This window comes from Sciurus carolinensis, chromosome 15 (genome assembly GCF_902686445.1).
Source record: "Sciurus carolinensis chromosome 15, mSciCar1.2, whole genome shotgun sequence".
Taxonomy (NCBI): Eukaryota; Metazoa; Chordata; class Mammalia; order Rodentia; family Sciuridae; genus Sciurus; species Sciurus carolinensis.
The window spans coordinates 65,429,194-65,501,282 of NC_062227.1; the positions used below are offsets into that span (position 1 = coordinate 65,429,194).

Here is a 72,089-nt window from a genome sequence, read left to right on the forward strand (position 1 = left end):
TTAAGGTTAATTCTGCTGTTTTTGATATGTTGTTCTTTGGTTATATTTTGTGTTTTCCTTTCCTTTCCCAAAATAACATTCATTCATCCAGCAAACTGTGTGTGTGTGCAACTTTTACATACCAGCTCCCATGCTAGGCACTGAGGACAAGTGTGTCAAGGAGCACGTAGTAAGTAACTATGCAGGGTCATAAGATAAAGGAGGCATGCCCCAAGGTGTAACAGGGACTTGGGGAAAGTGTACCAATCTAGAGTTAGGTAGGGAAAGGGAGGTCATGGAAGGTTCTGGAAGAGTGGCACTTCTTATAAAAAGTAAAGGAACGCAGGGAGCAGAGTACAGGGACAGAGTGGGAGGAAGGCCCAGTTCAGGCAGGGAGGGGTATGGGTGAGGTTAGGGAGATAGGAGCTGCATCATGGAGTGCAGGTCAGAGTATGGATTTTAAAAAGTCACAGCCTCCAACCAACCAGCCAACAAGTAAAAACCAGGAAAGGAACAGGATGGGATCTGCACAAAGCAGTGCTGTAGTTCTGAGGCTCAAAGAGGAAATGCTACATAGAGCTGCTGCTGTCACAGAGGTGAGAAGCGACAAGGCTGGCAACTTGGGGATGAAAAAAAAGTTGTCTAGGAGGTGCCTGAGGGTGACTTGATGATTTCCTGGGTGTGAGGTTGGAGCAGAGGGGGAAGAGCTGGAGTGACTTCCAGTTATCAGCTTGGGCTCAGGTGACCGAGGAGCCATCAACGGAGGTGCCACTGGAGGGAGATGATGAACCGCTGTGCTTTGGATGTGAGTTTGTCGTACCCCTGAAGTGTCCAGGTAAGGCTAGATACAGTGATGACAGGGAGAAGATGGGGGCTGGAGGTACAGATCTGAGAGCCACCAACATGCAGGTGGTAGCTGACGGCAGTAGCCAGATGCAGCTATCCAGGGAGAATGTGCAGACCCAAGTGAGCTTGCCAAGGGAGCACTCTGGAACATTCCAAAGCTTGGGGGTAACTGGGTAACCCAGGAAGAAGACAAAGAAGAAAGAGTTGGAGGAGGATGAGAAGCAGAAGAATAAGCAGAGAAGAGAGGGCTTGAGGGAGGAAGCTACCATGGGTGCTAAACAGAGCAAAGAGGCTAAGAGAAAATAAGAGGACCATCAACTGTTTAGACAGAAGGAAGAAGGCCCCTGCAGAGGGGAACCAGGCTCATCAAGGAAAGATTCTGAGAAAGGCAGGCTCACCAAGAAAGTGCTGCTTGTTTGCTTCAGTTGGGAGAGATGTGACCTCCTTTATAAAGCAGAGAAGAAGCTGGAGGTGGGGTGGGATCTCAAACTAACTAATGGGAGCATCTTGGGTTACCTGAGTCATCTTAAATCCTCCATGGCCTAAAATTGAAATCTAGAGGAAACGGATATGGGCTAGGTGTGTGTATGTGAACATTATAATAGCTGATATAGATGTATAAATATACAGATATACCTCAGCTTGTGCAGCTTGATTACTATGCCTATTTGGTTACTTATCTGATTACTGCAATTAATAGAGGCCATCAAAAGACATGGTACAGTCATCAACAATTAACAATAAGCTTGGGACTGCAGAATTTTCACTGTCCAGGCCTACATTGCTCCTTTTTGAAGGGTTCAAGTTTGATTTTCCCAGTCAGCAGTAGAGTGAAACTCTCTAACATAGGAAACACCAGCCAAATAATTTCTTTAGAAAATACAGTTCTAATTCCAAAATGTGACATAGTTATCCTCATTAGACCTGACAGCTCCTGGGAAGACAGATTCTCAAATCTGCTCCCTGTTGGGTCTTGGTGAGGGGAAGGGTCCAGAACTGACTCCTGTTGTTATGTAACCACTGTGGAGGTGACCCTGGGGAATTGTAAATGAGGTGCCCGGGGTCATCCCTCATTAGCTGATGACCTGTTGCATTTATCCAGTTCACTGTGAACTCTTACTAGTACTGCTATCACTGTTTGCTCAGTATGGATTCTATGACATGAAATAAGTCTACAGATTCTCAAACCTCTCATGGAAGGGAAGGTTATTAGGTGCCCACTGGAATCCTATGCCCATCACTCTGCCCACCACCATGTTCTTTAGTAGACTGTGTTGAGTTCTAAGGTCTACCACCAAGGGTGAGGCAGTTCAGGGGGGCTGTGAGAATAGGGCACAGAAAATACTGGAAGAGGAATAAGGAGGCTTGAGTCCCCGTTGTCACAGTTAAGTTTTGTGACCTTCAGCAATTGTCTAAATTTACACAATTTTTACGCTTTGAGTATGCACCTGTGGCATATGCTTTTCTGAATATAAGAAATAGATCTAATAAAAAGAGAAATAATCAGACATTTAGTGTCAAGGAGTCAAACTATGGTGGACATCCAGGAATCCAAATGTGTTCTAGGAAAAGTATTTCAAAGAGTTGGGGAGAAGTGATGGGTGGCATGTTCCTGAGATGGCCCCAGAGGGGATCCATGTAATGGCTCAGGATTCTGTTGTCCTGTTTCCAACCTAATATTTCCTTCCTGGTCCAGACTGTGGTCACCCTCCCTGGGCTGCAGCAGACCTGCCTCCCGTCCTTCTCCTTCCCATCCTTCTCCTTCCCATCCTCCCTCCAATACCTTAGGTTTGGAGGAGCCTGACCTTTCTCAGTCAGTCACAGTGAGCAGACACCTGGCAGTCCAGGGCCCTTAGCTCCTTAATGGAGCATCTACAGACCTCCAATTCCGATTCTCACTACCATTTTCTGAGGGCATTCCAAGGTCCCACCGCGGAGGGGCCTCTGCAGTACCCAGCATGGCCTTCCAGCCTGGGAGGTGACTGTTCCTCATAGTCCTCACTTCCCCAGTTTTCTCCACTCAAGGCTGACTATTTCAATTCCTCAACTCGTCTGCATTTACTGTCATTTCAAAATCTCACCATCCTACTTTCTGGGGAGACAGTTACACCCTGTTGTTTCTAGGGCTCTCTCCCAGTATACCACGGGAGGAATCAAAGGCAGGGTAAGGTTCTTAATTACAAAGGAATAGACATTGAAAAGAAAAACAACTCGCCTGCAGAGATTTGATTCTGCTCCGCCCTGGTCCTGCTATGACCCCCGCAGTCCGGATTCTGCCCGAGAGCCCAGCGTGCGTCCTCCTGCTGATTTGGGTGTCGGCGGCGCTGGGGACCACCAGGGGGCGCAGGGCGCCAGGGACCGGTCCCCGCGCAGGCGACCTGGGCAGCGTCCTCAAGCCAGGATGCAGCTGACCCCAGCTGCTGTTCTACGCAGACAAGGAGCCGCAGCCCTGGCGCTGATCTCGCCCAGGGAAACGCGTGTCCCCACAACCTCTGTCTCCCAACGTGGGCTATTGAGGGCCCGCTGCGCCCAGTCTCCTCCGTGCGGGGGATGCGGGCCGGTGGGAAGGAAGCACGTGACAGGTGACAGCATGGGAGGCAGAGAAGGATCTCAAGGGAGGGGCCGAACTGCATGCGCAAGGTCGTGCGTGGAGGCTGGGGCAGTTAGCCGGATCTGGTGATGACTGAGCAGAATACGATCGGTTGTTGTTTTTTATTGTTTCGTTTCTATTAAGTGCTGTTTTTACAGATAATTTGGCTGGATTAGAATGCCCCCGTACTTTATGAAAAGCAGGCCATTGTAGTATTAGTATTGTCAGTGCGTTTCACACCACAGGCAAACTCTTGGAACACTGTATCGAGCGGAATTTACAAAATGCAGCACCATATCAGAACGCCCTCCGAGGCCCCCAACTGAAAGGAAACTTGGCGGTGAAGAACGAGGTGCAGACTGCTGCCAGTGAAATTCTCGTCTCTGTATTTGGAGCTTAGGCAGCCACACTACAGAGGTCTCTGGGCAGGGCATCCAACCACTAGCAGAAAAAATGCTGCTCCCTGGCTACTGGGGTAGGACTGGGTGACATTCCTAATGCCTTAGGCTGTTCTGCACCAAATAGAGTTCAAAACTGCCCCAAAATGTTGGGGACAGCTCAGAATTTAAGAGCAGGACAACTTGGCCATGAAGGGAACTGTTTCCCTAAAACATACTGATAATGGTAATAAAATTTATTCTGGCAAGAATGGTACAATTTGCTACAAGAAAGATATGGCGTTTTTAAGACAATTTTACTTTTAATATGTCTCAAACGTAGGAGGTGGATTTTCTTCCACAGTTGAAATAAGGTCTCTAGTTTCCCAACATGTGTGCTATACTTCTCATCTAGAAACCAGGCTGGGTCAGTTATATATGGAAAGGAATGAAACTTATGGTCAAACCACAGTCTCATATTGAAAAAAGTCTCCAATATTAGGTTCTTCTCTTGAGACACCAAGCAGACCAGGGAGTTACTAAAACCCAAGGGGAGAGAGAAATGATGCCTACTATGAACCGAATTTGACCTTCTGAATTACCTCTCTGGCAAATAACTATGGCAAGAAAAGACACTGTCAGTTAAATAAGAGGTAAATAAATGAAATTCATCAGGTGGACATGATGCTTCCTGAGATCCTGTCACCCAACAGGGGACAGATGATCCATATGTCCTCTTGTATATATAGTGTGCAACTGTTACATTACCCGCTGGGTGCGATTTTCCTGTGTCAGTACCAGAGCTCTAAAGGCAAAGATTCCATGGCCTCGATCTTGTGATCCTCCTGCCTCAGCCTCCTGAGATGCTGGGATTATAGGCGTGTGCCATAGTGTCCAAAGGCTTGGATTCTTGACGTTTGGGGGTCTCAAAATATTGCATCAATTATATACACAATTGTGCTTACCCCAGGTCCTCAGGACTCCTGACTGTTACTATCAAGAAAAAAGAACTTTTTGTGCACAGAGATCACAACAGTAGTAACAGAGCTGTCGTCTCCTTGGTATTTATCCCAAAGATTTAAAATCAGCATATTATATAGTGAAACAGGCACATCAGTATTTATAGCAGCACAATTTACAATAAGCAAGTTATGGAACCAGCCCAGATGAATGGATAAAGAAAATGTGGTATGTGAATATATATATATGCCAATGGGGTTTTACTCAGTCATAAATAAGAATAAAATTATAGCATTTGCTAGATGATGGAACTGGAGAACATCATGCTAAGTGAAATAAGCCAGATTCAGAAAGTTAAAGGCTGCATGTTTTCTCTCATAATTGGAAGCTTGTGCAAACTAAAGGGGGAAAAAGTGGATGGAGTGGGGGTCCCATGAAAACAGAAGGGAAAGGAAGGGGATGGGGGGAGGGAGGAGGGATGGGAAAAGGGAGGAACTATCTAGTGAAATTGACCAAATTATGCTATGTACATATATGAATATACCACAGTGAATGCCACCCTTATGTATATCTATAAAGCACCAATTAAAAAAAATACAATTCATAGAAGGAAGACTAATAGAGTAGAAGCAGGGGAACAGGGAGAGGAAGAGGGGAGGGGAAAAAAGTGCTGGGGACTGAAATGGAGCAAATTATAATCCATGCATCTAAGATTATGTCAGAGTGAACCCCAACATTATGCATAGCTATAATTCACTAATAAAAACATTTAAAAAAATAAGAGCCCTTGTTGAATGTAGTGGCACACACTTGTAAGACTGTGGCAGGAGGATCATAAGGTCAAAGCCAGCCTCAGCAACTTAGCAGGGCCCTAAGCAATTTAGTAACACCCTGTCTCAAAAAACAAAAACAAAAACAAAAAATTATAAAACAGCTAGGGGTGTGGCTCAGTGGTTAAGCACCCATGGGTTCAATCCCTGGTAATAAGTTAATAAATAAATTCATTCATTCATTAATTTAATTAAATACGAATCCTTTATATTATCTCAAACAAAGCTTTACTTATGAGGTTGAGTATTATTGCCCTCATTCTACAGATGAGAAAACTGAGGTCATTTGATGACTTTTAAAAAAAAAAAAAAAAAACTATCTGAAATTGCACCCTGTCCCAGTAGCACAGCCAGAGTTGAAACCCATTCTCTTTAAATCCCCACAGAAGGGTAACAGGACAGTTGTTATAGTTGTCAAAAATAAAGCCTCAAAAAGCCTCACCTTGGTGAAAGATGCATGCCCAGCTGATCCAGGGAGTGTGTGTGTGAGAGATTTCTGCTTCATCCTAAACAAGATGTGTACTTTAATCAGAAGGACCCAAGAGGGAGGCAGGCTCCTCAGTTCAGCAGTGTAAATCTGACTCAGGCTTCTCCGGAGGGCAGGTCACATTGCCAGACAGCCAGTGACATCCCAGGGAGTTTCAGGAAATGCACCAGGTAATAAGAATGGAAGGAGCAGTGTTAAGTGCTTCCTTCTTCCAAAATGCATGCATAGTGGGAAAAGTAGCAAAGCTGAAGGGGGATGGGGAGGGAAAAGGAAGCCTTCTTCGCCAATCATTGGTTGCGTGTGGAAATGAGTTTAAATTGTCTTGTAAGTTTTCCTCGTCTCACTGAGGGCACAAACTGTGTTCCTTAGGGTCTCAGGGACTAACTCTCTCACAGGATTTGATCTACCTGAGCCATGTCCATACATGTCAGTGCAACCTCTTCCCACCAGTACACCACCTACACACTCCATCAGAGCCTCCAGACAGTTGTCCTTCCAACCAGCACTGAGATGGAGAAGATGGTGCTGGGTGACAATCATCACTACTGTCATCTCCACCAATAAGCAATTGATTGTCTCTTTTAAGTAGAGGCAGAATATCATGGAAGTAAGACCCTGGGCTCTGCCTTTCCCTGCTGGCTAGTATATGGCAGGGGACACTTCCTTGCTTTGTGCCTGTTACATTAAGATGGAGATGATAATGGGACCTAAATGAATTGCTTAGTGCTTGACACCTAGAAAGAGATCAACAAATGTCAACTATGGCTGCTATCCCTGTTATTTCTGTTTACAAGTTCTGTATTCTTCAGATACATTTACATAAAAATGTCATCCACAGGTATTGATTCTGTTTTTCTTTCGTGGAAATGGAATTTTATAGAGGTTAAATAACTGGAATCTAGTTTTTATGAACTCCTAATTTAATGCTGCTTTTACTATATCAAGCTTGTAAATTAAGACATATATTCATGGGTTCATTCTGATACTCATGCCTTTGTTGAGCCGGACATCCCACTTTTTGTTAATTAAAGATGTTGAGGTGTTCCTGTGCTGAGGGTCTTACCTTTGGGAGCCTGTACTTTTCCCTGAGGTGGACTCTGAGGCACGCCCTCTCTGCCTTTTTTTGTGTAAACGCAGCATCTCTTTCCATCCTAAAAGTTAAAGAATAGGATAAAGGATCATAAGGACACGAGAGCCCAGGACATTCTAGCCATTGCTCAGAGGAGCTGGACCCCGGGACACACCTGAGTCCCCACTGCTGCCAGACATCTGGGGAACATGGTGTTTCCTCCCCTACATCCCCTAATGTATGCTCCTCTTTTACTCTAGTGCCATCACTTAGTACAGACCAGTAAGTCCCCTCCCCAAGACAGCTTGAGTCTGGGAATCTCTTTGTGATGTGAACCCAGAGGGGGGCAGGTGACAATTCTTGATGTGTGATTGCTCAGGAACTGCATGGCTCAGGACCACAAGCCTCCAGCCTAGTCCTTGGACTGGCCTGTGAGGAAGGCAGTTTCCCGGGTCTGATCCTAGTCCTGTGCACCAGACTCCCTGGGATGGGGGAACACAAGCTCATTTCTAACAACCCCCTGAGTGATTCTAAGGTAAGCCAAAACAGGGTTGTCCTATCTAGGACCAGGACATCCTTTAGAGACCCATGGCATTTGGGGATGAATATAAAACTATTTCCCATCACTAACACCCACTCTAGGCCCCAGCTATTGGAAGGAGATAGCCCTAAATAAAGTAGGTTAGATTTCCATAATGCCAGGCTAGCGTACTGCCCTATGGATGACCTAATTGGACCCTTGCTTAAAGTTTGAAATGGATTCTCTTGCTTATGGTGAGCCAGTCAAAAGCAGACACCTTTGGGGATGTGTGCAAAGCTCATGAGAACCTCTGCCTTCCTGGTGGCCCACAAAAGTGCATATTTGGCGGCCAAATTTATATACCTGACTCTCTGCTCTCTGACTGAATTGGGTTGGACTTTACATAAACAGAACCATCACTTCATAACCTTTTGTATGAAGTGTATGTATTTACAAGTTGGGTAAATGAAATCTCTGAGAATTTGGGTTTGGGACTGAGACAGACAGAAGTGTGGCTAGAACTGTAACAGCTGAACTTGAAGGCCATTAATTGCCATTTTCCTTGTGGTCTGGGTGATGGTGGGAGTGCTGGAGAGGGAGCTGGCTGCTGAGAAACAGAAGAGACACATGGCAATATGGTGACAGGAGCAAAAGCAAGGGAGGCAAAGAGTGGCCATGGCTTCTCCACAGCCTCTGGTTCCTAGGTGAGGTCAAGTGAGGCCTGGAGGGATTTCTGCTCCTGGGTTTGGTGAAACACATCAGTAGACGAAATTACATATTTATTTACAGTTTCTTTTCCTTTTTTTTTTTTTTTTGAAGTGAAATTTGCATACAATTTAATTAACAAATCTTAAGCATACCATTGAATGATGCCACCCCTGTGAAGCCCAAGCCCCTACCAAGATCTCAAACATTACTCCTGCCTGAGAAAATCCCCTCATTTTGCCTGTTCTAGAACTTCACGTAAACAGAACCATCACTTCATAACCTTTTGTATAATGCTTCTGCCACTCAGCATAAAGAGCTTCCAGATTTATCCATGTTTATTTATTAGCAGAAAGTTCCCTTTTATTGATGAGTAGTGTTCTGTGTACAAATAGCATGGTTTATTCATTCTCCTGTTGTGTACACCTGAGTTATTTCCCATGTTGGTAAACGAAGCTGCTACAAACGTACTTGAACAAGTCTTTTTGTGGATATGTATTTTCATTTCTTCTAGGCATGGAATTGTTGGGTTGATGGGTAATTTAGTTGAGGATGTTTAGTCTTATAAGAAATAGACCTTTTCCCAAAGTGGTTATACTATCTTGTATCTCTTTAAGTGGAAAAAGAGTTCTGGTAGTTTCACATTTTGACCAATATTTGATATTTGGGATTTTTTTTTAGTCATTATGGTGTATATATACTGGTGACCTCCTGTGATTTTGAATTTTCATGATGACTAATGATATCAAGGAGGTTTCTCCCCACTACTAATTTGATATATATATATATATATATATATATATTTGTGAAATACTGTTTTTTTGCCTATTTTTTCTTTTATTATTGATATGTTAGAGTTCTTCAGACATCTTTGATCCCAGTCCTTTGTTTGGCTTATGTTTTGCAAATATTTTCTTATAGTCTGTGACTTGCCTATTTTTTTCCTTTTTTTTTTTTTTTTTTTTCTACTTGGTACCAGGGATTGAACTCAAGGGTGCTTAACTCTGAGCAATCCCCAGTCCTTTTCATGTTTTATTTTGAGACAAGTTCTCACTAAGTTGCTTCGAGTCTCACTAAATTGCTGAGGCTGACTTTGAGCTTGTGATCCTCCTGCCTCAGCCTCCCCAGCCATGGGGATTACAGGCATGTACCACCATGTCCAGCCCTATTTATTTTCTTAATGATGTCTTTTCATGCACAAATACTTAATTTTAAGAAAGTCTAATATATCATTTAAGAATTTTATGGTTATTCTTTCTGGGTCATGAGAAAGAAACCTTCACCTACTTCCAAGTCTCAAAAAAATATTCTATGTTTTCTCTAAAATCTATATGATTTTAGTATTTATGTTTAGGTGATGATACAAATCAAACTAATTTGTGTATAGTGTGAAGTAGGGTCCAAGCTAGGGGTTTGTTAGTTGTTTCAGCACCATTTGTTGAAATGACTTTCCGTCTCCACTTGATTATTTTGGCACCTTTGTTGAAAATCAAATGTAAGTTTATTTTCCATCCTAATACCATACAGTCTACAAACCACTTAGAAAAGCTGATTTGTGTTTATAGTCACATGGAGTTTCTCTCCCCATATAGAGTATACATTTCTGCAGAAGAAAACCCGTATCTTCCATTTTGGTATATGTTTCACAGTGCCCAGTCCAGAGTGGAGGCTCCAAAGGATTACTGAAGAAACCTAAGTTCAGAGTCAAGTTGCAAATGGTAAGGAGCAAGTGTTGAACCATCACTAGGGAAAGAAGCACTCCTGCCTAGCTGAGGAAAGTGGAGGGATACACAGACCCTTGTTTTCCTTTTCAAGAATTTCTTCTTGAAATCTTCTCTTTAGGTATTGACTGCTTTCAGGACCCATGTTACCAATAGTGCGGGGAAAATCTGAACACACAAGGAAAAGAAAAACAAATGTGCTGTAGAGTGCATTGTTAAGTAGTTTTTAGTTTACAATTAGTAGAAGTCGATCCCGCCTTTCTAAAACAATGAGGACAGGTTTAGGAGGCCTTCATCTGGCAACTTTCACTGGAATTATGGTAGACTGCACTCTCTCCACGTTTAACTTAAGCACTCAGGCCAGTGGTTGGCGGGAGGTCCTCCCTCTTGCCACGGGGAAACAGCTGCCCTGCTGTCTTACCACTGTTCCTTAAATTGGGTGACTGCATAAATTTTTAATATTCTCATGCACACACAAAAATCCAAGCTGTTGACAGATAAGCAGGTCTAGTGATTGCCCATACCATTTGGCAACTTTGAGCTTTGATCTATCCGTATGTCAAGTTAAGGAAAACTAGGGCATTCGTTAATCAAATGGATGCCATCTCTGTGGCCAGATGTATTGCTTGGGCATATTAAATGATACTTTGTGTAATCAGATAGACAGTCTAAATTACTGACCATTTTCATTAGCCCACTGGAACTGAGACTTAATGATGCTATTATTCTATTTCTTCATTATACTTGATTTTCTTTTATACTTTTTATAGGCAAAGCTGGTCATTACTCAAAGAATACTGCTTCTTTTGCCCAAGTGGTGCCACCAACACCAGTTTTGCTATTGCAACTACTTTTTCTTTTTTTTAACTGATTTTAATTTATTGCAAAGCCAATGATGCATTCAATGGTGCTTTTATAAGCTTTCAGAATAGACAATAGACGAGGTTTCCACTAGCTGTGGGCTTTGTACTTTCTTAGTTTTCTTCAGGTCATTAACCTTTTCACCTATAATCATCTTAGCAGTAGGACTTAGGCAACTATTACGTAACTGATTACTAGCAAAATAGCCATGGTAGCAAAAAAAGAAAAACTTTTTTTCTGCAACACATGGTGAACATTTAACCTCCAGACTGATACTTTGATTTTTAGTTGATTATTAAAAGACTCTTAAAATAATTCCATTTAAAACAAATCACACATAGATTACACTTATTTAAGGATGTTTTCATCCTTAAACTATAGGTGACCTTCCCAATCCATAATACCCAATCAAATGTTGCTAATATTTTATATTTTATTCTTATTGCATTTATTTATTTATTTTTATTTATTTATTTTCTTATTGCATTTATATAGCCAGGAGAATGCTCTCATTGTTAGAGGTATAGGGCTAAAATACTTAGTGACAAAGTTATCATGATATCTGTAATTTACTTTAGAATATTTATTTAACCTATAAGTAAACATGGCAAAATGTTAACTATTGACTTATATTGGCATATGTAAGTATTCATCATACTACTCTACTTGTCTGTATATTCAGAATTTTCCTAATAAACAATCCACAAATTTATTCACAGTCTTTGATAAGTCATGTCTTACAACATAGTTATCATGTTGTGCTTTCTGGGCCTTTTAATTCAAGATCAAGGAAGCTGCACTGTATGTTTTTTAAGGTCCTTTCTAGGGATAAAGTCTGAATTCTCACAATTTGACAACTTTTTACTTGGTAGGAGGATGAATTTCAGAACGATCACAAAGATAGACTCATCATTGTATATTTGAAGAATTAAACTAAGGCCACTAAAACATGCCTGACCATACCATGTTAAGATGCATTAAGAATGGAACATTGATTCATTTCATATTTTTCACTTCCACTTGTACAAGCTGCACACAGTAGCCGCTGATGCTAAGGACTAAGGAATGGTTCATTTGGCAGGTCAAACAGTCCCCAGGTTAGAGGTCAATGGTCAAAGGAGAAGCATCCTAAAAGGCATGGAGCAGTGCACTGGGGACCAGCATGGATCTGCTGGCTGTGTAGGGGAAATGGAGCTGGGTACTCACTTCTCCTCAATCACTTGCTTCTGATATTCCTCATACTCCTCTCTGGTCATCCCGTGAGCTGCTGCGGGGTCCGATGTGCCGCCTTCTTCTTTTTGTTCTTCAGACCCACCTCCAAATCCTAAATTCTTTACCTGGCTACTTATCATACTTTTCACCATGAAAGCCATTGTCTCTGCCCTAGAAAAAGAAAGCTAAACCCCAGACAAAACTAAAAAAAAAAAAAAAAAAAAAAAAAAAAAAAAAAAAAAAAAAAAACAAGACCAATGAAATGAACCCAAGCCCAAACCTCCAGTTATCCTCAGCGACAGCGACACATTTAGGAGCACAGGATTTTGCACAGCCTCCTCTGCTCAAGGGCATCAGGAGGGGAAGAGTGGCTTGCCAGACGTAAGCTGGATTAGAGTGGGGACCGCCTTAGCGTATAGGCAGATGGCTCTGATTACTAAAGCCACAGTTAGGGTCAGATGCAACCGACTACTTCTGATTGATACACTCAGTTCATTTCATGAGGAAGAAACTTGCACTTCTCAGCCTCTCTCTCCCTACCCATTTTTAAATTTTACATCATCATCATCATCACCATCATCATCATCATCATTTTTGCAGTCCTGAGATTCAACGTAGGTTTTTATTCATGCAAGGCAAGTGGTCTACCACTCAAGCTATATCCTAGCCCCTGAACTTTAAATTATCAATTCTTGATGCAGCAGGGCTTCATCAAGAATCCTGTCTTGATTACATTCAACAGAGCTGATTATATAGCTGTTGTGAAATTTCCAAATTCTAACCCTTGAACACAACATGCCATTGAAATCTGAGTCCATTGAGGCTAAAAACCTGGAATAGTTCATTAAGCAAAGTCCATATTTTATCTCGCTAGACTTTGTACAAAGATTTGCTTTTTGGTTTCCTTGAATTTTGTATTGTTTCAGCAGTGACTGTGTCCCACACATAAATATACTACCGAGGCAGGTGGAACTAAAGCACTAACCATGGTCCTTAGTCCACACTGGACAATGGCTTAGCCTTCTGCACAGGAGCTACTCCCACCTGGAAAAGATACACTTAGTACCTCCAAGATTCTGATCTGGAGGGAAGAACATGTGTGAGCCGAGTTATCAGTATAAGCAGGGTCACATTCCCCCCTGTATAAAGTCCACCTCCCGGGTGCTCTACCTAAGCTCACTGCTGTGCCTAGATACAACCTTAACAATGTTTTGCAATGCCACAGATTCTCTCTGGCTGTGGTTTTCTTCAGGTCAAGTTAAGAATTGAGTATGGCTAAGATTTTGATCTATGCTAGGATGTTTCTAGTTAAAGCATTCCTGGAGGGACAGGGGTGGGAGGGAAGAACTACAACCTATTTGTAACCTAGACTCAATATTTCTCAGAAGGCACAAGCCCTCTCCGAAGAGATGACCATCCCTCAGGTTGTATGGACTCATTTAATTTGGATTTTGCTTAAAACGCTTGCTTTATATTTTTAAGATCTGCTTTCTCTTTGACTTATCTTTTATTCATCTGTTTTAAAATGCTGCTAAAACGCCTCAATATGAAAAACAAACAAGGATAATTTATGGTGAAACAAAGACTCTTTATTTTCATTGATTTCATTGTTTACTTTCCACCTATTCAATAAGAATGAAAGTTCTGTGAGATGCAGATGCAGTTTTGTCCACTTTTGCATTCCCATCTCTGAGAATCATGCTCTGCATGTAATGAAGTAGTTGATATGAATCTTAGGGGGAAATGAATGAATATTGTGATTAGGTCTAATGACTTATTTTTAAGCAATTCCCTTTTAACAGCAGTACTCAAGTTACTACCTGAGAGAGTAGGGGACACCTGGAGTGTTAACTTTAGTAGGCATACACCCTTGGTGCTTTACAAATCAAGCCACCGGGGTCATTGGCTTCTTTGCTAGCTCCCAAGAATAAGACTGCTAGATAGTTTAAAAAAAAAAAAATCATTTCTCATCCCGATTTAATGGATCACTTTTGTAAACAGTGATTAGTTCTGACTTAATGCATCTGGGAAAATGTGATGGCATCTGACCCAGAGAATTTACTAGAGAAGCAATAATCCCATTAGTGGAACAGAATTTTAGAAAGATATCACATTCAAACAGCACAAATCCACTTAGGTCCTTCTGCTAGGATTTTTCTTTTCACATTAAAGCTTAATTCTGTTCCTGTAATTAAGGTCGGTTTGTGGTCTCATTTCTTTTTTCACCCTCTCTGAGGAAATCATGGCCACTAGATTGTCCTGGCTCAGTTGTCACACCCCCTTTGTGGATGGTGCAAGAGCATCCCAGATGTAACCATGCAGTTAAACTTCATAAAGATCAGTAGAACTGACAGGGGAAAAAAGATCACCGAGTGCTAAGTGTAGAGGTGACTTAAAGATGCTACCATTGGAATGGACTCTCTATCTCTGTTCTAACAGGGACAAGAGGTAATTTTAGGAATTAGAAGAACTATGATAAAAGCCAAGAGCGAACTAAATATGTCATCCTAATCAGAATGACTACCTACTGGAAAAATGTTAGTGGTTCTTATGTCAGACACTTTCTACATAATTAATGAACTGTATTGAAATGACAGGTCAAATAGCATGAGTCTTTTCATTTCTACAGAGTTCTGGTTAATATTTTTGTAGCTACAAACCCACAGTTATACACTGGATATGCAAAGAGATTTCTCAATCACAACAGGAAAATTTTCATTGAATTACAGGACTTAAAGATCCTTTTCGGAACCATCCTGAACAGGTGTAATGTTGTAAAAGGTTGTAAGACCATTTGGGATGCTGTGGGTGCCCAGCACATCTTAACTCTCTCTCTCAAAGTGACCATTTTTAAGAAATGCATCTCAAATTGACCCTTCCAATCTTCTAATAATATTCAGTAATGATATACTGACATTGTTTCAAGATCCATAAAGCATTTCTCTGGTCAATACTTTGGTGACTGGTCTATTTCAGCTCACACAGGTCACTTCTTGGTGGGGTAATAACTGTATTCTGTTCTGTATCCTGTCACAGAACTTCCATGCAGGTAGAGAATGGTGAGTTGGTATGAAACTCAATGGTTGTTATTCTCAGCAGGACAGGCTGGTCTCCAGGATCTGGTTATAAACCTCCATGTTGGTTCCACATAGAAGAAAAGATGGGCTGAGAACCAAAGACTAATTTTCTAATTTATTGTAGACACAGTGGGCTGACCAGTTTGACCTGAGCTGTGCCCATGCTTGGAGTGCAGATGTATTTAGCAAATTGTATCAACTGTGGGGTGGCCTGCTTAGACTATTTGCAAGAAGCACTAAGGAAGCTCTTAGAAGAGAACTCAACGAAGGAGACATCTGAACTTGTCACACAGTGTTCTCTCTCAGGCATGACATTTTGAATATGGTGTCTGTTACTCAGGCTCACTCTGGTCAAGGGCCATGAATGCCTTATGGCTCTTTCCTGTAAAGATGAACCTGTAATTAAGAGTTAACAACTGTTCTGAGAACTCTGGCACTGGGGCCCTCATATTACTGCTTTTGTACTTTCTTGGCAGACAGTAACTTGCAGATGGAAGAAAGTCATTCTTCATTTGGCCACAAACCACCTGTTGTAGTATTTTGTGCTAACAAACCACCGATGATAGTCTTTTGAGCTAACTTGTTCAGGTCATTGGCTGTCCAGATATCTGGATAAGCGTTATTTCAGGTGTGCCTGCGAGGCTGTTTATGGAAGAGACTAGCATTTGACTTGGTGGACTAGGTAAAACAGATGACCCTTAATGTGGGTGGGTATCAGTCTAATCTGTGAGGGCCTAAACATGCCTGAGAAAGCTTGAATTTTCTCTCTGTCTGACTCCTTGAGCTGGGACATTGATATTCACCTGCCCGCAGCACTCTCCATTCTCAGGCCTCAGACTTGGATAAAATCTATACCATTAACTCTCTGGCTCTCAGGCCTTTGAACTACACCACGGGTTACTGGGTGTCCAGGTTATAGATGGCAGATCATTGGGCTTCTCAGCCTCCACAGTCATGAGACAATTCCTTTTTAAGAGGAATTGGTCCTGTTTTTCTGGAGAACTTCAACACAGCCCCTCTGGCCTGGCTCCTGGAAGCCTATGTTGCTTCTGTGGGCAATGGCAGCCGAGAGGTGCCTGACCAGATTGCAGAGTGGCTGCAGTGCACGGGAGGAGTGGGTAATTATGCCCAGAGCATTAACAGGCACTGGCAGGCAGGATGGAACAGGGCAGAAGTGGTGGTGCTGCTGAGCTGACATGGCAGCAATGGCAGAGCCAGAAGAATGAGGAGTGATGGCCAACAAAGGGGCATGGGGCCATCCGGGGCTGCAGGACCCAATGGAAACAAAAGGGGTTCAGAGGAAAAGAGAGAAGGAAGAACAAAGGCCTGTGGGAGCTGAGCAGGCAGCTGGCTGGACTTGCAAGGATCTGAGAAACTTAAGGACTCTCAACTCTGTTGAGGACTGTTCCCTTACCAACAACTCACGAGCAGGCAGAGAAAGAGCCAAAAGGCTTAGGGTGCAGTGCTCCAGTTCAGTCCCATTAAATAATAACAGCTGACATTTACTGGGCACAGGCATCCTGTTTGTAGACTCTGTTCATGGTGCTATTACAAATCTATCTTACAAATCACAAAATTGAGGCATGCTATCAGTAGAGGAAAGGGAGCAGGGGGAGGGAGGAGAGGAGGGAAAGGGCAAGTACTGAGGACTGAATTAGAGCAAGTTATATTCCATGCTTGAATAATTGTGTCAAAATGAACTCTAATATTGTGTGACTAAAATGAACTAAAAAAAAAAATTTAAAAAAATCGAGGCATGGAGCTCTCCTGACTCCAAGTTTCCTTATTATTTTTACTTGGATAATTGCATCAAATTCCAGGTCACGAATGGAACTCAACTTCTTCCCTCCCCTCAACTCCCACTCTTTTTCCTGGGTTCCCTATTTTAGGGCATGCCACCGTTCATCCAATTCCTTGAGCCACAAAAGAGAACAGTATCCCACATTCTTCCTTCTCATTTGCTTTCCCTATGAATCATCATTAGCTGCCTGCTATAGTCTAAATGTTTGTGTTGCTCTAAAATTCATATTTTGAAATTCTAACCCCCAAGGTGATGTATGGGGGTGGGGCTTTGGAGGTGATTAAGTCATAGGGGTGGAGTCCTCATGAACCAGACTAGTGCCCTTATTAAAGAAGTCTAAGCGAGGTCCCTTGCCCTTTCTGCCATGTGAGGACTAGCACAAAGATTACTATCTACGAAGCAAGCCATCACCAGACACCAAGTCGCCAGTGCCTTGACCTTGGACTTCCCCGTCTTCTAGAACTGAGAAATAAATCTGTTGCTTATGAGCTACTTAATTTATGATATTTTGTTATAGAAGCCTGTATGGACTAAGACAACACATTAGCTTTATCTCCACTATTGTCGTAAGTTTTCTACTTTCCAGTTTTCACTGTCTTGGCCTTTATCAGGCCACCATTTTCCACAGGGAGCAAGGCGACTATCTCGTAAGTTTCCCTCCAATACATTCTCCATGAAGCAACCGGATTGCAATGTTTGAAATGAAATATTCCATTGCTTAAAATTTTCATGGTTTCTCACTACCTTTCAGATGAAGTCCAATCTCTTTAAACAGCCTATAGAGGCTTGAGAGCCAATCATCATTACCCCTTTATTCTCTGGCATAACAGGGTCACTTATAGGATCTCAGATAAACAACACTGTTCTTAACTCCAGACTTTAGTTCATGCCACTTTGCCTAGCATAGGTTGGCCCCCATATCATCACTTTGGGGGTTAGAATTTCTAAATATGAATTTTAGAGCAACACAAACATTCACACCACAGCAAGCATCTAATGATTCAGATAATGTCTGTGGGAAGCTCCCCCAACCCTACCTTCCAATCTCCTATAGACTTAGTTCTGGAAAATTCTATGAGTAGTCCTCTCATGATTCTCCCTATTCCTTCTAGTACCCCTGGTAGATGTATATTATCATACTTCTCTATCAACTGCCAGTTTATCACATTTTCCATTTTAATCTGTGCTGCTCTGAAATTTTTTCAGAACTCTTATATTTAATCCTTTTTTTTTTTTTTTAGCAGTGTCAATCTGTTATCTAAATTTAATCCTCTGCCCATATTTTAAGTTATCTGGGTGGTTCTTTGGGACTTCTTATTTTTCAGTATTCATTCCTTCCTTATAATTTCTATTCTTAAACTCCTCAGTCTTTTAAAGTCATTTACAGTGTACATATTAGTTTTCTTTGTTACTGTTCTATTACCCCAGATCCTTCGAGGTGCCAAGTTTTCTATTTACTATTTCTTTCACATTTTTCTTGTTTGGCATATAATTTTTAGAGCTCATTTCAGTAGGACTAGATGTTCTGTGGTTGTCCGATGTGCTTTTGTTGTGGAATTATTGCTGAAGAGTGCTTTTGTTTTGCCTCCTCCTGGAATTTACCAGACCAGAACTAATTTAGCTTTGGCTTGGAAAATTCCACACCATGCAGGTCATTTGGATGCTATAATGGCATAAAGCATGAGGCTAGGTCTTTATTTTCTTACAGAGAATTTTGTTCCCTATCCAGAATCCCAAGGAGAGAAGATTGTTATGTTTTCTCTTGTCATCAGGGTATAAGAGTTTCTGTAAGCCCACTTTCACTGAAGGTCCTAACCCTACTGGTATCTATTAGTATTCCAGGGTCCTAACTCTACTGGTATCTCAGTTCAAACCTAATGAGTTTTCCAGGCCCAGAGTCAGGTGCCTAAAGCCCCAATTGAACATATTCTCAATCATAGTATCAGGGTTTATATAGTTTAGTTTCTGCTACCCTTGCCGCTGTCCAGCTCCCTAATCAATCTTTAAGTTCTGATTTCTTTCAAACTCATCTATGTATTTAAATCTTTTACCCAGCATTTCTTTATGTTTATAGAAGAGGGGTTTATTAGCTTAGTATGCTACTTTTTGAAATCTCTTTATGAAGACTCTCTTTTACAATGCTAACAACCATGTAAGCTAAGTCTTATGACGACACTGAAAACCACCTCTAGTAAGTGGCACAGCCAAGACTCAAACCCAGTTTACTTAGGCTAAATGGTATTTGGGAAAAAATTTTTTTTTTAAAAATTGAGTAACTAAAAATTACTAAGAGTTCCAGCTTAACTATACTTTTGCCAACATTTGGTTACAGAGGTGAAAACATCAAATACATTATTTTAATATGTACTTTTCATTACCAGCAAGAGTAAATTTTAACAATTGTCATTTCTATTTTTCCAGTTTTCCTTCTATGTGTTGATTCCACAGGAGGCAGGTCACCTAAGGCAAAGTGCAGATGACAGATAAAGAAGTTCTATTGCAGATCAGAGCCTATTTGCAAAATGAAAATCTACTTATTATCTGAGATCAATGAAGAAAATAGCAAATTACTAAAATATTTCTTTATTTGAATAAGGTCAATGTCATTTTTAAAATTCCAGCTAGCATCAAATAACAATCAGAAAAAAAACTTGACAAAATGTTATCCAATTGAAATTGACAGTGGATACAAAACTCTTTTAAACTTTTAAGTAATATCATAAAAGAAATATATTAAACAGGCAACACACTGATCTAAAAAGTTGCAAGAGCTGATTTTACACTAGATCTTATAAATAAAAAATCCCCAACATAATAATTTGTTCACTACCTCCCTCTGACAAGTACATGGACAGGGAAAGATAATCACATCTTAATATTCACAACTGCTGTATGTTCTTTACAAAGACTGTATCTCTGCAAAGTGGCAGGGCAGGCAATCCCTTATTCAAGTAATTTCTGTTTTCCCCATGTTATCAAAAAGTACAGTTGTCTGAGATGAAACATCAGTACAATCAAACAAGAAAGCAAAGGCCTTGCAGGCAGACTTCAAGATGGAAGTTTCCTTGGCTTAACCACAATCTGAACACAAGCCACCACCAAAGTACCAAGAGCTAAAAGCAACAGCATGGATTTAGTTTGTAGTCACTAAAGAACCAAGAGTTTTAGTAAAAGGAACGTTAAGTAAATTTTAAGTATAAAAGAATTGGTGCACATTTGCTAACAAATTCATTGATAGTAAAAATATTATATTATGCTCTCAGCTCGGTTTTAAGCCAACAAAAGACCAATTTTTTCACTCCCCATCTTAGTGGTTCTCAACCATTAGTGTGCTCAGAATCATCTGAGGTGCTTGTTGAACACTGATACTCTGAAGCCCCACCCCTGAGTTTTAATTCAGGTGACTTGGAATGGGGCCCTGAAATCTGTATTTTTAAACAAGCACTCCATGACCCAGATGGTCCACAGACCATACTTTTAAAAAACAATGATATGCCTTTAATACACAACAAAACATTGGGTACTGGGACTTCATGGTAAAGTTTCAAGCTGAATAAAACATTCAAACAATTGGAACACAAATAAGTATATTAAATAAGGGTATCAGCCAATATGTAACGACATTTTCTTTTTAAGAGTGGCATCATAAACACAATGACTTACATTAAAAATTTTAAATAAATTTTGTTTTAATCCAAGGCACCTGTAAAATACTTGCTGGTGTGAGAGAAGTGACTAACTTCAATTATATATACATAATAGTACAGAAATGGAAGAATTCTGGCAGTGATTGATTTTTCCACAGACTGAAACATTTTGTTCAGAAATGAGCTACTCAATGATTTTGAGGAAAACAAACTTCAAATAATAAGATAAATATCCTGCATGAACTACTTTACTGATTTTCAAGCAAGTTAAATTAATAAGAAAAAAAATCATGCTCATTCTCTTTCACAACAACCATCTCCACTTGTATTAGGAACAATCAGAAGGATTCCCCTTGAATTCTAGTCTGAAAAGTGTATACTACAGGGATCCTGTATTTCTTTAATGTTCAGGTACACATAACCATAGGTTTTAAAAAGACTGGACTTGGCAGCCTTTATCTCAAGAGGATTTCCCAAGTTTCATAGTCTACAACATATTCTTTTGAAGGTAATTAATTTTTTTTCATGGAATATGAGTAAATTCTGTGATGATGTCTCTGAAACATGAATTTCATAATATTAACACAAAAAGAAAAATGGGAGAGGAGCGTTTTCAACGTTGAAGTGACTGAAGTAGAGGGAGTCATCGTTAGTTATTCTCTTTCCGTGTTCCAGGATAAACACACAAGAAGCAATGCAAGACTGCTCGCACACAGTGCTACTTAGGTATTGCTATGCTGCAGAGTTCTTCATGAAGTCTCTATAGAGATTTTAGGTCATTAGCCCAATCTGTAAATGACATTTGAGAGGCATCTTGGGAAGGCCTGGAAGAATTCAATAATACTATTTTATAAAAGAGTATTACTCTAGACCCTTATGGTAAGGAAAGAGAATCAAAACACTTTACGTAAAAGAGTATATCAAAGAGAGCAAAAATAAGTCTACATCAGCTACGAAAACAAAAACTAAATCTGCATTTATAAAATGTCATTTACAGATAGTTTCTCTAATATCTAGAACTATGTACAAAGACCATAAAATCTCCTTCTAGTCTAACATTTCATGGTTAAGTTTACTAACAAGTGCTTTACATTGTCTTTAGTTCTGGCATTAAAAGGAAGAAATCAGAAGTATTTCCTCTATTTTTCAATTTTTGCCCTCAAAAATCTTTAAAATTTGCTTCTAATTCAAGTCTCTTTAATTTAAGAGTACACAAGGATTACAAACTCTGGATTACTTACAGTAATGTAAACCAGTGTAGTGGTAGGTTTTGTGAACTCAAAATATCCTAAAAACGTGCAATCTGAGCTGAATTATGATGGACAAAATGAAAGAAATAAATTCCTTAAATTAAAAATATAAATACAAAAAATTATTTTTTTATAATAATGAAAGAAGACACTCAAGAATATGGGCCATCATGAAATGAATACATTACCAGGCAAAATAGCCATTAAAAACCATTATCAGAGGAATGTTTTCATCTAAATGACTTTTTAGGCCAAAAGCAGCTCTTAATTTTCCCCTAAAATTTCCTTTAAAAGTGAGATATAGTATTGATAATCAGAGGGAAAAATCATTTCATTAAACATTCTGAAGTCTATTATCCATATCATAAAGCTTTGAGACAAAACATTCTTTGATTCCAGAGGGAGCTGTATTAAGATTAAAGAACTGCAGGGCCTGGTCTTAGATGAGGAGACAGGTCTAAGACTCTGGTGACATAATACAATGGGGAACTGTAACTTAGACCCCATATTTTGGGAGGCAAGAGGTCAAGTGTGTTTATGTTAAATAAAATAAACCTCTCCCATAATAGAGACTTTTAGTGGGTAACACTCATATCCTTTTTCTATTATTTATATATTTTTTTCTATTATTTATCCTCTTGTCAATATTTTTTTCAGTGGCTACATTCTACTAACCAGAAATTCACTAAAATTTAAACAGATTTATACTATGAACAAATTTACATGTGGTTGTCTTTAAGGTTTATTCTTACTGAAAAAAAAATGTTTAAGCAATGTTTTATTTTATATAAAATTTAATAATTTAGACTATGAAGTAATTTAAATACTTAAAAGTCCCTTGAAAAGACATTTTGTACATACATACATGATGTACACACATGAAAATGGTGGTCAAAAGAATTTTTTGGCAGCTGCTTCTTGTTGAGTCCTACAAAAAAAAGAGAAAGAAAAATGAAAAGAAGTTCTACTCACTTAACTTTGGAAAGAAACAGGATTGCTTAAGTTATCAATGCTTTTGAAACATAAAATACATTAAGAGAAGCATGTATTCTATATATATATATACTCTAAATTATATACTCTAAATGTGAACTGAAATAGACTAGAAATATCTGCTTTGTATCTGAAAGTTGCATTATGGGCATATATAACTTCATATAGTATTTCAAATTAAACAGATAGAAAATTATTATATCAAATTTTAGCAAGACTCACCTATACATGATGTAACCAATGAATAGCAGTGTCTGTACAACTACAAATATGACGAAGTGGATCGTAGATAAACATGATGGAAATGGTGGTAGTTCTGGGCATTTTGGTTTTTCATTGGATGGCTATAAGGCAAAGAACTTTCTATTATAATCAGTCAAATTAGTAGTTTAGAAAAAGGCATATATGAAATTTTATAAAACTCATACTTTATTATGTAAACAAGTATTTTTATTAATATTTTTACTAATTCATCCTTAGAACTATCTTTTATCACTTCAACTGTTCCTTTTTAATTTTTAAAAAAGAAAATTTTTTGAGAATAGTTGACAAAGTTCCACCTTGTCACTCTTCAGTCACTAACTCACTGCCTCCTGGCTCCTGTCTTCGCTAAGGATGATGATAATTTTGAAGGTTTTAGAGACGAGAAGTAATACAAACCACAATTCTCCTGGACACTTTCAGTGCACACTTGCTGCCCTGGTGTGACTACTAATAGTACAACCTTCACTTTCAAAAGTGTTTCAGTTCAGAAAATAAATTGCACAGTTACCCTGCCAAAAAACTACTCTACAAACATAATGGCTTCATTCTCTCCAATCTCACAGCATTCAACATGATTCACTACTGTCCTGAACAACATTTATCTTCCTATTTCCATAAGTATTCCTTCTATTTGGAAGAACTAGTTAAATATTAGGGGCAAAGATTTCATCAAGGTATTCTAAGATTAGTTGTTCTTGAAAATGTTACATTTATCAAGCACATGTATTACCCATAGCATCAACTTGGCCTTGGTCATGGATCAGAGAAGATACTAAAATGAGAATCAGAAAATATTTTCATTGAATGATAATATATGTCCTACATATAAAACTGCTTTGGAAACTGTTCATTCACCTTAAATAAGGAAAGCAAAATACGCAGAAGACTCGGACTAATTCCACCCTGTGCATTAAAAATGAACATTAGGAAGCTGGGCATGGTGGTTCATGCCTCTAATCCCAGTCACTAAGGAGGCTGAGACAGGAGGAACCCAGGTTGAAGGCCAGCCTCAACAACTCAGTGAGACCCTGTCTCAAAATAAAATTAAATATGGGTGAGGAATTTAGCTCAGTGGTAGAGCTCCACCACCAAAAAAAAAAAAAAAAAGAAAGAAAGAAAGAAAGAAAAGTGTTAGCACTAATGTTAAAAAATTTTCAGTAGAATAAAAGTGGACCATGAATCCTTCCTTTTCTAAAGAAGTCTATAACAATTACAGAAGAAGAAACAAAGTTACCACATTTCGCTGCACTAAGTTATCTATGTCCCTCTTCACTATGTGCAGGTGCTCCTTGATGTCCATGAAGTGCTGAGTTGTCTCATAGACTCCTCCTGCAGAACTGGGGTGCTGTATCCCACTGACCAGTCGGACAGTTTCACTCATGGAATTCCTGAAACAGAAAATCTCTTTATACAATGAAATCTAAAAGATGATTGATTTTTTTCAGTCAGATTTCAAATGGTTATACTTTTTTAAGCTTAATAATTAGGTCACACACGCAAAAAAAGGCAAAGAAAGTATTTTAAAACTTTGAAGTGTCTTCAAAATTAGAAAATGATTTATAAAACTACAACTCAACATTATGGCTTTATCCTTTACTAAAGGCCACCTAAAAATAACTACACAGAGAAAACTACCAAATAATTTGTGTTAAAAACAGCAATGTGGGTTGGGTTGTGGCTCAGTGGTGGAGTGCTTGCCTACCATGTGTGAGGCACTGGGTTCGATCCTCAGCACCACATAAAAACAAATAAATAAAATAAAGGTTAAATTCTTAAAAAAACAACAACAACAACAACAAAAAAACAGCAACATAAGTGCATACTGAATAGTATAACAGATATTACTCTTAATAAAGTTATAAGAAATCTTTCCAGTGTTTTCAATGTTTTACAGCAAAGGATTAAGCAGACCTAACTCTCCAAATCCTGTGCATTCCAAAGTTTTTCAGGACTGCCCTTGACCAGGTCATCTCCTGTAAGCACCTAGAATATGCTATCCAATGAGAGTATCTTTCTGGGGCACTGTGCCTGGCCAGTTTATGAGATTTATGAGAGTGTCTGTCTTTGTTTGCCTAGAGTCTTAGGGGAACTGATGACAGAGTGTTTATGGTCGGTCACATGGGTGTTCTATCTATTATGACTGAGTGCTAATAAAAATCCTAGATGTCAAGGCTTGGGTGAGCTTCCCTGGATGGCAGCACTTGGCACATGTTGTCTGTCATACATTACTGTTGAGAGAATTAAGTATAGACGATCCTTGACTTATGGAAAGTTATAGTCTAATGAGCCCCTTGTAAAACGAAAATATTGGGCTGGGGATATAGCTCAGTTGGTAGAGTGCTTGCCTTGCAAGCACAAGCCCTGGGTTCAACCCCCAGCACCGCAAAAAAAAAACCCAAAAAAACACGAAAATATCATAAGTCAAAAGTACATTTAGTGCAACTAAGCAAAAGCACCTCGTAGCTGAGCAAGCCAGCATACTAGAGTACTGGCTGTTTACCCTCATGACTACAGGCTGACAGGGGTCTGTGGTTAGATGCATTGCAAGTGAGTATCATACCACACATTGTTAGCTTGGGAAAAGATCAAACTTGAAAATTTGAAGCAGAGTTTCTATTGTATGTGTATCACTTTTGCACAATGGTAAAATCGAAAAATTGAAGTTGGGGACCATCAGTACCATCTTTGAGAACACTGGCAGAGGACAACCAGGAGCTCGAGTGGGCTTTCTTCTGGATTTGACTCTAGGCACCTTTTTTCTTTGCTGATTTTGCTTAATATATTTTTGTTACAATAAACTATAACAATGAGTATAACAGCTTTTCTGAGTTCTGTGAATATTTCCGGCAAATCTTAGAATATTAGGGTACCTTGTAACCCCAAACATAAATCCGATTGTTGTACTTCTCCTTGCAGTTCTACCAGATGGCCCCTATATAAACTAGTGCTTCAACCAGAAGCCAGCCAAAGAAGCATCTATCTGTTCCAAATATGAGGAAAAACTGGTTGGTATGCTGAGATGGTGTGATATTCTCCAATGCGGTATCATTTGAAGGGTGATTCTGACCTTATGCAACATTTTATCTTACATAATGACTTCAGAATATAATTTTATGCAAGATGTGATTCCACTATTCAGATGTAAAATAAGGAGTTCTACCACTGAGTGTGCCCTTTGAATATAAATCTGTAAGTATGATAGTAAGAAATTACATTTTTCTTTTAAAATGGCAAAAATACAATGGGTTTTTTATTAATAAGCAAATAAATTTACCTGAAAATATCAAGTGATTTTACCTGGGAGTACTTAAAAAGCTCTATTAATGTCAAACTGTCCATGTTATTAATACTTACATTATGAATCATCTTCAAGTCTGGAGATTTTTTTGTGAGGTAAATAAAATACAATGGCAACTGATGAAGCCGACTAATGAATACGCTGACATTCACTGTACTTATAGTCTACTTCTGTTTATGTTTGAAAATGGCCACAAAAAGCCTAACACTCAAGGATCTCCATAATCTGTCTGCTATTTATTACTCACACTCGATCTCCCACTACTCCTTTTTATCCGTCTTGGCTCTAGTCATTCATTGAAAAATATTCTTTCCCTTTAAGCCTCTTTGTGATGCTCTTTTTGGTCAAGATCCCTCCATCTTATCTGAGATCTAAGGTAAAGCCCAGATCAAAGGTTACCTTTCCATTCTCCCCTGGATCCTTCCCTAACAAACACAGTCAACTCTCCCACATGGAGACTTTCCCACTTTGGATCTGCATTGACGGATCAGCATAAGTCCCCTGAGAATGAGTTTTATGTCTCTAATTTCCTACCAGTGCCTGCAATTATGGTTCAATTTGGATGAATAAATAGAAAGTTATTCCACTTATTTCCCTGGGATAAAATTTAGTTTAAAAAGAAGAGCTTTACTAGAAGAAAGCAAAAAGAGATACTCAAATCTTAGAATTAATGAGAAATAGCATTTATGTCAGATAGGTTTTAAAAAACTGTATTTGACTTGAAGAAGCAATGAAGACTTTAAAAAACTAGCTACAAAATATCTCAACTGCTTTCTGAATCAATGTCATATATTGATTAAAATTTCTTTTAATGGCATATGTGCTCAAGAATATTCATGTGAGTCTAAGAGTTTCCATTGAAATACCAATTAAGGATTACATTTTAATATACGTGAAATACTTACCAAGGCTAAAACCTCCCAAGTAATATAAATTTCTCACATAATTGCATGTAGGAATATTGCTTCCCAGAAGCATGAACTTGCTAACATAGAAATGTCTTTTTAATATACAAAGACTGAGTCTCTTAATGTCCTCTCATTTGATCACTCATTATTTTGCCTGTGATTCTGCTCACATTTATTTGGTACATGTTATGATTCAGGCAATTTTTTGGGGAAATAAACTGTGTGAGAAAAATGTAATTCCTGCCCTGCTGAGATCAAGTCTTGTAGAGCAATGTCTTAGAAACTACTAGAGCTCTGCAAATAAAGATGTGTTTAACTTACCTGGACACCTAGAGCAGAGTATTAGAGAGTGAGGAGGGGTCTATAAGGTACAACTATGGTAGACGGGGGCTTACTTAGTTTAGGGAATAGATCAAGTGAAAAGAGGACAGAATCCTCTACAAAACATTTTTCAAGAGATGTTGGAAGGAAGATCAACAAGTGAAGAAAACTAATGGAAGCAGAGAGGTCAAAGAACACCAAGAGTGACCAAGTGCTAGAAATCATGAAAGGAAAAAGTTTTGAGATGGAGAAGTGGGAAAAGGTCCAATGCTACAGCAAGGGGGCTGAACTACATGATAAGATCTCTGCAGAAAAAAAATATGACTTTATGAGAACATGAGAATCCATAAAGACACAAATCTTCCTTTCCACGAAGGACAAACATTTCCTATCTCTTTGCATTTTTCCTGAACCTAATTCTGAGGAAAAAGTTCTACAGGACTAATTCAGAAATTTGAGTTCAGTTTTTACGTTAATTTACTGCATGCATGACATGTGTTCTCCACTAGTAAGTGGGGGTTTGCAAGGAGTACCAAATATCCTAAGAAATTCCAACCACTACTTGAATTTTAAGGTGCTCTATTACTACTGCAAAGTGAAACAAACCAAGCACAAGGGCTTCTAGAGTATGAAGATTTAAGAAAATACTCATATGCAAAAGAAAAATAGGAAGAACAAACCAGAAACTAATGCAATTGCTTATCAAAAGGGATATTGAGAAAAGGCTGGAAAGAAGGGGAGACAGGACTAAGGAGAGAGAGCAGGGATGTAAGAGGAAGTAATACTTCCATGGGAGGAGGAGGAGGAGATCGATCTATCTATCTATCTATCTATCTATCTATCTATCTATCTATCTATCTATCTTTCACTGGGGTGGGAGGGGGGTCTGAATAAGTCATTAGTTTAGTTGATTATATTTTAACAATGTTAAGTTCCTGGTTATGACAATTATACTGTGGTTATATAAAATGTCAATATTAGGAAAAGATGGGTAAAAGACATGAAAATTTTCTGTACTATTTTTGCAGCATTTGAAGTCTAAAACAGATTGAAATAAAAAAATTCAAATGTATGTTATATGATTAAGTTCATTTTCAAAAGAACTCTATTCATTTATCTAAACTATCTGAATAGTTCAACTATTCTTTTGGAAAGCCTGAGTTCACAATTTGAAAAAAAAATTAAGTGCCAAAGAACAGCATTGAAGAAATGCAAACTTTCAGTTATAAGTTGAGTGGTTTTCATCTTTAGATATCAGGAACATGACCCTCTGTTTAATTCAATTTAATTTTCCAATCCAAAAATGACACACGTTGACATTCTTTTTTGTCAAGGGTTATACTACTGATGGGGATAGTGCTCTAAAGTCTTAGATTATGGAAATGAAAATTTTGGCTTGCTTTCTCTGCTCCAGGCATTGAGAAATGTTAATTGTCTGCAAAAGTGAATCATTCTCATCAGAAATTTACCACTCAACACTCCAAGGACACAGCGTTTCCCCTCTCCTCTCTTTGTCTAATCTCTCTTAGGGTACAAAATGAGAATGAAAAAGAGGCTGTCACACGTTATTTCCTTGAAACTGTCCCCATGCCATCAAAAACAATGAAAAAAGTGTCTGCATCCAACTGATTTATATTACAGTCCTACATGCTACACATGTTCACTCCCTGGTATTTCTCATAGAATTGTTATATGTCACACTCCATATTCTTTTTATATTTTCTAAATATAAGCACACACCTGGTTTTGTTAAGTAACTATGACAAATCTATTTGCTTTTTTAAAGATGCTGAAGATTTTTTTTCCGGGTTAAAAAAATTAAAAATTCAGATGTTTACAGTTTCTAAATATTAAAAGTTCCTATGTTTATTTATTTATTTATTTTTTCCCATTCTTTTTTTTTTATTGTAAACAAATGGGATACATATAAGTTCCTATGTTTATAGTCACCTATTTATAAAATTAATCTAGAACATGATTCCTCATGGATGAACCTTATAATAACACCATGCATGCATGAATACCCTTCATTAGGATAAAGATACTGCATAACACTGGAACATGACTTTGATGCACTTACTTCATTTCATTTACTTGTCTCAGAATCTCATGCTGAGTTTTCACAACAGTATCCAATTCTTGTTGAGTGATCTGGAGGAATAAAAGATAACCAGCCAGCTCAATAATCCTCATTCTATAGGGGGACAGGGCATAGTAGCCCTTCTTTTCTACTCTACTCCAACAGAGGCAAAATAAGGCATATTTGCATGTTCCAAAAAGCTCACCTGCCCATGCTGCCCTGGAATCCCTGATCCTCTCTTAGAGATTTCCTCTGTCAGGGAAGAAACGTATCTTCTCTGTTCATCAAGAATCATATCTAATTGTCGGTTCAGCTGCTTGATTTCAAGATGAATACGATTTTGTCCTTCAAAGACTTGTCTTAGCTCACGATCTCCCACACTCTCAAATATTTCATCTGCTGCAAAGTAATTATGAATTAAAATTAGAATTACCTATATGTAGGTGATTATTGACATACTGTAACTGACCAAAGGGTAAACAGACACCAAAATTAAAACATTCCCAACTTAGTGGTATAATCTTCCAAACAGAAAATGTGTAAATAATTAATTTAATCATGACTCTTACTATATGTTTTTGCTGTTTCAAGTAGCTGAACACTTATAAATTCAGTTTAAATTTTTCATTTAAAAGTAATTTTTCTTTCATATATACGGTATGATTCTGTCTCTTTGAATAGGCAGAATTAATCTAGGTAACAGAAATCAAAATAGTGATGGGTTCTGTGGAGAGGGATTTTGATATGAAGGAGGCACCAGGGAACTTTCTAAAGTGAAAAAATACTTTCAATGATGGTCAAGTAGGTGGAAACATCTTTCAAAATTACCAAACCACACTCTTCATATACTTAACTACAATTGGCTTCAGGATATGCTCATAAATCCCATGTCATGTTTGAAACAAATTCAAGAAAAAAAAAGATGTTTATGCTTAATTTTTATCTTCATCAAGTCTGGATGACACTGTTGATCATTACACTACAGTGTTAAATGTTAGCCACAGGTTTTATTAAGTACAGTGGTGACTGTTTATGCTCACAGGGAAAACCCAGGTAATAAAAACTAGTCTTAATATCATACTTTTGACATTATTATAGAAAGATCTCAGTTACATTGGCTTAGACTGGCATCTTAAAATACTGAGCTATTCAAGTCTCGAATTCTGTTAGTAGTAAGGACAGAAGTGGGTTAGATATTACTTCACATTATTCTCACAATAGTTTTGATAGTTTTCAAGTATTACCTCTATGCTAAAAAGGTACCACTAAAAGGAGAGTCATAAACCTTGGATGATTTCATTTAGCAAATACCTACTGAGCCTCAGCTACTTGATCAGCAATGTTCTGGATTACTTTTTTAGGTTTACAGAACACAGCCGTGAACACAGTTCAGTGAAATCCCTGCCCCATGGAGCTCCCACTCTAATGGTGTAGGGTTCATCCACATAACCGTGGCACTCTTTACTGACACTTTACTAAGCTAAGCTCTCACTTTAAAGGTCTTTCAACTCTAGAGGACTGAAGAGTTGCTCATAAATTGTTTCCAGAAATTACTTAGAGCTTGCTTGTCCAGTGAGGAGGGGTGAGACAGAAAACACATGGAACAGAGCATCCAATTTAGAGCCACCATCGACATCAGCTCTGCCACCACTCACCAGGCTGCCCCTGAATGTCAGGGTGATCCTTTTGGAATTCCTCTTTTTTTTGTCCAATTCTTGTTGAAAGTGCTCAAATTCTTCCTGATACTTTTCTTTTTCTTTTTCTGAAATTTCTTTATCTGGTGTAGGCTTCAATGGAGTTTAAGAATAGATCATAAAAAAGATAAGAGAACCAGTGAGACATTTCAATATATGTTCTTTTTTCTCATGTTAACTATTCTACCACCAGATGAAAGGTTAACATAAAATGGTTATTCCTTTTTATGGAATAAAAACTTTACTCTTGCCACTAATACTAACTACAAAAATAATAATAACCACTACCATTTACTGACTACTCGATCTAAGTATACTGTCTCTTTTAATCCTTACATCATGAGGTGGCCAGGACAAACACCTGTTCTGCCAATGAAGATATTATATCCTAGAGAGGTTCAGTAACTTGTACATGATTATACAGCAGTAAGGAACAGAAATAACCAAACCCAGGTCAGTCTTCCAAATATTCAGCCATGAGGCATAACTATTGAAAATTGAAAATACACTTTTTGAAAAACAAATGTATGTACTTACTGGCTCCTTTCCAGGCTCAGTCAATTGAAAAGTCAGAAAAGAAAGAACATCGTGGTCATCTACAAAATTTAAAAAAAAAAAAGTCTGAAAAAATTCCATAATAGATTATTTTTATAGTTATGAATTTCATACTTATTGCTTTAAAAATAATGATAAATAAGCTGTGATTTGATAAAGGCAATGGTTCTCTGTGACCTTACAAAAATTCATGTGAAAGATGTACATTAGAAATAATCCAAAAAAAAAAAAAAAAAAAAGAAATAATCCAAATTCACTTTCTTAAACCTTAAATCAGAGCATTTAACAGTGCTTATCATATAACAGATGCTTAACAAACATCTGATAAGGAGTAAACAAACAAATCAAAGGTAAAAATAAGTTCAAACTTGCAGTCCTGGCACTGAGATCCTCTCATTTTCCCACAGGTTTCCTGCATGGATAATGTCCCATTAAATGAGACAAAATCCTGTTCACTTATTTCCTATACCTAAATGTTTCTGAGTCTTCTTCATCTTCATGACTTGGGCTGTTTTTGCCTTTCATGTTTACTCACTTGGAAGCCACAAATAACTTTGTATTTTATCTAAAATCACATAAAATTAAATTGATTTCAAGCTGTTGGAACTGAAAGCAGAGATTCGGCAGGCTGTCCTGGCTAGTTACTTCCACAGAGTAAGAACAATGGTCTCCAGTGTGCAGCGGTCTTCACGCTTTCTACCATGCATGGAGATGGAGAGACACAGGCACATTCGATACAGAAAACTGTGGTACTTCCCTGTACACTAAGAAACTCGAAGGAAGATCCTGTGGTCTAAAAAGGGTAGGGATCAGACCTCCATGGGCTGACCATTACTGGCCAGGTGATCTTTAGAACCTTTCACCTCAGATTTGGCAAATTCATCTAAAAATAAGAAAAACGTGATCTCTCTTTCCACCCTCCCTGGGTTGTAGAGAACAATCCATATATTTGAAAAGTATTTAAAACTACAATGTACTATATAAACACAAAATTGTATTAATGTGGAATAACTTCATTTATTACCACATGTGGAAAAAAATGATCATTGCATCCTGGTTTAAAGTTTAATCCCCAAATAAAATTTCTTCAGATTGCCAAATTCATTTATATAGTATATGGCAACACTCGGGATACTAAAACATTTGACAATTAACCTTTTATAGCCTCAAATTTAATGTTTCCTTTGCTATAAAATTATCCAAATTAATGCTGTAAGTTGCATATTTGTATGCATCCCCAGTCAACTGTATACCTAAAGAACAATGAGAGCTGTTTCAACAGAGCAAAAGACTGGCACAGACTATGGGAAGGGTTGAAAAAGTCTTAAAATGTTAAATGTAAACAAGTTTACAAATCTCCAAAATATATTATCACCAATAAAACTCAATTCACTAACTTTCAATATTAAAAAGCTAGCACATTTTACCTGCAAGACCTCCTGTTGCAGCAGATATTCCAAAATGCCCTTGTGGGGGGATCACCATATTTTCTACTTTGGCGCAAAATTCATAATCATTTCTATTTGGTGTGAAGCCATTATTGATCATTACCTAGAAAGACATACTATAGCTATAGCTTTTACAATGGACATTTGAAAATGAACTTCAGTTAGTCAATTTGTTCAATTTTGCTTCTTTTCATTGTTATAAAGGGTGATTTTAAATAACCTCACTTAGTATTATCATACAATAAGATGTTCCATTTGTTTTTTTATTCACTGTGTCAAATGGTTAAAATGTGAAAATTCTGATAACTTTCCATTCAAATCTTTCTAAAATGAAATGTGCTCTTTCTCTTGAAAAAAGCATTCTCTTGAATCATTTATACAGACAAGAGATCAGATTTCTTCTGAAATCCCAGTGACAGAGCTAAAACAATAGGTTAAGTATACAATTTTAATTACATCTCGTAGAGAATTAAATAGATTGCTTCAACAAGTGGTGAGCTTCTCTTTATTATGTAAGTGAAGTGATTGGGCTGTCACAGGTTAGCAGAAACAGCAAAAGCAACAGAAGTCACACTGACATAAGGCAGAAAATGAAAATACTAAAAGGACACCTACATTTCTTCTCTGCAGGATGTATATTTGAAGTAACAACCCTAACTTTCTTAAGAGAATATGGAGTTCTAAGAAGCATACGGATCCAGCATACACATGAACACTCTTCCCATCCCCTAGCCAAGCTGTGGTTTCACCTCTTCAATACCTTTCACTCCTAACAACCCCATCACCAGTCCCTCTCCAAAAGACAGCTGCTGAAAATGGAGTGGCCACAAAAGGAGTAGGTACATGGCATGGACCAAGGGCACCTGTATCACTACTTGTAGAGTCAAAGTTTCGTCACAGACAGTTGAGGTTAAATCACACAGGTGAAATGTTACAGAACTCTGTCTAAATTTTCAGCAAAAGAATAAAATACCCATCAACAAGAAAGGTTGGGGTTAGTGTTAGGGTTAGAGTTAGGGTTAGGGAGGGGGGCAAGAATAGAGGAAGGAAGGACTGTATAGAGGGAAAAGAGGGGTGGGAGGGGTGGGGGGAAGGGAAAAAATAACAGAATGAATCAAACAACATTACCCTATGTAAATTTATGATTACACAAATGGTATGCCTTTACGCCATGTACAAACAGAGAAACAACATGTATCTCATTTGTTTACAATAAAAAAAAGAAAACAAGAAAGGTTAACCTCTGTATAATGTAAGATAGAAATATGTGATGTGAACTAAAAACTAGTTAAATCTAATTTTTAAAGATTACCTGCTATAGTTAACTAATATTAATATTTGTTTCCTTTGATTAGAAATGATCCTATTTCAGAGTTGAGGACATAGCTCAGTTGGTAGAGTGCTTGACTCACAAACACAAGGCCCTGGGTTTGGTCCCCAGGACAAGGGAAAAAAAAAAAGAGAGAGAGAGAAATAATCCTATTTCAGTTTATATAATTCACTACTGGTCTTTACTGTCTCATTTAATTTTTTTAAATCTGTATAACAGATTGTACTATAAGTTAGGAGGAACATCAGAACTGTGACGTTGAAAAGTCCATGCACTATGTGTTTATAATAAATGCCAGGAACACACACTTCTTACTACATTTCATCAAAGTCAAAAAGCACTCAAGAAAAAAATCACTTGAAGAGTTTAGGGGAAATATATCATTATAAGTGAATGTTTGGGAAATCTGATAGAAAAGGGACCTGAGGCAGCACGTCCAAAGCTGAGTACGGGTCTGCCAAGTACACAGGAGAGAACATCACTGGAAGGAACAAGAGGCTGAGCAAATGTTCAAGGCCAGACCCAGTAAGCTGCACGTAGGAGTCCAGTGTGTACAGCACGTCCGGCAGCATGGATGCTTCCAACACCAGCCCTACAGTCATTCCTAGATATTAGGCAACAAAGAATTCCAGGGCCAAGTAAGTCTGGAGAACGTGAGGCTTATTAAAGGTTTCTTTATTTATCCTCTCTATATGAAGTAATTTTAAATATGCTAATACATACAGCAATGCCCAATCTCATCTGACTAGGACCCTTTCTGGGGAGTAGTACATTCTGCAGGAACTGCTGGTGGGCCCCTCACTGTGTAGAATCATGCAAGCAGCCTCCCTGTGATCTTTTTTTAAAAATATTTTTAATTTGTAGATGGACACAATACCTTTATTTTATTTATTTTTATGTGGTGTTGAGGATCAAACCCAGTGCCTCACACATGCTAGGCAAGCGCTCTACCACTGAGCTAAACCCAGCCCCTCCCTGTGATTTTAAGTGAGCATGTACTCATCATGTGAGTAGCTGCTGTCTGGGCTTTGTTCATATGAAGGTAAGTGAGACTTAGTGATAACCCTAATGAAACTGTACAGAATGAAAAGGAATTACAGTGAAACCTAAGTCCATCATAATACCCTGGACACATCCAGTATGGTGAGATCTCTAACAGCTTGGAATTCAAGATCAAGCCAACACGGTTTTCCAAGGACTGAGAGTGTGGCTCAATGGTAGAGCACTTGCCTAGCATCCATGAAACCCTGGGTTTGATCCCACATACCTGCAATTTCTTTTTCTCCAAAGAGTTACCTTTTTTCAGATTTTCATACATAGGAGTTTAAGGCTGGTTCATGATTTAGGAGAAGGAAAAATTCACAAAAGATATTTTTTACTTTTAAGTATTATAACAGGTATTGATGACATCTTTAAAAAACAAAGTTTATAAGCATTAGTGATCTGAGTTATTAAAACTGCCAGTCGGATACAGTCACCTACATTTTACCCTAAATACAATTTATCTACAACTACACTAATTATGAACCCTTTCATTTCCATTTTTCCCCAAACACAAACAAAGGAGCTGATACTTTGCTAGGAAATGGTACCAACTATTGTCCAATTGGGCAGAAATTCAAGAACTATCTTTGACTCTACAATTCTATTCATACCTCAACCCCTGGCAAATTGTACTAAGTCAGTTCTCCAGTCTCCCCCTGCTCCTCATCTCTCCTCTACCTTCCCTTTGCCACCACCTTAGTGCAGACCACAAGTGGGGTCTTGCAGTTAAGATGGAGTTAGATTCACATCACAGTTCTGAGAGTTATTTAGTACGACAATACGACAATACTGAAGTTATTTAAAATCTCCTATATTCACTTTTCCCACATTCAAAGTGGAGATGCCTATGCCACAGGACTGTTTGAAAAACCGCACATGAAGTTCAAAGCACAAGGCCTGGTACTTTTAAGAGTCCAGGAGTCAGAATCGGCTTATCCTTTGCTCCTTTCACAAATAAGAACACTAGGACCTAAGTCACCTTTCAGAATTATAAATCTGACCATTTCACTTTCTGCTTAAAACTGAACTTCCTTCAAAGTTCTTTACAGGAAAAACTACAGGACACCCTTGCAAGGCACACAACTGCCAAACTTTCAAACTTACTCCCCCAGGTCTCTTCTATCTGCAAGTCATACCAAACTCTATCTCAAATATTTCAGTTTCTCTCAAGGCCCTATGCCTGCTTTCTGTGCCTAGAAAACACATACACACACACACACCCTACCCCAAAACTTCCTGTTCCTGCTTTAAAGTTTAGCTTAACTCTGAGAAGCTCCCACATCAGAATTACAGAATTTCATTCCTAAGATTCCTCAATGGTGGCTGTGATAGCCTTTGTTACACTGCACGGTAATGCTACATGTGTCTCCACCATTGGACTATATAAGTTTTCTGGGGAGAATGACTTTTGTCTTACTCCTACTTCCTAAAGATTGACACATATACATAACATGTTCCATAGAGCAAGGTGCTTAAACACCTATTGACCAAATGAAAACCTACTGGCAAGTTCTTAAAATAGATGCCCACATATACCAGGCTCTGAAGTCACATGTCTGTTCTCTTAGAGTAATGCTGATGGACACATAAACAATAATCACATTTAAGTGCATTTAATTTCAATCAATTCAAAGAGAACTCAACAAGAAAAGTCATACTAGAATACTGTTCCTTTGATTATTATTACTTACTGTCAGAGTTTTCTGGTAATATATAATCTTTGCCCGAACAGGATAGGGTTTATTACGGAAGTCCCTCTGGCAACTTGCCAAGGCCTGATTGGCACCATCACTAGAGTGGGAGAAAAAGGAAAATAAAGAAACTTAGAAAGTTTTTCAGTATTTAAAAATTTAGGAAGATTAAAATAACAAGTTATGACAAAATCTTAGGATATTTACTTCAATTTATTTAGAGGACACAAAGGTGGCACACATTTTTTCCTATCAGAACTTTGAGTGACATCGGAACCAATTAACATAGGTACTGATAGAAAGGAGAGATAAACCATTATGCATGAAGCTAGGACAGAGGACCTCTACCTTAGGGCAAAAGTCAAATTCCTTGTGGAGCTTTTAAAAATGCTGATCCAAAGACTCCACCAGAAATCAACTAAAGCAGACTAAAAAGGAGAGGGCCCAGGCACCTCTACTTTAAATAGCTCCAGAGGGAGTTGTGATGAACTACCAGAGGTGAAAATCACCAAGACTGGAAACAGTAAACTATAGCAAGGATAAGTAATTTTTCTTACAGTTCACTGATTAGCTAAGAGCTAATTCCTGTATAACAAATGTGAAAATATAAAATGTACATGCCTAGTTCACATACATTATAAATATAATGAACACTTAGATCCTTTGTAACCCACAATATTTACAACAAATAAAGCAATATTTATAATGAATAAAGTGGCTTAAGTTGTGTACTCATTAGTTTGGTCAGGGCTCAATTTTAGTTTGAAACAAATAAAGATGAAAAACTATGACTAGTGAAAGGGACATCCTATAAACCTTCAAAAGTATTATATAACTTTAGGTTAAATAAACACACATTTTAAGTTTGAAATATGATGTGATTCATAGAAACAATTTTAACCCATTTTGTCCTGTGGTTTCCAAATGTGGAACGCCTACAAGCACTTAAATAAAATATGATATGTAATATAATTATGTAATAACTATAACCATATTAATATAATTATAATAATTTCAATATAATATATATAAGCTCTTGATTATGATTCCAACCTATCTTAATGTACCTGTGTCAATTTCATTAAGATATTCAGATGTGAAAACTTGCAACTTAATGGGTTAGGACACAGCCAAAATTAAATAAGACCCTTTCACTAAGTTACAAAATGCCATGGTAAGAAAAAGAATAATCTTTATTGCAAAGTGTTCAGAAGATGAAACAATATTTTTCATGCAATTCCTGAATAGAAACTAAAATGAGAAACCCTGTAAAGATCATACACTTACTTTTGATGGTCATAATGGATTTGTCCATTGTTGCCTACAATTACTACAGCAGGATTATTTTTCTAAAAATAAAAAGAATGCATTTGTTTTAAAGGACTCAATCAAAAAATTCTAGATCATTCTTATACTATGAGGTCTCTAATATCTCTAAAATTCTAGGACTCAGAATTTTAAAATAATATGGTTTTGTCATTCAAGGAATTATTACAGTTCTTTAAATTGCTAATAGTTATCATTGAAAGTCAGAGAGGAAAAAAACCAGTTAGAGAGAATGTCATCAATCTTAAAGCTGCTGCTGAACTACAAGTTAATGTTTATAATATCTAAGTACATTTTGTTCTCAACTATTTTAGGAGAGATCCTCAGAAAAACTGGTCTGATCAAAGAGTGACTGACATGAAAAGATATTATATGAGCTAGCAATAAGTCATGCACATGAACACCGTCATGATTAAGACTCTTCTAAACACAAGTGGTTTCATGCCTACATTTAATGTCTCAGGCTTACCCATCATAAATTATTAAGACATTACAGGAGTGGTGGGGAAGGGAGTCATTGCAAAGTTCTAAAGGCTCCAAATGACCTCAAACTAGTATATGAAAAATTGTGTCTGTTTAGCTGTCAGTTGCTAAATTCTCAGGTGCTAAATTAAAGACTAATTACCATATTTAAAATATCACCTGCTGAGTTCACCACAATTATAAGCATGAAAGTGTCAAATAAGCTATATTTCTCATAGCCTAACTTTGACAGCAGATATAATGAAGTAGGTAACTGTTTTTAAAATAAATATACCTTTCCATCATTGTCAAAAGAATCAAAAAATATTCCAACGCCATTCCACATATCAGCTGATCCAAACACAGGGCCCTCCAAACCTTGATTTTCTGTATACCAAACTGCCTAAAAATACACAAAACAGGGACCCATTAGAGGTTAGTGCAATGTACACTTATATTCATTTTCTAAGTATCAGAAATGATCATACTAAGCCATCAGCTCCAATTCGACCTCTTCCAGTCACTCGAAATGTCACCTCCACTTCCCAGTTCTCAAAGGCTGCTTTTGTCTTTGTCCATACTGACCCTCTTTGGCTTTTTAAAGATGGTGCAATTCGAATTTGATCTGAACTTGCAATAGCATCTACGCAGAAATAAGGAAAGAAAAGCTTTAAGTTATAATTAGATAAAATTCAACACATCATCATCAAACTGCTACATATATCAAAATCAAATTTTAACTTAGTAACCTGTACAATAATTTTATTAAGAAAAAACTACACATTAACAGTTTCAACTTTGAAACTTTAGGGTTAATGCCTCTTTTATCTTTTGACCAGTGAAGAATTTCTGCAAAAATAAAAATAAAATAAAATAAAATAAACCTACAATGATACATTAAATATTCCACGAGCAAGGAGCAAGAGGAAGGAGATTATTACTTAAAAAACAAACTACCTATTTGATTCTCATATCTTTTAAATACCTAAAAAATGTGCATATTATTAAAAAATTCTGCAACATATTTATTGGTTTACAAATGTTAAAAAGTTTAAACATTTTGAAAAGAACATACCACTAGGAATCAAGAGACTTGTTCCTAGTCTCAGTTCAGCTGGGACTTTGAACAAATAAATTCTCTTACTCTCTTGGGTTCAACATATGTTCACCTGTAAAATGAAGGGGCTGAGCTTGATCACTTCCACAAACACCCCAAAAGTTATATGCAAAATACTCTGCATATAAACATTTTTCTAGGGAGAAAGCCAACTAAATTTCAATTCAGTAATAAGCAATTCTTCAGCTTTGGCAGATTCTCAGAGAAAATGGTGATCCCCAAAGTAGTGGTTTACACTTCCAGATAGAGCTGAAGTCCCGACTATACCATTAACTAGCAGGTTAATCTTAGGTAAGTTATTTAATCTCTAACAACCTCAGAGGTACACAAGGGGTTATAAAAGTGTGCATACAGGCATACCTTGGAGATACTGCTGGTTTGGTTCCAAATTACTGCAATAAAGCAGTTTTTATATATTTTTTTGTTTCCCAGTGCATATAAAAGTTATGTTGACAGTATACTCTAGTCCATTAGATGTACGAGAGCATTATGCCTAACAAAATGTACATACCTTAATTAAAAAGTCACACTGTTAAAAAAAGCTAATGATCATCTAAGCTGTTGGAAAAATGGAGCCAACAAACTTGCTGGAAATAAGGCTGTCACATATCCTTGATTTGTAAAAAACAATATATGCAAAGTGCAATAAAATGAGGTGTGCTTGTATTTCAATCCTCCTATTCTTGAATTAGATAATTATTAAAGCATGATTAGGTCTAAAATTTAAAAAATTCTGCATAACCTCTCAGATATTAAACCATTCTGATATTTATACTGGGAAATGAAACTATACTATCGCTTTACAGGTAGGAAAAACTGACAGAAAAGTTGAGATGCTTCAGTATGATCACTCACTTTATCATCATCATTTTCAAATACTCAGTGGTTGAGAGGAAAGCACTGGATAGAATACTGGACAAAGAATCAGAAGGCCTACATTTGAGTCGGATTCTACAGACACCAGCTATGTAACCTTTTCCAAGAACATGAACCTTTCTGAGTATCAGTTTTTCCATATGTAAAACAGATAACACCTCTCTTACCTACTAAGGATGGAACAGGAGAATGAAGGTGAAAAGAGCTTTGAGAGCTATAAAGAGTTACAAATTGTTTTTTTTTTTGCCCTATGGACCCATGTGTACCAACAGTACAAAAGGACATTAGAACTAAGAAAGACAAACACGATAGAGTTTATCTTAATTTGGGGTTGAATGTAAAGGGCTGTGTTTAAATTAGATCTTAAAATCTCTCTACTTTTTGTTTTACATAATGGATCACAGGGCCAAATGAAAATGGGGGGAAAATGAACAATGGCATCAAGAGAACAGAAAGACTATAAAAATTACAGTAGTGATGAAAGCAAGGGGGATCCATACCCATGATTCCCACAGTTAGTATACAGATTAAGTCATGGTTAAAATACTACTCTCTTTATTTCAAATGTAGTCTAGACATACAACTTAAATGCATTAAAGTACATTATCCTGAATTTCTGCATCACACCAGATTAGTTGACTGTGGCTCTGTAAAGAAAGTCAAGGTAACTAATTTGAAGAGTTGTTTACATTCCTAATTTGTGGATCTGAGAGAAAAAGAAAAGAAAATAGAAAATGGAAAGGGGCAAAAGTGAAAAAGTATGAACAAATCCATCAGCACTATTGAAAAATTAATCATCATTTCCCTCCTCCCCAAAAAACTGAAAGCAAAAGATCCAAAACCTTGTGTTTAGTATCATTTGCATCACCTTTGTATATTAACAATGATATTATCTTGATTACAAGTGCCCACCATTATCCCTTTGCCCAGTGGGCTCATAATATATGACTGTTGAGTTAACAACATAATTGCACTCTGCTTCAAACACTTGATGACTTGGTCATTAAATCAAATTGAAATTTATACCTTATAATTACATATTAATTTAAAGGTAATAGCCCTTCCCAAAAGTGTGCTTTCTATTTAGTAATTACTTTCTAGAAATGAAATTTTGTTTCAAGCCTTGGGCAACCTAGAAGGATATATACAAGTCTAATATAAATGATTGCTTACTCACACATAAAGATGGAATTCAAATTGCCAGAGTTTCTCATGTCATAAAAAGGCATGGCCACTTGTTTCAAAGGGTGTTTCTGTTGGTCACTGAACAGAGGTTATGACATGCCAAGTGCTAGGACTGATTCCTTAGTCAGCAGTGACACATCAGCACTAGAAAGTGCAGATATGTTTTCTTTCACAAACATTAATGCTCTAACAAGACTCTCTTATTGATAAGAGAATAAACAGTGTGAATAAAAAAGAAGATACAATGCTATTCTTAGCCAGGTTCAGAAATAATCAATTAAAAAAAGTCTAAATACAAGCATGAGTGTGATTATAAAGTTACCTGATGCAAAGATCAAAGACCACACCAAAGTCAGAAAGAAAGGGAACTTTAAGGAGTAGGTCTAACAGCTTAATAATGTCTTCTGACATGCAAAAACTAAAAAAATTACTCTAAAACTAATCTATGTAATCTCTGGAGCCTTCAAAGGGCATTGAGTACAAACCTGAGCATTAACCACTGCTAAAACACAGGAGAAAAATAAGTAGGAGAAAGGAAGCAGATGAAACTGGTCTCAGGTTGGGGTGGATGGGGGTGGGGAGCGTGTCCCCTAGAGACGTGGCGTCAGAGTGTAACGTGACACCTAAAAGCGAGTTTGAGGGCTGGGAAGTGAAAGGAAGTAACAAAACACCTCTAGATCAAACGGAAAGTACCGACGAAATCAAAGAAGTCATGAGGTGGATGAGAGTGGTCAGAACGGTGATAAGACTCTCGGAGGCAGGCGGGGGAACTTGCAGGCCAGAGGAACCTGGAGGAGGGGTTGCAGAGAGGTTCCCCACCAAGCGCATACAGTGTGCAGCTGCTGGAAAGGGACCCTCATCACACCAGGGTATCTGCGGAGAGGCGAAAGGAGGAGGCGGAAGGCGGAGAGGGGACCCGGGCCTCCCGCCCTCTTCCCGGGCTTACTCCCCGCGTGGGCCCAGAAGGGCACGGTCCCATCGCTCTGCACCAGGTGCGGTCCCTTGAAGCTATATTTGTACTCGAAACGGCGATGTGGCAGCGCGGCCGGGGTGTCCGCAGCACCGGCGGCCGCGGGGTCGCTTCCCACGCCGTCGCCCCGGACGAAGCGACTGAGTGACAGCAGCAGGGCGCAGAAAAGTGGCAGGGATCTGGCCTGGGGACCCCTTAGCCTGGATCCCGCCATCTTGGATTCTGGGACGCGGAGGCCGGCGGGAGAGGGAGGGGCGCGGGAAGCAGCGGCTGGCCAACAGGGCGCTCGCTGATTGGCGGAGCCTCGGAGGGCAAGGGGTGAGCTCCGCCCCCGGCCACCCCTATCCAGACGGCCACCGGGCCCGGAGCATCAGTGGGCGGGGCCGTGGGGGCGGGGCCTGGGGAATGGGCGGGGTCTGGACGCGGTGAGGTCCGCTTGCTCTGCGCTCTGGAGAGGCGGATTCCAATTTTCCCTGCAAGTCTCAGCGTGTGCGGGCGGAGCTGAAGGATGCCTACCTGCAGGAGGCTTCCGCCTGCGCTTAGACTTTCTAAGGGCGACTTGTGGCCTCAGCCTATGATAAACAAGTACTGGAAGAAAGGTTCGTTTTTGAGGTGACACGATTATTCGGTGGCTGGATTCCACTTTGTGAACTTCCCAGAAAAAAGGCGTACTTGAATTAATGCTGATGGTCTTGAATGCTAATAGTCCCAGCCTACTGAGAACAGTTCAAAAGAGCCCTAGGATCCTTTAGTTGGTGGAATCCAGGGATTTCTATGAATCTGTCAGTCAACCTTCACTTTGCAAAAATTAATTCCAAGGGCTTTCCAATTTTTTGAAACCGTGGCAACACTGCATTCAGATGAAGCTGAGTTTTGTTCAGTTTTGGTAAGCGGGATTTTGTGCGGTGAACGGAAGCGTCAGTAGAGACGTTTTGAGATTGGACTGGGCTTTGACTCAACGAATAAATTCTGCACTTTAAAGGAGAATCGTCTTTGGGGTTGTATTGTCAAAATATTCATGGTCATCCAGAGTTTTTTTGCTTTATGACGAATTTTTTAAAATCTGAGAAACAGCAGTATGATGTGTGCCCTTTATACACATAGGTCTTTATTTCATTAGCTCTCCTTTTGTGGGCTATGAACACAACACGAACTCCAAGAACTGCATGCCCAGATTATTTTAACTTCGTTTTCACTGATCTTGCCATCTCCAGACTCATGGCCCATTACTATTTAAGTTCTTTTTAGTGCTGACATAAAACCTTCACACTGACTATAAATTTAAAATTTCTCACCTGCCGGTCTCCAGATGTAAGTTAAATGAAAGTATAAACCACCACCAGTAACACAGATTTAACAGCTGTATAGATTGTTTGACACTCCTGAAACTATAGAACTGGGAAATTTAAAAACTCTGGTTTGATATGTTTTTCTAAGTGCAGGGAGAGAATGTTTATTGAAGGGAAGTTTTTAGAAGGGTGGACCAGGCTTTCTCAGCACTGGCAATATCCTGAACTTGGTGGCAGGGAAGCAGAGTTTCTGTTCAGGGAACAATGAGAAGGCTGATTTGATCCAAGCCTGCAATTCCTGCAACAGGGAACAAGGAGAAAATATGGATGGGTAGAATGGATCAGATTCCAGGAGGTCATCATATTAGTTTAAGGAGTTTGGATAATGCCCCCAAACATGGGAAGAATCTATAATATGTTAAAGGAGAAAAAGAAGAGGTTGGGAGAGAACACCTAGGTGAAAGATGATTAGTGCCTGGACCAAGACAGGAGCTTGGGCAGCAGAAAGGAAAGAGGCACAAGGACCTGACAAGGGAAGTAACTTTAAACCAGGCATTGTCCTGTCTTATCTCTCCCCTTCCACCTTATCCCACTGTCCACTTCCTGTTTCCTCAGGTGAACACTCAGTAGAGATCACAATAGCCTGGGTGGATATTGCTGGATAGCTACCACAAACCCTTCCTCCCTCTGTCCCTGTTCTGAATGGCAGTGTGTCCAACTACATAGTCTTCCTCAGCATGCTGAGCCTTTCATGGCAGGTAGATTGAAAATGCCTGGAGAGAGCCTCCTGCCAAATAGGCAAATCTCACTGGGTAAAGGCTTTCCCTTTTCCTGTTTCTCCTTGGACCTTCATGATATGTGTATGCAGTGCCTGGAGATTGACCAGTCATCCTGAGACCCCTAAGAACAATGGTGTAGGAGGCCAAAGAAACCCTGGAGCTCCTCTAACAGGCCAGGACTCCTGTCTCCACACACGTATTTTCTGAGATAAAACCCTTACTCATCTAAGCCAGTGCTTCCAGGTTTTGTGATGCCTGCAATCCTGTTACCATGGTCCACAGGAATTGAGTTGCTACTATGGAGGTGATAAACATGCATTTGCTCATTTAAAATGAAATTAACCTAGTGTTTTCATTTGACATAGAAGCTTTTGCCCTTTCCCCCCTATTTATGAGAACCAGCTTTCTCAAACCACATATCTACTTTCCCTAAAATAGCCTCTTGACCCCTTTGAGCTCTTCTCAAAATTGTCACCAATTGTAAATCAGTGATAACACACAGAAGGCTCTGGAGTTGACTGACTGAGGTGAATCCTGTCCCAATGTGTGTCTTGGCAATGAATCTTTTAAAAACTCAGTTTCCTCTTCTGTACAATGGAGAGGAATAATAGTAGTGGTGTCATCTGTTTTAGAGAGAATTCAGTGCCTGTACCTGGTGAACTCCCAGTATTAGCTATTCTGGTGACATTTCCTCATTCTTCACTGCTAACGAAGAGAAGCCCATCTCAGCCCCATTAAATCAGTCACATCTGGGTACCTTCAGCAGAACATGTGGCTCCTCTGCTCACCTCCACCTCTTCACTTTAAGATAAGGAAACACATCCGGCTGGAGAGATCTGGACAGTGAACACTGAAGTATTTGTAGACAATATATATTAACACAAATGGCCCAACTTCTGTAAGAGCAGACAGACATTTTGTGAGTGGCCTGAGTCATCCCACAGATTGGGAAGAGCAGAGTGCATATAATTAATTGTTATTTTAATTGTTATATGTCATAGTAGTTAGTGCTAAAGAATTTTCTAATTACAATAAATCTATAGATTGATTTCATCATGTTTACCTTGTAGTCAATTACTTTGTAGTAAAATATAGGTAAATGAATAAAAAAAGAATTTTGGGGGGTTCCACTCTGGAAAGCAGTGTGGAGATTCCTCAGAGAACTTGGAATGAAACCACCACTTGACCCAGTTATCACACTCCTCGGCTTATATCCAAGGGATTTAAAATCAGCATACTACAGTGACACAGCCACATCAGTGCTTATAGCAGCTGAATTCACAATAGCTAAGCTGTGGAACCAACCTAGGTGCCCTTCATCAGATGAACAGATAAAGAAAATGTGGTGTACATAGACAATGAAATATTGCTCAGCCACAAAGAAGAATGAAATTATGGCATTTGCTGGTAAGTGGATGGAACTGGAGACTATCATGCTAAGTGAAATAAGCCAGTCCCCAAAACCACTCTGATTTGTGGATGCAAACACACAATAAGAAGGAGGAGAATAGAAGTTCACTGGATTAGACAAAGAGAAATGAAGGGAAGGGAGAGGAATGGAAAGAGAAAAGAAAGTAGAATGAATCAGGCATAACTTTCCTATGTTCATATGTGAATACATGACTAGTGTAACCCCACATCATGTACAACCAGAAGAATAATGCGAAGTTGTATTCCTTGTTTGTATAATATGTCAAAATACACTCCACTGTCTTGTATATTTAAGAAGGAGAAATAAAAAAAGAATTGTTTGGGGCTGAGGATGTAGCTTAATGATAGAGTGCTTGCCTAACATACACAAGGCCCTGGGTTCAATCCCCAGCACTACAAGAAAAATAAATTGGGATGCCATTTAGGTAATTAATGAGAAGAGGGAAATGATGCCATATTTGACATAATGTGCACCAAGAGCTTTAGTGTATGTATTAACATGCTATGTGGAGGCCATAAGCTTCCAAATAATATTTGTCTTATCAAGTCAATGTACACAAAGCTACTCTCCCTGGTCCTGCTAGCTAGATAACAAATAATTAGTCCCATGCCAATCTTTAACTTTTTTTCAATTAGGAGCTTTACTAAAGTGTGTATACCAGGCTGACACTGTTTGCTCTAAAACAGAACTAATGAGCCTTTCTTCATATTAGGAAAGGTCAGAAATGGGCTGGTGTTATAGCTCAGTGGCAGAGCAGTTGTCCAGCATGTGTGTGGCACTGGGTTTGATTCTTAGCACTGCATAATAATAAACAAAATAAAGACATTCTGTCCATCTACAACTACAAAAAACAAAACGAAAACAAAAAGAGATCAAAAATGATGTGAGCCTTTATACCTGCACAGGGGCAAAACATTATTTTTCTATCCCTTCCACAAATTTGTAGAACAGTTGAGAGGAAACAGGAGAAGAAGGAAAAGGACTCAGAAAAACAGAAAGCAAAAGAAGAGAGAAAGAAATGTCTGGAGAGGGGAGGAAAATATTTTTTTTCCGGATCATGGTATTCTCGCCATTTTTACTGCAGAATAAATATTTGCAGATATTGATTTCCCAAAGCAAGATGAGAAAGAACAGGAAAAAAGAGTTAAAGCAAAACATTTAAACTGGGAATCAAGCTGAATCTATAGAAAGCAGAACCTGCACATGGGAGAATTAGCGCCCTCTACTATCTGCTACTAACCCAGAATTCTTAGGGGTTTATATGCATCCCTTAGACACAAAATCTTTTGGAACTATGAATTATATTCACTCTGGAAGCACAAAGAAATCTCAGTGGCATGTGAGGCAATAAAAACGGTTTCTTGCAACTACTGGTTAGCTGGCTTAATAGGTGAAATATCTTTTTACCCTAATTCTTTCAAGCCACCTGGCCTTGTGGGTTGTGGCAAGATGACACTGGAAATAGTCATTCAAGAATGGATGCTCAGCAATGTGAATCTCCCACCAGAAAATAAATGCCTAGTTAATTCAGGGCACAACTAGGGATTGCTTCCTCTCCTCTTGAGAAAAAAGCAAGCATTCAATAAATACATTTTATTTCAGATTCTAATAACTTGGAACATCCACTATTTTACCCAAATTTGTATTGGGGTGATTTTTATCATTATATTGCTTAAGGGGGAAGTTTTTGTTAATCACATAATAGCAGGACTTTAAATCTACTTCAAAAGGTAAAAATGTATGGTGATTTTAGTTTACTAATTGTTCAGAAGAAATGTGTGGTGATAATTACAGATTAATTTGCTTGGTTGTTAAAACAACACTATTTCAAATTGTTGAAATAGTTTTATAATGTGTTCTTACATGAATACATGACCAATGTAACTCAATCTCATGTACAACCACAACAATGGGAAGTCATACTCCATGTATGTACTATGTCAAAATACATTCTACTGTCATGTATAACTAAAAAGAAAAAAACTTTAAAAAAAGAAATAGTTATAGGATATAATTGAAATGAATAAAATTTTATTCCTAAAAAATTCTTGACAATGTTGACTAATGTATAGTTAATAGCTCATGAAAAACAATGCTCTTTTAACTATTTCACTAAACCAAAATGACCTTAACCTAATTTGTTATGCTGAGTGAAGTTTTATTATATAAGCTTTAAAACATAAGTCATTTGCTGCATCATCTATATCATTCTAAAATTCAAGGATAGTTCAATATCGTAAAGTTTTATGTAAGACATGCAGAAAAGAATTTCATAAAATAATCCTCTAATGAATGGCATGCAGTTCCATCCATTAACCAGCAAATGCCAAAATTTCATTCTTTTTTGGCTGAGTGAAACTCCATTGTGTACATTTTCTTTATCCATTCATCTGTTGACAGGCATCTACACTGATTCCGTAATTTGTTTATTGTGAATAGCACTACTGTAAACCTTGATGTGACTGTTTTACTATAGTATGCTGATTTTAGTTCTTTTGGATAAATACCAAGGAGTGGGATGGCTAAGTCCCGTGGTGGTTTCATTTCTAGTTTTTTTTTTAATGGGTAGGGGTACCAAGGATTGAACTCAGGGACACCTGACCCCTGAGTCATATTCCTAGTCGTATTTCTTTTGTATTTGGTTTAGAGACAGGATCTCAATGAGTTGTTTAGCGCCTCACTTTTGCTAAGGCTGGCTTTGAACTCAATCCTCCTGCCTCAGCCTCCAAAGCCGCTGGAATCACAGTCATGCACACCCAGCTCATTTCTAGTTTTTTGAAGAATCCGCAGACTGCTTTCCAGAGTGGTTGTATTAATTTACGGTTCCACCAACAATGTATGAGTGTACTTAAAAACACTACTCTTACAAGCAATATTTTGGAAGCATTTTTATGAAAGTTGGTAACTAGACAAGATGTTAATTATCTTGACTATTGTTTAATATTTCCTAACATTGTATTGGTGGACTTAGCTAATACAAAACACAAGAGAATGAAAAAAAATGGAGGCATGATCCAATTAGAAGGCAATGATAACAAGATAAGACCAAAGAGTTTCCAATTCAAGCTTATGCCATAGTTTAATAATTAGTTTTTAATCAGCATGGATACAAGATGCAAGTTTTCTACGGAAGATGAATGTGGAGTTGGATAGAACCCTCCCTGGGTCACCCCTCTTCATGGTTTATGAAGTCATTATTTTCTCTGCAAGTCTAGTGCATAATTGCAAAGCAGGGTTACAAACTAGAGTGATTTTTTAAATGAGGGCCCCAGTTATAATTTTACTATAAGTGCATTTTGATAAAAATTATGAATGTCAATATGCTATTATAAAAATTAAAATAATGAAGAACTGTATAAAGTAGAAACAATCTGCTCCCTGGCCCCTACTCCTAGAGGTAACTGACAATTAATAGTTTGATGTACATCCTTCTGAAAATTTCTATTCTATGTATTTTCAAATATATGCCCTCAAATTAAAACATATTAGATCATATGATATAACCTTATGCTGTAAGCTTTTTTCTTTCAACAATATACTTGGGCATCTTCCCATGTTTCTAAGCATTAATCTATCCAGTACCACTGTGTCCTGAGTGGGAATGTGTCCAAGAGACAAAAGAAGGTGGACATCAGTCCTCGGGCCTCAAGTCTGTGAGGGTTCTATTAAAACATGGCTACGAACAAAGCACATGCTCCTACATGGTGAGTATTTTCTACATGTAATACAGTGAAGCAACAGGGGATTGGTAGAGTCAGCGGGTCTCCCAGTTTTTATTTTCTGCTGCCCTAGGTACCCAAAGGCCCAATGGCCATCCTTGCTTCACAGATGGCCATAATCTGAGCTGTTAATGATCTAGTCTTTTTCCTTGCTGTGATTTTGAGTTCTAATATAACATTCCATTCCCAGATCTGGCATCAAAACACACCTGAGGTCTGTGCAAGATTTCTTACTTTGAGGATATCACTGGATCTGACCCCCATCTTTGTTTTTTTTTTTTTAAACAAAATTCTAATAGGAACGATTAAGATCTAACCTGATTTGAGTGATTTTAGTGACCTAAACAGAGAACCCAAATCACAATGACTTGAGAAATAAAGGGTATTGACTCACATAAGTGAAAGAGATGAGAGGTAGTTAAGCTTCAGGCATGGCTGGATCAGGGCTTCAGCCTCTGCTTTCCTCTGTGCATCAACTTCATCTTCAGTCTCCCTCTCTAATGATAGCACAATGACTGCAGCCCTTCCAGACTGCACCAAAAATAGTGTAGCACTGTCTCAGCATGCCCTTGAGAAGCTGTCAGACTTGCTCTTGCAGACCGATTAGGTCATAGGCCTTTCCCTGAAATAAACAGGAAGCAGGAGAACAGAACTAGAAGGCTTACTTGGCCAAGGTCGCTTAGCTTCTTTGTCCATGGTTAGTTTTGGCTTCTCAACCTCCTGGATCTTCAAACACAAACTGGGAGGTTATTATCAAGGAGGATGAAACTAAGCCTGTGTTAGGCCCTGTAATGCCACGGAATAGAACTCTGCAGAGGGCGACTAAGGCGCAGCAGGACTTGCTGTCTATGATGGCATTTCCATCCCTAAAGGCTGGGGTGGTCCCCCCCATTCTGAAGCTCTGGGCCTTTCTGCCCTGTGAGCCCCTTGCTGGTCCATCTGCTGTGGCTCAAGCTGCACAGAATGCTGATCTTCGGGGAACTGGGGAGCTGCACGTGGCCCTTTTTGATGGCCCATATCTTTTCCATGTCCTGCCTGTTGGACTAATAGCAAAGCAGAGCGAAAGCCACGTCGACCAAGTCCCACCTCTAAATTCTATCCACACGGTAGTTAAACTTCAGCGTGAGTTTCTGAGGGAGGATTCAGACCGTAACAGGCACTGAATGAGAATATTGTTTTCAAACTTCAGAACTAAGTTCAGGTAAAGAAAGTCTTTCCTATTAAGGAAGCACATTGATGAAATATTGAAATAGGTTCTAAGGGAGGTTTTAGATGCCTCTTAGGGAAAAAGTACAGAATAGAGAAGTTTATTGACAGTGATAGTTTGAATATGACCGAACTCCACCTGATTTCTAAGGGTGTCTGCTCTATTGTGTTTTATTTCATTTGGTTCTTACCAAAGAGTACTTGTTGGAAAGTAGTCTTCAGGTTGAGCTTTTTATAGTATGAAAGTTTCCCAAAAGATGAATTGTGGCATAAATTTCTATTTTATTAAGGTTTCACCATGAGTCAATCTAGGTGTTCTGGCTGCAAAGTTAAGAAAGATTCAGTTTCTGCTTTCGAGGAAGATAAAATCTGGTGGCTGTAGTCAGGCATGCAAACTAAATTGGGCCTGAGGTACTGTTGGTACTCCAATGACAGTGCTTCTCCAAATAGTGTCCTTAAAACAGATGGATCCGGGTCCCTTGAAAGCGTTACTTAAAACCGGCTCCCCCAGTCCCAGACCCACTTAACCATTTGGGAATGGAAAGATGAAAATGAGCTCCTGCGTGAGTCTCTGCACACTGAAATTGGACAGTTGGTCTGGGGTACAGAGAGAAAGAAGGGAGGGAATGATCAGTGCCACCTTGGCAGGGGTGGAGATGAAGAGTGGTTTTCTCAGGGAGTTGGTATGTGAATAGGGCTTTAAATAGACCAGCATGGGGAACAGGGTGGAGAAGGAACAGGGTGGTTACCAGATCTCAGTGCCTTGCAACACGTCAGCCTCCTGGTACAAGTGACAGGTTGGGCGCAAGTCTGCTGGGTTCTGCTCCACGTCTTCCTCCTGGGACATAAGGAAGTTGGAGGGCTGTTTGGATAGGACAAAACCACACGGTGGCTGCTGAATTTGTGCCCAGAGGTGGCATGTGTCACTTTTGCTTGCAGTGTATTGGCGGTCACATGGCATTAAAAGAACGGGCCAGATGATCCTTTCACATAGAGGGGGCAGTGAATATCTGGAATGGACAAATAGTATGATCTTCTATAGGTGGAAGTTAGTAGTAATCACTAAATCACCGAATTAAAGGAAATCAGTAAACTATAAAAAGAGTCCAGATATTTCATGATCTTTTAAAAGAAATTAGGTTTTACCGGTAATAATGAGATGCTTGATTCATCATTTTGTTTTGTTTTTATCTGCACCTATCAGCTAAGGTCAGGCTAAGACAAATATAAAGGGGTTTCCCAAAGGTGCTCCTTAGAACTCATGGGTTCCAAGAGATGCTCCAAGAACAGAAATACTTAAGCAAATAAATTTCGGAGACTTGAACTTTGATAATGCACATTTAAGTGTTAAAGGTTCATAGGAGTTCTTTAGTGGTGAAGCCTAATTTAAATGTTTTAAATTAGCCTAACTTAAAACAATTTAAGCCTAGTTAAAATGTTTTATATTTTAACACAACATTTCCCAAGGTTATTTGATACCAGAATCCTTGTGCATAACACTTAATGATATGTTACAGGGCTTCTGCCTTGTGGGACACACTTTAGGAAATAAAACTACTTAAAAACACTGTCCAAGACAATCTCACTTTCCCTTGGTAACTACACCAACATTTATCAAACTTCCCTCTAAAATTCAGTGTGATGGCTAATCCAAATGTTCCATGGTGCAAATCTAGGTCCTGGGGTTTAAGATACATGATTAAGATGTAAGCCAAAGTAAAAGAGTGATTTTCACAGGACTTTAATTTCTGCTTAGACGACTAGAGTCCAACAAGATGCAGACTGTGAGACACTTCACACACAATAGATGCTTTAGCATTTGTAAAGGTGGGACCTAGCACAGGGACATGATTGTGACCACACAAAGCTTGATATATAATTAGTCAAGGGTTCCGATTGAATAGGGTGGTAGCCATCTGCCAACAACCCCTTCAGTAATCTGAAGGAATGATTTGAGGTGTCAAATCACCAATGATATTTATTTCTAACACAATTCAGTTTAGTTCAGTTTCCTAAATGCCTTTTGAATGGATGTCTGTGAGATTCTAGGTTCTGTACTATTTCTAGTTTGAGATTTTAATGTTGAGTACTAGTTATGCTATTTAAAATTTTAAGGCAGTGATTTATTGCTGTTTATTTCTGAATTCCACTCAGTAACTTATAATCTAGGTGAATCAATATCCAGCAATGCTGCTGTACAATCCCATGATGATTCTCATTCAATACCTGCATTTTCTTACATGGTACTAACATCTCAAAAAAGCATTTGAAGAGGCACCTCATTAGGTGCATTTTAAGAGTCCCTCTTTTCTGCTAATCTCCTTTTGAGGTCAATAAAATGTTAGGAAAGTCACTCTAGTGCCCAAACTTTTTTTAACCCATAGTATTTACTTTCTGGTTTTCTTAAAAAATAGTTTCCTCACTTTTCCCAAATTGGTGCATTGTAATTGTGTATGTGCAGAGTTAAAACCTACAATTATGACCCAGATATGTACTTAAATTTAAAGCAGTTAGTTATCAAAGACAAATGGATGCAGAACTTACACCAGAATGAATCTGCTCAATATTGACATAGTGAATTGTCCTGAGATTAAACCACAACCAGAGAAGCAGGCGGAGGTTCCCTGAGTGACAGGGGCTTTATGGGGGGGCAATGCCTCCCAGCGGGAGAGTTCATCTTCTTACTCAAAGAGACGCCTTCAGGGATCATGTAACTTGAATTCCCTGTGAATTCAGTGTCATCTTAGCTTGACCAGTTCTGGAAGAACATATTAACCTCCGCTTGTGATTTTCAGAAAACCATTCTAATTTAGCAAGTAATTATGGGTCACATGTAGGACAAAGAGCTAGATAATCTTGGATTACCCACAGGAAGCTTTGTCTCCAAGGCAACCCCCAATGGAGGGGCTGTTAATTCGAAGGCCAGTCAGTTAATGAACTGGGAAAGGTAACTGGTTCCCAAACCTGTGAGGGTCTGGAAAATGGATATAACAATTATATTGCTATTGAATGATTCAGGATAGAAAATAAATACTTCAAACAGCTAGTGGAGGAAAAACATTTAGGGAATGGAAATAGTGTCTTTGTTCCGCTAGACCAAGCCTATACATCTGCTTCTACCCTATAGTGAGCTCAGGCTAGGCCAGTCTTTATTTATGAATTTTGTCTGGTCTCCAGAGAAATTCATTGGTTTCAGTATTTTCTATGACCTAATTACCCCACAACCTGGCTTTTCCTAAAGGGCAGCTTCGGTTCCCACACCAGGATAGGAGAGGGGCCCAGGGGACCTGTAGAAGAGGAGACAAAGGTGGTATTGTCCCTCTGCGTCTTTGTTACCTCAAACCAGACTAAAAAAATAAGATAAGGTGGCCCAGATAAGTTCCGGAAGAGGATTTTAGGCCAGGTTGGTAAAGGTGGCAGAGAGGAGTGTGGGCCACGGATCAGGGAGATGCTGTGATAAGGTAGAAAGAAAAAGAACTAGTGTGTTCATAAGGAACTTGAGTCCTTGACTTCCTCAGTGCTTCCTCTTGCTTTCCCTCTCTTAACCAATTTCTCTTTGTCGTTTTCTTCTTTTTTTTAATCGATTTTTTCCTAATGGACAAATTTAAAGCCTTCTCTAACTCCACAGATGTTCTGGGCTTTTCTTCTGCCCCCCTTAAACTGTTCTACAGCTCTGAGCCCTGACTCCTCACTTGAGCACGTCAGCACCTCACTGCACCCTTGACAGTGTGTTCTCTTTCTTGTTCAGCAACGGTCTGACGTGCCTACGCTTGGTGTCTTGGAGCTTGAGTGGGACGTTCATTTAGGAAATCATGATGATGATCATGAAGTGATAAAGGGAAATTGCTACAGTTTGGATCCGAACTATCCTCCACAGGCCCATGTGTGAAAGGTTGGCATTATTGGGGGTAGGGGTGGGAGATTTTAAGAGGTTTTCCGGTTCCTGGGGATGTAGCCTTGAAGGGGATATGAGACTCTGGCCCCTTTCTCTTCTTTCTTGTGTTCTTCTTATGAGGCAAGTGGTTTTGTTTCCACTGTGATATGGGATCCCAGACCCAAAGTAGTGAGTGGGGACAATCAATCTTGTAGAACTGTCTGTCAAAATAACCTTATCTTGTGGTAAGTTGCTTATCTCAGGTATTTCATGGAGTGATGGAAAGCTGACTGACACGGAAATCAATAGCCAACGTTCACAAAAAATGGAAGCAACAGGAGGAAGCCTATCTGCTAGAATAAGGCTCAAAGCACGGGGGAGCTGAAAACTAAACAGGGTCACTGAGTGAGTAGCAGGCAGAACCCCAGAGAAGGTCCCAAGAAACTTGAAGACTTTAGGCCCAAAGATGAAAAGGGAAATGAAATGCCAACTCAGAGAGGGGAATGGAAAACACTTTTGAATATATTGAAGGCGTGACACAGGAGGAAAACCTGCCCCTTATTGGATGGGGTGTAGTAAAGTGCCATGACACTCGGGAGACGTCCACAGAGCCTATGTGTTGACAAAGGGAAACGGAACTGCCAAAGGGACACCCTGTCTTCCTCTCTCTGAGGATCTGTAAACAGATTTAAGAGGACTAGGGCAGAAAGTAAATTTGGGAGCACAGACAATGATTGGGTCACTGGGAGGCTGAGCTCCACAGCCGCATTTTATGTGGGCTATTTCAATGACCTGCAAGGCTGCGGGAAGGCGCCCCAGGTCTGTAATTCTGGTAATACTTTATAACCCTCTCTGGTTCAAATTTCAGATTTCCCTGGCCATAGCTGAAAACCATGGTGACGGACAAGAAGGTGGCCCTGAAATTCATTCAGCAAGCATGCCTGTGTACCTACCTAAACAAGACTGCATTAGAGACAGGCAGTGGGCAAGACAGACCAGGTCTTGCAGCCCTAGTGTTTTGCACACAGTGAGGACAGAGAGACACCTGGAGGGAGGGAAAGTGGGTGATCCCTTCCTTGTCCACCATAAAGGGACCTGGGTGACACCCCTAAAGCAATGGCAGGTTAACAAGAGGAAAACCTGACACACGAGAGTGATCATGGCTTTAGGTGACTTGAGAGGCTTCAGAACAAAGATCCAAAGGCCCACGGGGAATGGTCCAGGTTTGTGCTCAGGTTCAATGGCACAGGGACAGCCAGATAGGATGTGCTGGGACTCAGAGGGTCTGAGCTGTGGAAACAGACTGCAGGGACCCAGCAAGGCCTGTCTGTCCAGGTCTCTCTTGGCCCTTAGTTCTAGCATTTCTTCCTCCCACTCTGAGGCAGGATCCTTCTGAAATGGGCATCTTAAGATCTACTTTCAGACAAGCCACGCCAGGGAATTTCTTCATGGCCAGCTCCAAGACAGATAGGTGGAGGAGGAGGTTAGGATAATATCTTTAGTTTTTATAGCTTGCTTTGAGGAGAAAGGGTTCTAGTTTCTGTGACCAGTCTTGGGGAAGAGAAATTCAGTTCCTATGGCTTTCTTTGGATGGAAGGGAAGGGAGAAGCAGACAGGGAGGGCAGAAGTGCAGGAGGAAGCTTGGCCTCCCAGGCTGTTTCTGAGGTCTCCCCTTGGTGGTATCATTTTCTGAGCTCCAACACTATAAAGCTCTCAATGTCTTTAAGGAAATTTCAAACTGTGACATTGACCAGTGCTGTTAAAACAAACAAGCAGAGAAAGAAGCTAGGGTGACCAGTGGGAGTGGGTGAGCAGGGGTATCTGGTACCTCCAGAAGCTAGCTCTGGGGAAGGCTCTCCATGGGAAGATAGTTGATCTGAGGCTTGGGGGATAAACAGGCAGGCACACGAGGATAAAGAGGCAGAGTCTTCCAGACAGAGGGGATAGCAAGTGCAAAGGCCCTGAGGTGGGAGGGACTTGGCACATTTAAAGAGCAGATGGAGAAACCCAGAGTGACTGGAGTGAGGTCAAAAGGGGAGACTGCTAGGGAGGAAGGCCTGAAGGAGTGGCAGCAGCTTTCTAAACGTGGTAGGGAGTTGGACTCTAATTGCAGTGGACAGCAACTGGAGGGTGGCAAGCAAGGGACAACTATAATCTTATCTGATCTCTGCCAATAAACCAATCTAGCAGACCACAGCACCAGTAACGCCCGGGAGCATGTGAGAAACGTGAGACCTCAGGTCCCACCCCAGACTGACTGCATCAGAATTTATATTTTAATAAACATTTGTAGGTGAAACTTGGAGAAGCACTGCCATAATTATAGTTTTGCTTTAAAATGACTCTAGGGAACATCCACTAGGATGGTTATAATTTTTAAAAAAGGAAAATAACAGGGCTGGGGTATCACTGAGTGGCTAAGTGTTTGCTTAGAACATGCAAGGTTCTGGGATCAACCCCCAGCACCACAAAAAATAACAATGAGGATCAAAAAAGGAAAATTACAAGTGTTGGTGAGGATAGAGAGACATTTGAACCCTCGTGCATGGCTGATGGGAGTGTAGTTCATGTGAACATAAACACAGAGTCACCCATTTAGAGTGACTCCACTTTGGGGCACAGACTCCAAAGTATTGAAAAGAGATATTTAAAGAAAAATGTGCACATGAATGTTCCAAGAAGCACTGTTCACAATCAACAAAAGGCAGAAATGACTCAATGTCCAGAAACCAGCGACGGGATAAACAAAATGTGGTATATCCACGTAATGGAATATTTTCTACCCATAAAAGGAGTGAAGTACTAGCACATGCTGCAACGGGGAGGGACCTTGAAAACATGCCGAGTGAAGGAAGCCAGACAATAAGTCATGTGGTGTGTGATTCTGTTTATATGGAATATTTAAAATGAACAAATCCACAGAGAAAGAAGGCGGATAGATGGTTGTCGCCAGGCACAGGGGCAGGGGAGTGACTGCTTAGTGGGTGCGGGGTTTCCTTTAGGAGTGACGGGCATGTTCTGGACTAGATAGGGGTGATGTAGTACAACATGGCAAATGTACAATGTCACTAGTGATGAATTTTGTGTTACATGTATTCACCATGATTTTAAAAAATAGCAGAAGACTACAAAAACCAAGAGAGAAAACATACCAAATAGTATTTCCTCAGGGGCCACTTTTTGTGGGTTTAGTGGGTAGCAATTCACTGTGTGTGTGCGTGTTTTCAGGACTAGGGATTGAACCCAGGATGCTTTACCACCGAGCCACATCCCCAGCCCTTTTGAGACTGGCCTCAAACTTGCGATCCTCCTGCTTTAGCCTCTTGAGTCACAGGGATGACAGGCAAGGGCCACCATGTCCAGTCCTAATGTGTCTTAATTCTGAAACATTTTTTAAATGATAGGATACTAATACTTAAAATACACTTACATTGCTTTGAGAAAACACCTAACCAATAGAGCTAATCAATATCTTGTTGATTAGCAAAAGAATGGGGCAGATTTAGGCCAGAATCAAGTGGAATGCAGACCCGTAAGGTCAAGCAGAGGCACTGAATGAACAGCTACTAAGGGCAGAAGGTGGAAAAAGGCACAGGAGAGAAAAACCAAGAAGACAGAGAAAAACCAAAAGGCACTTTGGGGATTCAGAGGGAGCCTGGAAAAGAACCACTTCCTCACCTGGGTTGATCCACCCATGAATTGCAGATCACAGAGAAATATCCAGGTTTCCTCGCCATTCCAATTAGCATGGCTCGGCCTGAAGCTCACGCTGCCTCCCACTTTGGGTTTGCACCCCCATTTTTGGTAACTTCAGAAACAAAGGAGAACCCTGGACTTGGATTTAGATATTACCCCCCACCCCAAGAGAAGTTATGGCTTGTTCATTCATTGGTTTGCCCCCACCCCACTCAATCTCCCCGTCCCCTACACGACTCCCTGTCTCCAGGGGTGGTGCAGCACAGTGACGAAGAGTGTCAGCTTTGGGTCCAGAGTGGCCTCGACTCACTGTTTTTGTGTGGGATACTGGGAAAGTCACTTAATCTTTCGTGCTTCTGTTTTTTTCATTTATAAAACGGGGATGATGATTCAGAATTGTGAGAATTAACTGAATCAATACCTAGAAAAGGCTTGGAACCGTGCTTAGAGTGTAGGAATCATCCATTCCGTTAGCTGTTTCATAGTGGTCGGTGTTAATGAGCACATGTTATCACTCTCTGGGCACTGGGATTAGGGACGGAGTGAGCTTGCTCCCTGTTCTGGCAGAGCTCTCCGGTGGGGGTGGCTGACTGCAGAGCTGCCTGGCAGACTCTTCCGCCTGCCTCTTCACCAAGCCACCGCTCTTAGGTGTTCTCATGTCTGAATTTCCTTTTTAGAAGGATATGGGTTATTGATGGAGACCCAGTATGACCTCATTTTAATTTGATTATACCTGGGAAGACTCTTCACAAGAGGTCAGTCACATTCATAGGCACAAGGGTTAGGACTTGAACACGTCCTTCAGGGAGAACACAAATCAACCCACAGCAGGACCTGACCGGTTAGACCAGAGGAGAGATACAGACTGAGCTGCATTGTCCAGCGGTCATTCTCATGGCTTGAGGTAAGGAGTCTGCAGGGCCACGAGATGCTGGAGGACCAGGACGCAGATTGTTGGGCAACAGCGAGAGCCGCTGAAGCATCAGGAGCCCTGACCAGGCCGGGCAAGAAGTTTCACTGCAAGTGGGGAATGTGCACATCTACTGGGGGCACGTCATCTCTGGTGGCGAACGGCCAACCACTATTTATTTCTGAGACCTGGTATTTCATTGGGTTGGATAAAATGGTAACATTACCAATCCATCATCTCTTGATGGGGGGATACTTCTATAAAGGTAACATCCTCAACATTTCCTTTGTTCTACATCTCTTACTGGGCAAGAAAAATGTCTTCTCCTCCTTCTCCTCTTCCTCCCTCCTCCCTTTAATACCAGTTTCAAACTATAGACTTGGTTCCCAGGCACCCTCCAGAAGGAACCTTCATGTTCTGTGGTTGTAGACTGTCATGTTTTTCTTTGTTTGGTATCACTTTGAACTCATGGATTTTATATTTAATGTGTTTTAGTCCATTATTATCCCTAAGAATGCTCCAGTTATTCCAGAGGGAGTCTCTTCATGTTGTCTCCTGGGTCCTCTTAATGGATCCCAGAATCTCAATGGTTTTCTTCTTGAACTTTCTAATTTGATAGGGAAGATGTATATAATTACTAATTTGCATTCCTTGTACTAATAGATGGACATATCAAGTTTGCAGCTGACCAGTCCTTGGGTCAAGCTATGCAGCATTCTGTATTCAAAAGTGTGCTGAATTATAGACCAGGAGCCCCATGCACTAATCTCACCCTTGGCGTGAACTGGCACATACTCATGTATCTTTCTGGATCTTCTTTTCTTTTTTCCTAGGAAGTGAGCCTCCACAATCTTCAAATCCTCCTCTCAAGCTAAAATGCAGAGATCTTAATTTATGGATCTCACGTATCCCAGTCCTTATATATTTTTCCAATAAAATGAATTAAATTCAATTTAATTTTTGTGTTTTTACTAGCTATGTTATCAAATTCATGTGTAAAACAAAAAAGTGTTGGATTACATGTTCAAGGTTTTATTATTACTATTATTTAAAATATGGTCACTGAACTGATGAAGGCCACATGGATTGACCCTTCTGCTTGCTCTTTCAGAAGCTGCAGCCAACTGGCAAATAGCTTCCCCAGCCTCCTGCTGGAGCATCTGCTAATGCTCTGCAGATTACCAGGGCCCCTTCCCCCTGCCCCCCACACCCCCCTTACCCTCCATCCTCAGGCTGCTCATTAACTCATTAGAAGCTGCTTCAATAGCAGCTGGGGAGAGGTTCTGCTGTCTGTGACTGTAGCTTGGGGTTTTTGAAGCAGCTGCTTTGGTGTCCCCTGGAGTCTTGGGTAAATACTGCAACACTCTGGCACTGCACGCAGACACACTGGGCTTTTCCTCCATGGTGCAGGTCACAGCATCACGAATCAAAGTGTTCTGTGTATAGATATTTGTGCAACGTCTGCTCCGTGCACCAGACAGTTCCCTTCAGGAGGGCAGGCCATGTCACATTTTGCTCACTTCCATATTCTGAGCACTGGATATTTGGGTATCCCCATATTTGCTGAATACTGAATGTGTGGGTGCAGGAGTGACAGTGAGTCAGGCTGATGGAGAGCCACCCAGGCATACAGTGACCTTCCATTTGATGTACAAATTGTCCACGAACAATAAAAGAAGGATATTCCCCCAGTTTGAGGCTACCATGTCAGCATCAGTGCAAGTGTGTAAATGTAAATATTTGCATTTTCCCGTTTTATATATATAAAACAGACCTCTCCCATTCTAACCCGAGGAACTCAGAAACTTCAGTGCAGGAAGCTGGCAAGTTCTTGTCCTGTGCGTCTGCATGCTATTAGGAGAAAAAGCACCAACATAGTAGATGAAGGATCTAGAATTGGGTGCAGGCTCAAACATTCTCAGTGACCTACATGATTTTGAGCCCATCTCTTCATCTGCAGAACAGTGGTCTGTGTCCAGGGCTCTGTTGGACTCTTTCTAGCATGGAGATCCTAAGGTCCTCTCTATGGGAAGAATTGTCTAACCAACCTAGAGCTCAGAATAGCAGCAGCCTGCCTTCTCAGCCCAAGAATGCCACAGAGGATGTTCATTCTAAATACCCCCCTCCGCGAAGCTTTTCCTTAGATTTTCAGTTTTCCAAACCCCGTGCTGCATCTCTGGCCTTGAACAACCATTTTTGCCTTTCAAAACTCTGCCTCCCAGCTTTCTCTCCCCCGCCCCTCAGTCGCTCTATGTCAGTTTTAAATTACTGACCCCTGACTGTGTGCCAGGCACTATTCCAAGCCCCTGACAGGTATCCACTCATTTCCCAAGGATAAAACTTGATCCCTCCAGCTTCTGCACACATCACGTGCTCGTATTTACAGGCTGACCGGTGTCATGTCGATTTCACATCTCTTTGACTGTTGTGTCAGCCTGACTGGATTTTATGTTAGGATGGTGTGGAAAAAGAAACCCAAGCCTTGGGTTGCTTCAGTGGGAATGGAAGACAAACTTCAGAGCCACTGCAGAGGCTGTGGTGTGTCCAGAAATTAAACCTCAAAAAGCATCTGACCACCATATGAGATATATGTGAAGTGCTAAATCCCTAGGCATACTTTATAAATCCTCCAACATACTTTATAAATACTTTATAAATCCTACTAGAGCTCAGGGAAGAAAGAGTTGAAAGGGAGCCTGGGTAACCCACGTGCTTGATGTCACTCTCCAGATTTCTATGGCGTCCTGACTTTCCAGGGATCCTGTAACACAGCAGGAGCATCAAGCCGTGCTCAGTGCCCTTGAGATGTTTCTGGAAGCCTGTTTTTGCACAGCACATGGCTTCTTGCTGCCTCATCTTCCATTCTGATTTCTGTGCTACTTCAAAAACTGAAAATTGCCTTGAAGGAAGATTATAATTTTATTTTTCTGATAAGTTATGCAGACTCTTTCTAGAGATTTGGATAGCAGAAAAAAAGTGTGAAGGAGAAGCAGTTTCACCCCAGCCCAAAGGAAGCCAAACCAGAACGCACCCAGCTCTTGGAGTTACTGTGGGTTAGTCACTTCTGTCTTCTTTTCCCAGCTGACACCCCTTGAGGACATTGTGGTCCCCCTGTTTGACCCCTTGCCTGTGACATGGAGGAGAATGTGAGATGAAGAGTGCTGTCCAGCCAGAAGGGATGGCAAATCACACCCAAAGAACTCAAGGAAAACTCGCAGAAAAGAACGGCAGGGAAGCAGGGGGCTTGGCCACATCTAAGCAACTTCTTCCTCCGGTTTTGAACGGAAGCCAGCGCCCTGGGACATAACGGTTTTTGGCTGAATTCTGAACCAGTGTGGGAATCAAAGGGCAGAAACTGCTGGACTCACCAGATGCATCTCTCCCAGCTGATCCGTGAAGCTGGTGTAGAAAGATTTTTAAATAAACTTTCCTGGGTTCCCCCTTTCTCCCCATCAAACCTCCCCTTCCAGATCCACAAACCACAGCTTTATTTTTGTTGAGCTCCGCTATATACGTTCTCTCTCTTTTTTCCGTCTCATTAACTCCACTCCCTCAGCCTCCCTCGCTTTTCCAATGATTAAAGTAGCGGGCTTTTAAAAAAGGCCCCCAATTAGCACCTCATCAGCTCCAATTAGAGGAGACAAAAGCAGTGTAAAGATAACTCAATGAGAGGGGCCCGGGCACAACATCATGTAATCACTTAAGACAAGCATTGAGCATTCTCTCTGCGACCCACACTGGGCCTATTCACCTTTCTTTCTTCCTTTTGGATGCATTTAAGACTGTTTTGCTGGGAAGACAGGCCTTCCAGGAGTCTCATAATTCCTCATTCAGAGGCTACCTGTTTACAGCTCAGAGAGCCCAAGGACCTAAACAATCCTATATTGTATGCCCTGGGCTTCCTTAAACTCCAGCTCCCTAATGGCGTATTTTCTGTGGCAGAATAAGTTAAAGGCCGGCTTTATCCTCCCGAGTGTTCTCCTTGTACTGTCTTCTAATTACAAGGGAGGGCAACAATGTATTTTTTTTCAATGAGAGTTCTTTGGAGCAGTTAATTTGGTGCCTGTACTAAATGCCCCCAAACATTAATTAGGGTGGAAGGAACCCTAATTTCCTCAGCGGCTTTCCCTCCACTTACTTCCCTCGTTTTCACATAGGCCTGGACGAGTCTCCATAATGAAATTACCTCATTAATGCCTTTATTCTTCACAGTAACTCATTCAAAACCGACCATTTAGCTTTAATTGAATGCTGTCAAAAGGAAAAAGGTGCATTCATGGCTTTGATTAGCAAAAATTTTTCCCCCCTGAGGGGCGGACAGATTTAAATTATGAAGATGGTCAGTAGTGAGTTATAATTGGGCACAAGCAGCACTTCAGGGAAGCTTAAATGCTTTCAGAGCCAGGGCTGGCCAGTCTGTGGACTATTAACTATGTCCAGGGCCTTGTTCTCTGTATTTGAATTGATGGCAACCTAACTATAAAAAAGAAAATGGGGTTTAATTTTTGTTTAATACACAGTGAAGTTCTATTTACCCACAGAGCAATAGCTTTTCGATGAGCTCAGTCTTTGTTCCCTTAATAATTTATTATCCGTGCTTTCTAACACGAGTTCTGAAGGGTGCCATGCATGTCACTGCTTCCAGGGAGAACTAAAACCTGAAGGTAACCCCTCCCCAGGCCCCGGGGAGGTGAGCTCCGAGCCTCCCTCTCTGTTGAAGTCACAGTACCGTGGGGACCTAACCTTAAAGAAACGCTTTCCTCAGTTTTTCTCATGTGCTACAATAATCCTGCGAAGTGGGACTTAGAGGTCAGGTGTCTGGTGAAAAAGCAGAGGCTCAGGGGTCTGAGGGAGTCGCTTAGAATCACAGGGAGTGGCCAATGCAGGACCAGAGCCCCTAGAGTAGAAGCATGGGGGAAAACACTATACTTTGATTTTTTTTTTTAAATGGTGATTTTTTTTTAAATATTTTTTTTTAGTTGCCGATGGACATTTAATTATTTATATGTGGTGCTGAGAATCAAACCCAGTGCCTCACGCGCCCTTGGCAAGCGCTCTGCCCCTGAGCCACACCCCCAGCCCTAAACTTTGATTTTTGAAGGCAGAACTGCTTTCTGGCAACATCCAGAGGTCAAGTGTGTTTACATTGATTCCATCTCCCTTTGTATATAAACAAGACAGCCAACATTACCAAGCAGGGCTATGCCAGCGACAGTACCTATGTTACACTGTATAAAATGATAGAGCCCCCAGGTCCTGAAGTGTCAATCATGAATGGATGGCACAAGTCTTTCTGGACCCAGAGTGGTATTCCTTCAGTAAGTACAAGTAAAAGACTGACAGAAATGTATTTATTTATAATCTTCACACTATTGGAGGCAAGACAGGGCTTCTGGTGGTGAGGGGGAAAAAAGAGAGAAACCAAGTAACACCATATCGCTGTTGTTTTCAAAACCAGAAACAACCAACAAGGCAGTATGAAGGCTTGATGGAGTGGGTAGGGGCCTGGAGGCAGGTAGTTCTGCTTTAAAAGTGGCGCCTCTGCAGTGAGGAGGATACTCCAATTCCCCAGCCTCAGTTTCCTTGCTTGTCCCCACATGTGAGGACAGGACTAGATCACACATGAGAAAAGCAAATACGTGAACAGAGACTTGCAAGTTGCAGAGAGTCGGGAAAGGATGGCATTGATAAAAATCATTTATCAAACCAAGATAAATACCTATCTTGGAAAAGCCCCAAGATGCATTGATTTCTAATTTTTTTGCATTAATTCGTATATTTAACATATAGGGGCTATTTCAAAACCATCAGATACTAAGCATTCCATTTAAAATATATATTTCTGAGCAAAGTTTATATTGGGGTCACAAACATTAAATACAAGTAGCTCTGATCTTGCAGAAAATATCAGCGATGGGGGAAAAGTGTATTTTTATCCAAATCATTATAACCCCATCAGAGAATCTGCATGTATTCCACCTCTTCATTGTCAAACCCAAACTTATATGCAAAAAACTCTGGTTTTCTTCATCAGCAAGGCAAAATATTGCCCTTAATACTATTTCGGCAACTGATACATTATGTCAACATGAAAACCAGTATTTGTCCAGCCTTTGGTCAGAATTCGCTGGGTTTGGTTATTGTTGCAATGGCCACTGTGTGTTCTCCATCAAGACTTTTTGCTTGACTTGAAAACAGGAAAACACATTCAGACTTTGGAAGAGCTGAGAAACTCTGAATGCCTTTACCTCAGCAGCAGAGTGACCTGTTCTGTCCTGTGTGTAGTGCATGTGTGTGACTGAGAAAGGATAGGACCCCAGTAGCTGGCTCGGCTCAGAGCCTTCCTGCCTCTGTGACATGACGGACACAGTCATGTGAACAACGTACCTGCTCCGATGCAATACTATCTGCAGCAGGTAACCCATGGCAAGCCCCTCTCCCCTTTCCCTTACTCCAGAGTGCAGCTATTAGAGATGACCTTGGGCCTTGAATACCAAAAGAGATTTGTGCAGAATCCAATTATGCTCTTCCTCTTAATTTGGAACTTTCTGCTGTCACATTGGTAATATCAATAAACTATTACACCAGGGTGATTAAGTCCTGGTGATATATTCCATGTAGATTCCAGGCTGCTTGAAGGGCAGTGGGAAATGGGCGCTGATAGGAGTTGACTCTTGTTCTTCCTTCCCCACGAAATACATTGAAGTCCTCACCGCAGACAGCAATCTAATTTGGAAAAAGGGGTATTGCAGATGTAATTAGTGAAGACCATGTCCTAATAGAATAGGACATCAATTCAATGTGAGGATATTCTTATCAAAAGGGGAAATTTGGGCACAGAAGCAGACGTGCAAGGTGAAGGCAGTGTGAGGATACACGGGGAGCCAGAGGATACACGTGTAGGCCAAGGCACACCCGCGTTCCCTGGAAAACCAGAGACCCGAGGAGAGAGGACTTCTCTACTGTTTCAGGAGGAGCACAGGCCTGCCCACACCTTGATTTTGGACTTCTAGCCTCCAGGACTGCAAGACCACAGATTTCTGTCTTTAAATCACTCAGTTCGTGGTACTTTATTCTGGCACCTCTAGAATACAAATATAGGCATGATGCAAATACCTTTAAAATTCATTAGTTAACCTTGTTACAAGTAATGGGACTTACTCTTAGGTCATTGTGATTATTAGTAATTCAGTGATGCATTATGTAATTGTGTAGTATTTTCTTATTAAAGCAATACTTATTTTTTGTTTGTACAATTGTTTTTCTTCCAAAAATCTTAGAGCAATAACACTTGGTCACTGCTAGAAATCTGTTAGAGAAAGATATTTCCGAGCACTTCTCTGAGCCTCCTGCTTCTCCCCACTTCCTCTGTACCCCTGTCTATTGTTGTCTCTATAGACTGCTTCATTCTGTGGTGTTCTTGACCACAGAAAACTCCAGATGTCAAGGCAACCTTCTCACTACTAACAGGAAGTCATAATATCTTACTGGCAAAATGAAGATAGCATGTACTTTTCAAAAATTAGGAGAAATCATATATTTGGAGCACTGATATATTGAGCATTGGACACTGACTCTGACCAGGCACTAAACTATAAGCTTGACATGTATTTTCTCAAAAGTCCTATAAAATCCCCAATATTATTATCTCACTGTTTTAGAGAAGAGGACACTGAGGAACAGAATTAGAAGTCTATGTCACAGTAAATTTGGATGCAGCCTAGTGAGTTGGTGATTGGTATTCCAGAGCAGTGCTCCTCTGTCCAGAGGTGCTGTCTCCCTGCTACCCCTTGTCTTTGATGAATCAGAACTGAAAGTAACACCTGGGTTTCTTTCCCCTGTGCTACTTGCTTCTAATGCTATATATATATATATATATATATATATATATATATATTTACCAGAAAGTAGAGTAGAGATGAGGAAAATCAACATTAGCAAGCACATCTTCTCCCCTGAGCAATGGCCTACATGCTTTGGCATATTAGTTCCCTCCTTAGTCTTCTTGGCAGCTTGGGAGATGGGCATTGCTATACCCATTTTTACATGTGCTGAAATTAAGACTCGGAGAGATTAAGAGATTTACCAAGGCCACACAGCATGTGAATAGCAGAGTTGGATTCCAATACAGTTTTATATGATGCACATGCCCTTTGCAGGACAACATGCTGTGGGGCAGAGGGGGAGAAAGGCTGAGGATGCTTTCAAATGGCATGAGGATGATGGCTGAAATGAAGGTCCCTGGAGAGGACAGTGCATGGACTGTGCGGGCTCTGTTAGAGAACCTGGAAGGCAGGGGAGCTCCTCAGTGGAAATGAGCTTGGAGAAAAGTCAAAATGGGATTTGCACCCTCTGTTCTTAGAAATAATCCTAAGGACCAAGTAATATTGACAGCTTAAGAAGCTCTAAGGCTGCTAAGCCACCAGCACCAGCAGGCTCAAGCGCCACCACAGTCGGGGTGTGCAGGGTCCCTACTCTGCCCACAGGGAGGCGATTGGAGGGGGCTGGAAAGAGGGCTTTAGAATTGTGAGGCACAGTATTCTTCAGAGGAAGGCTGGCCTGGCCAACACCTTGATTTTGTACTTCTACAGAACCAAGGAGTGAGTGAAAATTTTCCATAATTAAGTTAGGAACAAATTTGAAAGTATCTAGTTCAACAGCTGGGACACAGCAAGTGCTTAATAAATGTCCATTTCTCTCCACCCTTTCTTTTCTTTTACACAACGGGCATTGCAATCAGTGTAATGGAGAGGAAAAGCAGTAAATTCAGTAGTAACCAAAGGGTGGTGTGGATTTAAAGTTCACATGGTTTGAGCTTGCATGAGCATGCCAGGAACTTTGAGTAAGGCTTTAGAAAACATAGGCTACACATACCCAGTGCACTTAGACATGACCTCTTCCAGTTCTGAATTACTACGTCACCCTGTGGTTCCTTTAAGCACAGTCTGACTTGGATACTACCTAATTATATCCATAAATTATCTCCCCTAAAAGACTGTAAGCTCCCAAAGGGGAGCGTGCCTTCTACTTATAGTTTTGTTTTGGTCTATAATTTGGTATTTTGCCCCAAGTATTTTCACTCCTAACTTTTCTACATGGTTTACATGTCTGCTTTTGCCAATAAGCCAGGGATGTCTCGAGGGCAAGTACAAACACACAGGTAATTTCTTATTACCGCTTCCTCTCTGGTGTACTGGCAAAATTAACTTCCATGTTGAAACCACTCTTGTTTCTGGCAAAACCCTCCTCAACCTGGGATGGTTTCCTTCCTTGGAAAGAACTTGTACGTGAACTCCTACTCTGCATGAAGAACTTCCACAATATAACTCAGTGCTGGGCATGTTGTGGGTGGTCACTAAATAATGGTTGTATTGAGAGGATCAGAGTATGCCATTGCAAAATAGGTTGCTTTGGTATAAGATTGTTTTGAGTTTAGGGCAATTAGCTCTCCCCATTTCTGCCTAGAAGTAGGGCATTAAATTTCTCTTTGCAAAGGTGTCATATCAATGTGTGTAACCAAGGAGTCTCCTTCTTTTAGAACAGGAAGAGAACTGTTCTGAGACAATGCTTATCACCTGCCAGGCTGCTTATTTGTACAGTAAACCTCACTAAATAGCCCTTAATTACCATAATTTTCTTAGTTACTGTCCTATAACTTACTTGCCCCACAAACTCCCCATCCTCTTTCCTTTGTCTCACCTCCTCTCTACTCTTTATCACTCTTTGTTAAGATGGTATATAAGCTCCAAATTCAGCCGCCTCTTTTAGTTAATCATCACTGAGTTTACCCACACATGAGAGCACTGCGTGTACAAATAAGTCGTTTTTCCTTCTCGTTAATGTCTTTCGTCTTTTTAATTTGCAGGGTCCCCATGACTGAATAGAAACAGTGACAGAGGTAGATTTTCCTCTCTTACAGTACAAAATATGGTTTAGTATAGGATAGTTAAAAGCTGTATGGTCAATACAGCAATAACAACAGAATAGTTGTGTCATCATGGGACATTTGAAGTTCATAAAGAGGTCCATGCAAACATGAAAATACCATACAATCAGTGTGGGTGCAGTATCATCAAGGACACTTGATGTGAATTACTTTATTGGACTTGATGTTTCTGATCTAAACAATGAAAATGAGAAAGTCAGTCACCATTAAAAAATATCATATATATTTCACAGAGGATCACTTTCTGGTGAATAAGTATAATTGTAAACCTTAACGGGTATCCATCTCCTTCGATTCCTCACCCATTTGATTCATCTTAGATTGAAGCTGTACCGGAAGGAAAACTGGACACAAACCCCTGCTCCTACCCCCTTCCTTCCCTGCTGTATCTGGTCAGCTCTAACAAACACTACTAATGACCAGGTTATATCGGCATTACATGGTCAAGGAGCCCATTCAGTTTGTTCAAAAGAGCACAGACATAATCAAGCATTTGGCTGAATGGACAATTCACACTGAATAGGGCAAATATTTGGATTCAAGTATAGGTCAGCAGCAACCAATTGAAATATTGATAAAAGAAGCCTGTGGGAACTAAATGTACATAAAAGAAAGAAAGGAGGGAAGAAAAAAAGGAGGTTTTTCAAGGGTCGAGGCAGGGCAGCAAGACCACAGGGGGTGATTTGTCTACCCCTGGAGGAGGTGGGTGGCTTAGCTGGGCCAGGGCAAAGCCCAGCTGACAGCCTGCTTTTCTAGCTGCAGAAAGTAGTGTGTTCAAACTGTATTGTTTGTTTCCAAAGTGGAATCTATAATTTACCATGAAAGTACCATGAAACTTTCTATCAGGAACCCCCTTGTCGCCTGACTTTATTTAAAGAGATTCAGGCTGACGTCTCTTTGTGGTTTTTCATATTGTCCTGTTCAGACATCAGATCTCACCAAGGTTGGTTTTGTTGACTCCAAAACACCCCCCGAGCGCTGAGGATTCCCAGGGAATCTCCTTACCCCAAGCGCTGCCATTCACTCACCCATGACATTTACTTAGCAAATCCAGACCTCCGTTGCCCAAAGTAAATGCTTGTCAGTCTTGTGACCCGTTTGTAATGGCCGCCTGTGTGGGTGGTTTAATTCTCAAGCACTCACTCTGCACGTGGGCATCCATACTCCCCGTGCCATGCTCAGCCACATCCTCTTCCTCCTAGAAGGGGCAGAAGCTCAACTCTGCTGTAATCAGAACACTTAGCTTTCTTAGCATTTCCATCTCCCGTGTCTCCTTCACAGGGGCAGCCAATGCCACCAAGTTCTTCTTCTTTTAAAACCTTCTGTGAGCAGTGATGGGGCAAAGTACCTGCTGCCACTCCCAGGGTTTCCCCAGGCTGTCCTCCACCTGCCAGTCACATGCCCTCGGAATTGCAAGGCAATTTCAACCTGAGGCTGCTGCTTGTATCTCCCCCTCTCAAAGTTCAGTGGAACTTGGAGAGTTAGGGATGATCATTAGGCATCCAGGGTTTCCTACATGCACATGAAGATTCTGCCCCAGTCTTCAACTCTGAGGACCATGATGGGCTTCAGAGAAGAGAGGATTATGGGTCATTCTGAGCTTGTTCAGCTTCCTGTAGAACAGGTAATGAAAACGACCTTTTGGCCTCAGGCTCTTCTTGAAGGAGATAGAAAGCTTGAAACCAGGCCAGGTGTGGTGTGTAATCTCAGCAACTCTGGAGGCTGAGGTGGGAGGAGCCCAAGT

At 40.0% G+C, this 72,089-nt stretch overlaps 2 protein-coding genes across 2 annotated transcripts in view; both read right to left on the bottom strand.

The window, feature by feature from the left end:
- Cplx4 (complexin 4) overlaps positions 1 to 12,318 on the bottom strand; it is a 19,697-nt gene extending 7,379 nt beyond the window's left edge. Inside the window, exons 1-2 of the mRNA XM_047526008.1 lie at positions 12,152 to 12,318; positions 7,133 to 7,220 (exon numbers count right to left, since the gene is read on the bottom strand). Of these exons, the coding sequence (XP_047381964.1) occupies positions 7,133 to 7,220; positions 12,152 to 12,318 (255 nt within the window). The remainder of the gene's footprint in view (positions 1 to 7,132; positions 7,221 to 12,151) is intronic.
- A 7,284-nt stretch (positions 12,319 to 19,602) lies between these two features.
- Lman1 (lectin, mannose binding 1) lies at positions 19,603 to 43,724 on the bottom strand. The gene is given in 14 exon segments (XM_047526588.1): positions 19,603 to 22,860; positions 23,148 to 23,269; positions 24,424 to 24,577; positions 29,797 to 29,867; positions 30,002 to 30,195; positions 31,452 to 31,502; positions 31,505 to 31,583; positions 32,028 to 32,086; positions 33,473 to 33,596; positions 37,559 to 37,658; positions 38,846 to 38,907; positions 39,642 to 39,749; positions 39,835 to 39,989; positions 43,471 to 43,724. Coding segments are annotated over 14 exon segments (1,554 nt in total). The 5' UTR covers positions 43,709 to 43,724; the 3' UTR covers positions 19,603 to 22,823.
- Between the last annotated feature and the right edge of the window lie 28,365 nt (positions 43,725 to 72,089).